The sequence below is a fragment of the Vipera ursinii genome (assembly GCF_947247035.1).
Source record: "Vipera ursinii genome assembly, chromosome: 2".
Classification (NCBI taxonomy): Eukaryota; Metazoa; Chordata; class Lepidosauria; order Squamata; family Viperidae; genus Vipera; species Vipera ursinii.
The window spans coordinates 265,603,563-265,665,911 of record NC_139513.1 but is presented as its reverse complement, the minus strand read 5'-3'; the positions used below and the strand labels follow the sequence as shown (position 1 = coordinate 265,665,911).

The window sequence follows — 62,349 nt, the reverse complement described above, 5'->3', positions numbered from 1 at the left end:
GAACAGCTTATTCTGATAAAGCAATGACAAATCTCATGTTTCTTGAAGAACTGTGAAAGATTGTGTCTTGGAACAGTAGCTGTCATATTTATGATGTGTAAGTAGTGTAGAGCAAAGATTGTATACTTGCTATCTTTGGTACCATCACTAATAAATTTTAGTATTTTAGAGGGAAGTAGTTTTGATTTGCTTTTTAAAGTAATGCCTGGAAGTTTATTATTTACTACAATAGCTGCAGTTTGTTATGTGGATACTTTGGTTTGCGTTGGTATATAGCAAAGTAAAAAAAATGGAATACAGAGGAGGTATGTATTAAAAATTTATAACTTTTCAGTATAAAGTAATGGTTAGTACTTTATGTTTCTCAGATGTTCCAAGTTTTTTTACATAAATTGCCAACGATAGTATTACTTTAATTTATAAGCAGAGGCTGAGATGGTTACAGTTGGCCTAGTGAATCTTTGATTGGGATCAATTTTAAATTAATGTAGTAGCTGAATAGGTTATCTTGTAAGTCCACAGTGAAATCCTCTTTTCCTGTTGAAATTGCATCAGATCATTGAGACACTTTGTTTTGTTTCTGTGCCGTTCTACAGGAATACATAGACATTTCATTATACAAAATATTGCACCAAATTGAAGAATACTGCAGTCAGTGTTTGCATGATTTTTTCTTCTGCAGTTTTTCCTGAGGGCTCAGATTCCTCCTAAAGTTGCAGTGGGGGCTGAAGGGGAGGGGCACGTGGAGACAGGAAGATGTAGAGCACAGAGAAAGAGCAAAGACTGCACAGGCTGGCTTACAGAAAGAACTCTGAAAACAATTGTTAAAAAATCCCAAAGTATACAATTTATTTCAGTGTGACCAAAAAGTCTGTATAAGATAGCGCTGTCAGCTTAAAAACAAGTTCTCAAGTTGAATTTACTTTTTTAAAATTTCCACAAAATTGTTAGCAAGGACACAGCCTATCTTTCTGCTCATGCATTATTACTTCACAAATGTGTAGCTCAAGGTTGGAGAATAATCTGTCTTTAATGTCACATATAGAAATGACAGATTTGGAGATACAAAGGATTGTATAATGGGTACATATGATGACCCTATTGTCTGCCATAGCATCTTGCACAAATGTGGAAAGAGCTGCTATCTGCACAGGTGCCAAAGAAGCTAACTGCTAAATGTTGCTGACAAGACACTGGGAATAGTAGTTTTAGATCCTTATAGGACTTAAAAACACGTTAGAACCATTAAACAAGTTTGGGATTTACCTTGCACCTTCCAAGAGTTCTAGCAATATAAATTTAGAAGTAACTTACTCCACAGTGCCATCAAAAAAAAGTCATAACACGGAGGGGGGTGGGTGTTAAAACTGAAAAGCATGAAAGATACTGTACTTAGTTTTAATTTCCACTGCCTTATCACACATTCTGCTATCAAGCCGGTTCCAGTCGTGAGTCTGATTAAAAATATTTTTTTTGAAAATTACTAGCTCAGTGTTATGCCTTTTTAAATACTATTTTATTTCATTCAAATAATTTTATAGCTGGCTATCTTGGCATGCAACTCTGGGCAACTCACAACAATAAAAATCAGAAAATGAAACCAAAATCTGGCACCTCTGCCATTCTTGAATACATCCAGCAGAAACATCCACCGATCCCCAGCTCCTATCCTAAAGTCTGGGGGAAGACTAAAAGGTTCTGTTGAATCCTGGGTTTGGGGGGTGGGTGGGAGATAACGCCTTGAAAAAGGCACACTGTACTTCCCACTAGATAATATTCAAAGGAAGGGACCTATCCAACTGAGTGGGCAGCCCTGAAAATAAGCTGGCCTTCTGCCATGTGGCACTTTAAAAGTGGAAACTGGCACCTTGGATTGCATCCGGAAAGGGGAAGCGAGAGGTTTGCATAATAGATTAATATGGACAAATTGAGTGTACAGCAGCACATTGCTGCATTCTGGACCAGTTGTAACTTCTGAGTGGTTTTTGGGTAGCCCCATAGACATAGAAATAGTGATTACAGCATGAGTAGTTGAGCAAGTTCCTGTCCATAAGGTTTAAATACTAAATAGCATGAACTCTGATTGGTAAATATTAATTTCTAAGTGACTTTATTCATATCCAGAGAGCTTCAGGAGAAATAATTTGTAAGCTTAGCTAAAAAATATGGTTCATTGCAAAAATATCAATATGACAAAACTAGTGGACCAGAGGAATGCTGTAGATATAATTTACTTGGACTTCAGTAAGGCATTTGATAAAGTAGATCACAACCTACTACTTGACAAGATAGAAAAATGTGGGTTAGACAGCATCACCACCAGATGGATTCGTAGCTGGCTGACAGGCTGCACTCAGCGTGTGGTCCTCAATGGAACTGCATCTACATGGAAGGAAGTGTGTAGTGGAGTGCCCCAGGGCTCTGTTCTGGGCCCAGTGCTCTTCAACATCTTCATCAACGATTTGGATGAGGGGATAGATGGGGAACTCATCAAATTTGCAGACGACACCAAGCTGGCAGGAATAGCCAATACTCCAGAAGATAGGCTTAAGATACAGGAGGATCTGGACAGACTCGAACACTGGGCACTAACAAAATGAAATTCAATGGTGACAAAAGTAAGGTTCTACATTTAGGCAGGAAAAATCAAATGTACAGGTATAGTATAGGTGGTACCTTGCTCAATAGTAGCAACTGTGAGAGAGATCTCAAGAGTCCTAGTGGACAATCACTTCAATATGAGTCAGCAGTGTGCTGCAGCTGCCAAAAAAGCCAACACGGTGCTAGGCTGCATTAACAGGGATAGAATCAAGATCGGGTGAAGTACTAATACCACTTTACAGTGCCTTGGTAAGGCCACACCTGGAATAATGCATCCAGTTTTGGTCACCACAATGTAAAAAAGATGTCGGGACTCTAGAAAGAGTACAGAGAAGAGCAACAAAGATGATTGGGGGACTGGAGGCTAAAACATATAGGGAACAGTTGCTGGAATTGGGTATGTGTAGTTTAATGAAGAGAAGGGTGAGGGTTGACATGATAGCAGTGTTCCAATATCTCAGGGGCTGCCACAAAGAAGAGGGAGTCAAGCTACTCTCCAAAGCACCTGAAAGCTGGACAAGAAGCAATGGATGGAAACTAGTCAAGGAAAGAAGCAACCTAGAACTAAGGAGAAACTTCCTGACAGAACAATTAACCAGTGAAACAACCTGCCTCCAGAAGTGGTGAATGCTCCAACACTGGAAGTTTTTAAGAAGAGACTGGCCAGCCACTTGTCTGAAATGGTATAGGGTTTCCTGCCTGAGCAGAGATTGGACTAGATGACCTCTAAGGTCCCTTCCAACTTCTTCTTCTTCTTCTTCTTCTTCTTCTTCTTCTTCTTCTTCTTCTTCTTCTTCTTCTTCTTCTTCTTCTTCTTCTTCTTCTTCTTATTATTATTATTATTATTATTATTATTATTATTATTATTATTATTATTATTATTATTATTATATATTAATTTCTGTTGTAGCATCTATTTACCTTCATATAACTAGGGATCAAAAGCAATGTGGCCCTTTGATTTCAGGCTACTGTAATGTTAATTGAAGAAACTGTTCAAGCTTTGACAACTTGAGTAGCACAATTTAAAGTATGTATTTTGCTACATTGCTATAAATAGAACTGAATTGTGAAAAACATTGGACATAATGTACATTAGAAAAAATATCTGCAAAGAACGGATGGTGCCTAAGCTGTTTAAACTATAGCTTCAATAGCTCACAACATCCCTCTAGAAATATAGTGCTGAATTGTTCCAAGTAAAACTCAAATCATTAGGCTTAAAAATAATTAAATTCCCATGGTACAAATTAATATAATTGCATGACAGCTTAAACTGAGCTTTATTTGTTATTATAATTAGACCCTTCCCAATGATATATGCAATGTAATGAAATAATTTCAGTAAGATTGTCTGATTAGAATCTATCAAACAATTGCTACTTATGCCACTATGAATTCTAATTACATTTCCTTCATCTACTGTAAGACGATTTTGCTCATATTTGGGTATACTTTCTGAGGATCGGCTTGCTGCCTGAAGCATCATCGGCTTTACTTCAAAGGATCTCGAGCACAGTTACATACTGTTGATTCTTCTTCACTTACTGAGCTTTTGGACAACTCCTGTTAGAGATGGACTGTTTTCATAGGCAGATTCTCTGAAAACTTTTGCATGGCTTTGTGACTGAATTCCATCCCAACATAATCAAGGTGAAGGCCTGCCTTTGCCTTCTCACTGGCATTAACTCTGTTATGAGGCTTGGGAAGTGTTCCTTCCTTTTGCCCTATAATTGCTTCAGAATACTCTGTGGAAACTCTCCCAGTTGCTGGACTGGTTGAAAGGAACATTTGCTGGGGAAATGCCTCCAAATCATCCTTTATCACATAAAGTTTATTGGCTTCATTCAGTGGTGCTGAAGGAAGCAATGGTTGTAAGCTGGGTCTCAGGAGAGCCTGTATATACAGTGAAGTTGAAAAGAAAATAACTTGTCACTAAGTGCCTGTATTCAAACAACATATTAAGCCACAAACCAGCCAATCTTACCAGTCCATTTGGGTAATTAGATCCTGTGCAAGCCCAGAACATTGGGCTAATTGAGCATAAGAGTTAAATTAACCATGGGTGAGTTTTGTGCAAACACAGCTTTAATTTCTTATGGCAATATCAGAGTTAATGGTATTAATTCCTAAAATAAAATTAATAAACAAATTGAGAATATTACTTTTACTGTGATTAATGAATCATGATATGACACTGCAAGGTATCCAACCTAATAACCTCCAGTTGTGCTGGATGCAGGACACAAGATTCCTAGTCAACATGCCCATTAGCTATTTGGTTGGCAATTAGATCAATTTATTCAGAGGTTGCAGATTGATATGGTTGGCCTACTTAGGAACTGACAACTATTCCTTTGTCAGGTGTAATCTGTTTTATTGGAAACTTCTTTCACTATTCATAATCTGTTTCTCTAATATATTTTTAAATATTCATCTATTTTCAACACAGGGATATTATGTTCTTTGTACAAATTATAGTAATACTAATGAAAAACCTTTTGTAACCTTTTTGTATAGCCGTATTATCTGTTATTACAGGATCCATGGTGGTGCAGTGTTTAGAATGCAGTATTGCAGACTAATTCTGCTGTCAGCAGTTCAATCCTCACTGCCTCAAGGCTGACTCAGCCTTCCATCCTTCCCAGGTGTGTAAAATGAGGTCCCAGATTATTGGGGCAATATGCTGACTATGTAAACCACTTAAAGAGGACTGTAAAGTTCTGTGAAGTGGTATATAAGTCTGTGCTATTGCTATTGCTATCTCTCTCTCTCAATAGTATTTTTTTTCTTTTTCTTTTCTTAATTTATATGCCAGCCATTTCCTAGTTTATCTGGAAATTTATTGTATATAGAAGATAGTACACAGAATTAAGAAATGTAGGTTGAGTTAAATTAGTAAATTAGGGAGAAAATTAACTTTGTTAAGCCTTGATTATTTAATCTGACTTTACACTTATACATTTGAAAATGAGCTGATCTATTAATGGAACTTTTTTTAAGAGCTTTCTTAAAAAAAGAAAAACAATTCTACACAGTTGTCTGCTCAGGATTATTCTAGACCCATAAAAGATGAGAGTGCGAACAGCAAACCCAACAGTATGTTGATTCAAATACAACAGTGGAAAGGAACTCTACACATAAACAATTATGCTATACTATTTAATAATGGAGCACACATCCACAGTATTATAATGGTGCTATAATGCTTAAAAGAACCATACCACTGGAAAAGTTTTTTCTGCAACTTGCATAGCACTGCTATCTCTTGGATTTGGAACAGGTGGCCAGCATGATTTTCTTGATCTGAAAGTCCAAATTTTGTTGAAAACGTGAAAATTATGTTTAGTTCTTTAAAACCTAATCCTGCAGTTCCATAATGAATTCACTGTTAATGGGATATACAGCTGAGCAAGTTTTTTTATAATTAATTCAGTGTCAACAGGATATACAGCTGAGCACTTGGCAGAAATGACCTTTTGGCCAAAGCATTTAGAATGGGCTTATCTGAGAAAAACCAACTAGCAGGTGCAATTTACACGCTGTAAATATCAATTTGTGCAATTTGGTGCAGTTTGTAATAGTAGCTCCTAGCTAAAGTTGCATGACATACACTATTTAAGCATATAGTTTTCTTCTGCATAATCTATATGTATTAGTATATTTATGTATTTATGTATATGTATTAGTATATTTATTACTAAACATTCATTTCTTTTAATTACTGTTCAGTTCTTTCTTTTTACACAGCATTTTTTACTGGCAAATACCAATGTACTCAATTGATCATAATGGTTTTCCTATTTGCTCTGTTCTAGTCAATGCATCCTGATAATCAAACCCTTGAAAATTATTTTCTGTTTTATTAAAACACTTATTTTATAATTCAAGGGGTTAAAATAGTTTTACATTTTATTGGTTTACATGCTCTTTTAAACTGTAAACAAACTATCGTTTCTGATTATGGAAACTCTGCATTACATGGTTTCTGAGAAACAAGATTCTAATCTGCCAGTAAAGAAATTGATGTAGTTTTGCAATATTTCTCATGGGAACACAATGGCCTTTGCCCTTATTTTTGCTGGCACTCTGCGTGCAAAAGGAAGAAGAACTGAAATGTTGAGGTGGCAGAAGCTGAAATGTGCTGGATCAAAGGGCTCCCATTGTCCTAGGAGGTCCTCAATAAGTAAAAAAGTATGTTTGCTGTTATCCATACTGCAGAAGGGGAAAAAGAAAAGGGGAAAAACTATTTCACATGATTTTAGAACCATCATTTGCAATGGATTCTCTCTGCCCTTCTCCTGTCCATTATATTGCACTTGTATACTTCTCCTAGCGCCCCTTCTGAATGCTTATTCCCAGATGAGAGTGAACAGAAGGATAGAATTAAGATCACAAGAAGTGATGCTACTGATTTATAATGCCTTGGTAAAATCACACTTGGAATACTGCATCCAATTTTGGACACCACAATATAAAAAAGATGTTAAGTCTCTGGAAAGAGTGCAGAAAAGAACAACAAAGATGACTGGGGGGGAGGGGGCTGAAGGCTAAAACATATGAAGAATGTTTGCAGGAATTGGGTTTGTCTAGTCTAGACAAAAAGAAGAACTAGGGGTGACATGATAGCAGTGTTCCTAAATTTGAGGGGCTTCCACAAAAAGAGGGAATCAACCTATTCTCCAAAGCACTGGAAGGCAGGACAAGAAGTAATAGATAGAAACTGACCAAAGAGAGAAGAAACCTAGAACTAAGGAAAAACAATCAACCAGTGGAACCTCTTGCCTTAAGAAGTTGTAGGTGCTTGAACACTGGAAGCTTTTAAGGGACCAGACAACCATTTATTGAAAATGGTATAGGGTCTCCTGCTTGAGCAGGGGAATGGAATAGAACAGCAACCCCCAACCTTTTGGGCACCAGGGACTGGTTCTGTGGAGAGAGGTTTTTCTGCAGACTGGAGAGAGTGTGGTTTCACATGCTGCCTGCATCCCATGGATGGGGCTTTGCTTGTTTCTGGCGCGGCTCGGTTTCTGACATGCTGCGACCCAGTGTCAGTCCATGGACAGGGGGTTAGAGACCCCTGGAGTAGAAGACTTCAAAAGTCCCTTCCAACTCTGTTGTTCTGTTATTCAGTTAATAATGTTACTTTAATTCTTAACTTTTGTAGAGCCCGAGAAAAGGTAGTGGTGAGTCCATGGAGGAGGTGAGCAGAACCCTGTTTTTGCTTTTGTTTACAATTTAAAAAGTTTTGCACCGTTTTTTTGACTTTCATGGCTTTTGTTTGCTAATTAACACAATCTAAATAAAAATATGCAAAGCAATTAAAGTATTTCTAGATCATGAAAATATTATTACCGTTTCAGTAGTAAGGAACAAATTGTGATAGTAATAGCTGGGATTATTATGAGGCCAAGACAGAGACTAACAACCATTCCTTCAAATTCTCCTTGATCTAAGAAGAAATAAACAACAGAAAAGGTTGAGAAATCTGGTCTAGGGGATTATTATTATTATTATTATTATTATTATTATTATTATTATTATTATTATTATTATTATTATTATTTATTGGATTTATATACCGCCCCTCTCCGAAGGGACTCGGGGCGGTGTACAGGGCAATTAAAACACTATAAATAACACATAAGGTATAAAAATTAAAACAGAATTAAATCAAAACCCTAAACAATACACAGTTTAAAATTAAAAAAATTTATTAGCCTTTCTGGTAGAAAATGTTCCACTGACAAGTAAGATAACTCTTTTCTCTAACAAGGATCTAACATATGCAGTTATTTATGGTCCAGAAACTGGTTGGGAGGGAGAGCTGTGCCCATTGTTGGCACTGAAAAGGTTAGCCATCTCTTCTGCGTCAATGCGGAATACAATGTGGACTTGTGGATATTCTTAATTTGACTAGATATACAGCCGGGTAATACTAATGTGGAAGAATAGAATACACATGAAAGTAAAAATAAGTAAATGCATAATAATAACATATCAAAATACCATATTTCAGTGTAGTAAAATCCTGTGGCTGGCTTTGAACTCCTTCTCCCTTTCTAGTGATGCCAGAGATGTGGACTGTATAATGAGTATTTGCCTTAAGATTAGTCAAGAAGTGCTGTTTCATTGAAGAATTGAGAGTAACAACTGTAATGGAAAGGAAGAAGAGGAATAATTCATTACAAGTGTATTTGGGTGATAGATGAATATCTTCTAAGCCAGTGTTTTTCGACAACTTTAGGGTGGGTGGACTTCAACTCCCAGAATTCATGGTTGGCTGGAGAATTGTGGGAGTTGAAGTCCACCCACCCTAAAGTTCTCAAGGTTGAAAAACAGTGTTCTAAGGTTTTAGTGATGTTTTCCTCAAATGATAAACTGAGAATTCTCTTGAAGTTTGACCAGTGATTGACCTTGTCTCTTCTCTTAATGTACTTTACCTGGTAGTATGGCATCTTTCTATATGTGGTGTAGAAGCTATTGTATTCTGTTTTCACTTACATATAGAATCAAATGATCTTGGACAATTCAAACTTTGCTTAACAATACAGGTGGACCTTATTTAATGACTACTCATTCAGCAACCATTCAGGTTTGAATGCTGAATGATGGTAATTATGAACAAATCTCATAAACAGTGGTTGCGGTGTCCCCACAGTCAAGTAATAAAGATTTTTCATCTTCCAAGCTGGCTTCTCACAAGTAAAGTAAATGGGGAAGCTGGCAGGAAGTTAGAAGTTGTGATCATTTGAGGTTGTCACCTATCTACCTGTCTTTGCTTAGCTATGACAACCAAAACTGCCAGAAGTACTGTCAGCATGGTGGTCATATAATTTTTTGACATGATTGCATCACTTAACAACATTAAGGTAAAGGTAAACTTTCCCCTGCACATGCGTGCTAGTCGTTTCCAACTCTAGGGGCCGGTGCTCATCTCCGTTTCAAAGCCGAAGAGCCAGCGCTTGTCCGAGGACGTCTCCGTGGTCATGTGGCCGGCATGACTAGACGCCAAAGGCACATGGAACGCTGTTACCTTCCCACCGTAGTGGTCCCTATTTTTCTACTTGCATTTTTACCTGCTTTCGAACTGCTAGGTTGGCAGAAGCTGGGACGAGTAAAAGGCGCTCACTCTGTTATGTGGCACTCAGGATTTGACCCGCCAAACTGCTGACCTTCTCATCGATAAGCTCAGCGTCCTAACCCACTGAGCCACCGCATCCCTTTAACATTACTAATTAGCATAATTAAACAAGGACTACCTGTAACATGATATGAGCAGGCAATATATGTGTCTTCTCTTTAAAGAGGACCATCAATAGAACTTCACTGTGCTTTATGTACTATACCATTATCTTTGAGATGTCTGCAAAGTACTGTCAACGTCTCCTTTCTAATTCTAGTTTAGGTATATTTGTTACCTTCCCTTCTTTCTCCTCTTTTTACCCTGTCCAACTCTCAGCTGCTTCTCTTTTTTATTTTGACCTTTCCTCTGTCTGAGTTCTTTTAATTTCACAACCGGTTTCTTTATAAAATAAAAAGATGCAGCACAGTTGAAGGGAACCAGGTCTTTTGCACTTAGAACTATGATGCTTTACTTTCGAAAAAGACTTCAAATCCTTTCTTTGACATTTAATCATGCGGCTCTGTAGGAGAATATCTTACAGTATATGGATTCTAAGTATCTTTTTCACCAGCGTTTGAAGTTAAAAGTATTTTTTGCTTAAATATTTTATTGAAGTAGAGTAAAAGATTCATATTATTTCAAAATAGTAAAGCATTTGCAGCATTGTGAACAGTGCTCACTGCTGCCTCCAAAATCAAAATACATTGATGTGATACATGCATGTTGACTTTCCTTTTCTCTCTTTTTATAGGAAACTTTAAAATTTAGGAGTCTGATATTATACGAATTAAAGAAAATCTATTTCTTGTCATGCAAGCTTGTTCCCTTTTACATGTTTTCAACTGAAATTTTTATCTGCCTGTTATCACATCTGTTTTTAGTATATAGATCATATATCTGAATAGAAAACTCATTTGATAGAAATGGCTCTGCCCCTAAGATTGTTCAGCTATGTCTTATTTGTAATCTAACCAAAAAACAAAATTCAGTTACCAGTAGTGAACACTGCAACACTGACTTGTTAGTGAGATTTTTGTGAGTACAGCTTTGTAACAATGCCCAACACACTTTTTTTCATGTGGGGACATCTGATTTGTTGCTTGAACGTGACCTGGAGATCTACTTTTTCCTTGTTCCTTCCCAACCCAACACATTTAAAATTTCCTCTACTATATAGGCTGGTGATAACAGTCATATATAACATTATAAACATTATATACATTTATTATTATATAAAATAATAAACAAAATTATTTTTACTGGGCCTTTTGAGGACCTTTGGATATTAATTCAATTATTGCATTGCAACAGAGCTAGGGATATCAGCTTAGGTCTTCTTGTCCTTATATTATTTTTGTGTTTTATTGTGAGAAAATTTAGAGAATATAGAGAATATTTTCAAGTGATGCCCAACAGTGCATTCACACACATCCACAAAAACTTCTTGCAAGTTCCAGTGCCTTGTGTTGATCCTACTTTATAAAGTTATAGGCTAGACTAGTCCTGTTTAACTAATCTTTCCGTAACATGACAAGTGAACATTTGGGAATTCTCAGTTTAACTTTTACTTCTGATCTGACTTGAGCAAATGGTCTTAGGCAAGAGGTCTACATTACAGGATTTTCCTCAACAGAACTGAGAAATAGGATATACAATGCATAGTTTAATTAATTATGCCCATGCAGTGAAGTAAATTACCCCAAGAGTTGTTGTTTGCGACTTTTGTGCAGTAAATTCTATATTTCAAAAGGAAACCCAAACAATCTTTTGTAGGTATCTCAGTCCATTTCACAACAGCTGAATGTTTGTCCACAACTGTAATTGTTACATTAGCTGGACCTATCCTGGGAACTTAAAAAGAAGATTCAAATTATTTTTCCATTTTCCAAAATTATTTTGATCAGTTGTATACATTCTTGTGCTGTTAGTCTTTGCAAAGTACTGATATGAAAAAAAATTCTTGGTTACAGCTCCTATCCATCACATTAATATACTACAATACTTTTGAATTTATTCTTAAATAAATTGGACTGCAACCCTCACCATCAGGAGTCAGCACACATTGGAAATAATGGAATTGTGGTCTGCCACTTCTGAAGCCTATTGAGTCACAGAAATGAATTTCAATTACTCATAAGGAAATGAAACTTGGCATATTCCTTGTAGACAGCCATACCGATTGGACTAGACCAGGGGTTGGCAACCTTGGCTCTTTTATGACTCGCGGACTTCAACTCCCAGAATTCCTGAGCCAGCATAGCTGGCTCAGGAATTCTGGGAGTTGAAGTCTGCGAGTCATAAAAGAGCCAAGGTTGCCGACCCCTGGACTAGACTATTGGACTATTGTTTTTCTTGTGAATCAATCCAATTTTCATTCTATCATTAATTCATAGAAGTCACTCATAAAATTAACATCTATTGATCTTCACAATTGTAGCAAAAATATTTATTTGCCCTGCTTCCACCTTTTGATCTTCATAAACTGCTTAAGATGCTGCTTTCTCCCAGGCCCTGAGCTAGAATGGGGGAAGTGATGGTGGTGGAAGCCATTTTGTTGATTATTGCCTGCTTGACTTTTGGGGTTTTGGTTTCTGGTTACCTGTCTTTTTTTCCTCTTGAAATATTTTCTTTAATTTCTAGTTGTAAGCCACCCAGTGTTATTATGGAGTTGGCATCCTTGAAAGGTTAAATAAAAATAAAGAATAAAAATATAAAAATATAAAAGCCTAGCTTTAGAATTTTAGTATGTCAATATTGGGGATGTAAAAGAATTTCATCATCAAATCCTCATCTGCAGAGGGTAGTGATAGCAAATTAGAAACTCAAGTCTATCATAAAACTACCCACACCGGCCAAGTGCTGCACTACAAAAGTAACAACCCAACCTCGTACAAGAGAAGTTGTGTAAGAACACTATTTAGACGAACACAAACACATTGCAGCAATCCTGAACATCAGAAAAAGGAAACAGATAATCTGTACAATATCTTCTGACAAAATGGATATCCATGCAACTTCATTCAAAAATGCCTAACCCGACTTCCAATTTTGTGTCACGTCGAGATGGATTCAGGAAGGCAGGGCTCTGCCTTCTGCTCCTGATTTCACCCTGCTGGGGGCCCTAAAAAGGGCCTAAAGTCACCCTGAAGAGGCGATAAGGAAGGAGGGATGCCTCGTTGATCATGGAGAGATGGCGGTCTTTCCGTTGGATCTGAGGAAAGCCCTCCAAACTGGCTGGGGAAAGACCTGTGGCTAGCCATTAGTTGCTGACAACTGAAGGAGAAAAGCACCAATTAGCACATCGTAAACAGCATGTTTGGAACTGGGTGAGAATATAGATCCTTTCTGTACTCAGGCTAGTGTACTTTAATGCCAGGTCCATTGTGAATAAGGCTCCCCTCATTCGGGATCTGATCGAGGAGGAATGCGCGGACCTGGCATGCATTACAGAAACCTGGTTGGGCCCAGAGGGAGGTGTCCCTCTGACTGAACTTTGCCCTCCAGGTTTCTGTGTGCTTCACCGGCCTCGGGCTCAGGGCAGGGATGGGGGTGAGAATATAGATCCTTTCTGTACTCAGGCTAGTGTACTTTAATGCCAGGTCCATTGTGAATAAGGCTCCCCTCATTCGGGATCTGATCGAGGAGGAATGCGCGGACCTGGCATGCATTACAGAAACCTGGTTGGGCCCAGAGGGAGGTGTCCCTCTGACTGAACTTTGCCCTCCAGGTTTCTGTGTGCTTCACCGGCCTCGGGCTCAGGGCAGGGATGGGGGGTGGGGTGGCGGTGGTTATACAGGAGACCTTATGTCCGTGGGAGGCCACTGTCGTACAGATAGCCTAGTGTGAGTCACTCCTCCTGAGGTGTGGCCCTGGGGCTCAGTTGAGCCTGTTGCTGATGTACCTGGCACCCAGCTGTGTGGCAACGGCCCCGCCCGAGCTTCTCGATGCCCTCTCAGGGTTGGCGGTTGGGTTTCCCAGACTTATAGTTCTGGGGGACTTTAACCTGCCTTCCCTGGGGGGGTTGTCAGAGTTGGCTCGGGAGTTCATGGCCTCCATGATGGCCATGGACCTGACCCAAGTAATTCAGGGTCCGACTCATGGAGGGGGTCACACACTCGACCTTGTCTTCTTATCTGGACAGTGGTTTGATGATCTGGGAGGGGGTTCACCAACTATTGTCCCCCTGTCATAGACCGATCATTATCTCCTGCGGTTGGTCTTCTGCTTCGCCACCCCTCGCCGCTGGGCTGCAGAGCCGACCAGGTGGTTCCGCCCCAGACGCCTAATGGATCCGGAATGGTTCCAGATGGTGCTTGGGTTTATACCTATCTCCCTCACTCACAGCCCAGCTGACGCCTTGGCGGATGCCTGGGAAAGGGCGGCCACCGAGGTGCTTGACCGTGTTGTACCCTTGCGACCCCTGACCCGGCACAGATCCTGTTGGGCTCCATGGTTTTCTCTGGAGCTCCGGGAGATGAAGTGCCAGAGACGGGGTCTGGAGAGCTGTTGGAGATCCAGCCGGTCCAAATCTGATCGATTGTGGTTAAGAACCTCAATGAGGTCTTATCTCGTCGTGATGGAGGCGGCGAAGTCTAACTACTTTGCTGCCCTCATCGCTTCCACAGATAATCGCCCGGCCGCCCTGTTTAGGGTCACTCGCTCCCTCCTTAATCAGGAGGTGAGGGAGGAGCCCGTGTAGGGACAGGACAAGGAGTTTAGCCAGCATCTGATGGATAAAATCGCTCAGATCCGGGCCAGTCTGGACTCCGACTGGGCAGAGTCAGATGGGGGCAGGAGAGACGAGCGGTCTTGGAAATATTATCTGGGATGAATTTGATCCTGTGACTCCAGAAGAGGTGGACAGGATCATGGGGAGGCTGGGTTCCAACACATGTTTGTTGGACCCGTGCCCCTCCTGGCTGGTGTATGCAGCTCAGGAGGGGACACAAGGCTGGATCCATGCAGTAATAACTGCTTCTTTGAGGGAGGGTAGCTTCCCTGCTGCCTTGAAGGAGGCGGTGGTGAGGCCCCTCCTCAAGAAGCCTGTCCTGGATCCAGCTGTTTTGAACAACTATCGTCCTGTCTCCAACCTTCACTTCGTGGCGAAGGTTGTTGAGAGCGTGGTGGCACGTCAGCTCCCTCTGTTCCTGAAGGAAACTGACTGCCTGGATCTGTACCAATCGGGCTTCAGGCCTGGGTACAGCACGGCGACAGTGAATGATCTCTGGCGGGCTCGGGACAGGGGTTGTTCCTCTGTCCTAGTCCTATTAGACCTCTCAGCGGCTTTCGATACCATCGACCATGGTATCTTGCTGCAGCGTCTCAGGGGGTTGGGAGTGGGGGGCACTGTTTTACAGTGGTTCTCCTACCTCCTGGGCTACTCGCAGTCAGTTTTGGCAGGAGGGCAGAGGTTGGCCCCGAGGCCTCTCGTTTGTGGAGTTCCTCAGGGGTCGGTCCTCTCTCCCCTCTTGTTCAACATCTATATGAAGCCGCTGGGTGAGATCATTCGTGGGTTTCGGGTGGGGTATCATCAGTATGCTGATGATACCCAGCTTTTTCTCTCCACCCTGAACCAACCCAGTGATGCCCTCAATGTGATGTCCCGTTGCCTGGAGGCGGTCCGGGTCTGCATGAGAGAAACAGGCTTCGACTTAATCCCGTCAAGACTGAGTGGCTGTGCATACTGGCATCTCAGATTAACCTGTCTATTCCATCGTTAACTATGGGGGGTGAGGTGTTATCCCCTGTAGATAGGGCCTGCAACTTGGGCATCCTCCTGGACTCACGGCTCAGTTTGGAAGATCATATAGGAGCCGTGGCCAGGGTGGCTTTTGCTCAGGTTCTCCAGTTGCGGCCCTATCTGGACCGAGACACCCTACGTACAGTCACTCATGCACTTGTGACCTCCCGGATAGACTACTGCAATGCTCTCTACATGTGGCTGCCCTTGAGGACCACTCGGAGGCTTCAGCTGGTGCAGAATGCGGCCGCGCAAGTTGTGATGGGGGTTTCCCGATACTCCCATGTAACGTCTCTTCTCCGCGAGCTGCATTGGCTTCCAGTTGCCCTCCAGGTGAGATTCAAGGTTCTGGTGATGACCTATAGAGCCCTAAATGGCATGGGTCCGGATTACTTTCGGGAGCACCTGCTGCCAGCATCAACTTCCCATCGTCCTGTGCGCTCCCATAGGGAGGGCCGCCTCAGGATGCTGCCAGTCAGGGAGTGCCGGCTGGCGACCCCCAGGGGGAGAGCGTTCTCTGTGGGCGCGCCTGCCATTTGGAATCAGCTGCCTGTGGAACTCCAGATGGCCCCCGACCTTCGCTCGTTTCGCCAGGACCTAAAAACTTGGCTATTCGAGCTTGCTGGCCTGGACTGAGGGTTTTGGGTTAAGGTTTTAATTTTTAATTATTTTGGGGCTATTTAATTTAATTTTATTTTAACCTGTATATATTGTATTGTTTTAATTTGCCCTGTAAACCGCCCTGAGTCCCTTGGGAAAAGGGCGGTATATAAATCAAAATAAATAAATAAAATAAATAAATACTATTTTACAATTGAATTTCCTGGGAAAGGCTCCCAAGAAGCTAAAAACCTCCGAACGTGAATGGAAGCAGCATTTCAATTTATTTTATGGGGCACAGAAATACACAATACTGAAGTGGAAGTAATATAAAGCTACAGTTTTGATAAATTTGAGATAACTGTTAAAATTTTCCCTTTGGAAAAAAAACATTGAGGTGAAATATAAGAAATCAATTTCTTGTCTTAAGAGTGGAAAATAGATTTTGAATGACATCTAGTGGTGGATTCGAGTACAGCACTATAACTAGCTTCCTGGCTGCTTGGTGACTTCTAGCTTTAGGGAGAACAGCTGGCAATAAAGGAAAATATTTTGGCATACTTATCGCCCTTACCATCTTGGACTATAAACACCTACTGAGCTTGGACTTTTAATTTCAAGAGCTAGTGGGAGAGAAAGAAAAAATGATTTTTGACTACATCTGTCTAGGAGAGACTTTTGAGCTGTTTTTAGGGAGGTTGAACATTTTGAACACTTTGAACATTGCGGATTACAACCTTGCCTGACTGACAATTTTTGGATACCTGAGACAAGGATCACTATAAAATATTGCTTTCTGGACTGGACATATATTCTGGAACCTATTGGATTATAAAGGCTGCATATAAAGACCAGAAAACAAGATGAAGCTTTGTTCTACTCTTACTGAGATTGGTGGTACTAGAGGATCTCCAGGAATGATGCCTCAAGAAAAAACAAACACATTTCAGAAGGAAATATACTCTATGCTACAACTAATTCAGCAAACAATTGTTGCATACAAAGAGGACATAAAAAGAAACCATAATGAGACTAAAAACAATTTTGATAATATAAATACATGGCATGGGTCCGGAATACCTCGGGGACCACCTGCTGCCGGCGTCAACCCCCCTCCGCCCTGTGCGTTCCCACAGAGAGGGCCTCCTCAGGGTGCCTCCAGTCAGAGAATGCCGGCTGGTGGCCCCCAGGGGGAGGGCCTTCTCTGTGGGCGCCCCGGCCTTATGGAATGAACTGCCGGTGGAGCTCCGGATGGCACCGGATCTCCGCTCCTTCCGGCGCGGGTTAAAGACCCACCTGTTTGAACAAGCTGGCCTGGCCTGATGGGGAGTTAATTTGGGTTTTTAAATATTTGTATATTTTACTGTTTTATCTTGGGCATTAATTTAATTCTATTTTAACTTTTGTAGTTTTGTACTTTTATTATCTGCCCTGTTCACCGCCCTGAGTCCCTAGGGAGAAGGGCGGTATAAAAATTTAATAAAACTAAACTAAACTAAACTAAACTAAATGAGCAAATCTCCAAATTAAATCTACAACTAGAAAGTTCCCAGACAATGACTACAAAGTATGAACAAATAAACCAGAAATCAGAAGATGAAGCAGAGGAAATGGACCTAGAGATGGAAGAGATAAGAGAAGGGAACTGTAAACTACCATATAAAAATAAAATACTGAAAGACCTAAGTCATAATAATGAAACACCCAGCAGTCCCAGAAGAAAAAACAGGAGTCACATGCAGCAAACAATGCAAAGACTGTAACAGCCATTAAAGTGGGAGAAGCCTGGCAAAACGTATTCATGAACACCAACCAGTAATCAGAAGACATGACGAAAACTCCTTTATTTCATAGCACATGGACAGATTTAACCATAATTTCAATTGAAAAACTGTGACTATCCTAGACCAAGCAAAGTCCCCAAATGCTAGAGAATTCTTGGAAGCCTGGCACTGAAAGAATCAGCCATCAACATGCACAGAGATAAACAACATCTACATACCATTCAAAGGAGACAATCAAAAAGGAAACGAAAAGACCAAAATACCTCTTCACCAGCAATCGATATCCAGAAGAACAGAGATTAATACCAAGATTACCACTAGACCAACAATCAACAAATAAACAATACAACAATCAAGGAACTATCAACTCAGACAGACTAACAGTAAACAACAACCTAATAAAGGAACCATCAAGACCACTCCCACAAACACTGACATGGCAAGCCACTGATATATAAAATGAGAACAAACTCCACTCTCTTTTAGCACTGAAGATGTTGCCTAGTTTGGTAATAAAACATCTGCAAGAAAACAACCAAGCTCAGAGAGCAACAAAGACCCCACACATTATCAAATCTATAAATCCTTTGGGAACAAATTTGGATTTTCTATTCCCACTGACTTCTATATGACATGAATGTTAACATTAAAAATGTGTCTTAACTTTTGGTATTCTTCAATCAAAAGTTTGTAAAAGTCATGTCTGAAGAAAGTTGAAAACTATATACAGACAATTTTAAAACTGGGAAATATACATTTAAAAAGCTCCACATCCAGGGAAATTTAGCTGTCAAATAAAATAAATCTGCATCAGAGCTTTGAGTAATCTGAAGAATAAAACTTGAAAATGCAGAGGGAGGATTATAGAAGGTGTGCAAGGGAACTGCTTCTTCCTGAAACTGCTGACAGAAGCAATTCTGCTAGGAGGAATGCTGCACTAGATTTCATTCCCTATTTGCATTGCAGTATTTCATGGCAGAAACTGGAAAACAGATAGAATTTGTATGTATGCTGATGTTCTGGATTAGTGCAAAGAAAAAAATAATCTGCTCGATAAAGCATCCAAAGAATCACCCCCCAATTCATTCAATTTCTGCAATTTATTACAATTACTTTCTATTTTAGTATTTATTTAGATTCTTTTATCATACTGAACTTATAATATAAATTAGAGAACGAAGAAAATTGCAAGATTAATAAGCACAGCAATAGAAATTAAAAATGGAAAAAAGAAAAGGAACACTTGGAAATTATATTATAAAAATCTTAATCCAAATTCCTCTTATGTAATCAAACCATAACAGTATAATTAGACATAGGAGTGGAATTCACTAAAAGCGGCAAACAGTAAGCAAAGCAAGAAAATGTAAAAATACCTCCTTCCACTGCATAGAAGTTGGCTATAGCCAGTGTCCGTTCATCTTTCATCAAGTCCTTGCTTTGACGGTCCAATGCATGCAACATTACTTTATATAACTGATAAGGCTGGAGGTTATCTAGGTAACAGAAATGTCATCACTTGGAAATACACAATTAAGAAAAGAATGTGATTTAAGAAAAAAGAACAGGTTATCAGTGAAAAACAAATAAGACAAAATAAAGTAGATAAATTTGCTAATCCACATTGGAAGCAAAGACAGCAAAAATGGTAATGTATAAATTCAAATAATAGAAGTAGCTCTAAGGAGCTACTAAGTAGCTCTACGAAGTAGCTTTGCTGCACCAAAGGAACTGGGTTTAAACGGGTTAAAGCAGAACAATTGATAAAAGAACGACTGGCCATCCAAGGTGAATACAGACATTGTCTAGGTCTAGGAGCAACTGACTGCTATTGCTTAGTTTGTTGGTAGGACCAGATTAGTTACAGTATATCAAGAGAATTGAAGGACCTTGTGGATGTAATTTCAGAGGCCTTTTCTATGATCATGGAAGATGGGCACAGCACCAAGGAATTGGAGGGGGTGATTAATAAAATGTTTTTAAAAAGGGAGGGAGAGTAAAGGCCCTAGATAATTAAGGAGTAACTAATTTGATTGATACTGTGCAAAACTGTGGAACAAATAAATAAGCACTCTGTGAGTATTTTAATAATAATGCCTCGCTGGCAGGGGGCTGCATTGATTGACTAAGAATAAGTGATGCCAAAGAATCACCTTCTTTTTTGATAGTGACCATTTTAGTTAATCAGACACAAGTAGTGGACATAGAGTGCTTAACTTCAGCAAAAGGTCTCACAAAGTCTCATGAAATTCCAGGAGAGAAAGTGATTTTATCAACTTTTTTGTTTCTCATTAAAATCTCCCAGTTGTCCTTTTGGATGTCATGCTTTTGGCATCATTGCTGTGAACAATGCAGTTTTCTTAATATATTCACTTTGAGTACAATTTGAGTGCAAGCCTCACTGAAAGAGAAAGTGCAAAAAAGTTCCACAAGGTGGATTAAGATGTAATGTTCAGTACCTTGCTTCTGTACTCAACTTCTGCAGTGTTTGAAATATTTTGCTTTAAAATTGCATTTGCTGTTAAGGGATTAAGATCATGCTAACTGACCTGTTTTCTTGTTCATTGACAAAATTTAATCTACAGGTCAACAAACACCTCAGTCCAGTAAAGGAAACCCATATGAGACAGAAGTTGCTCAGACCAGAAGACCCACATTTGCAATCACACTTCATAGGACACAAAAGACATTTGATATCAATTGGTTTAAGCATATCTAATTCTGTGTTAGATTGTGAACGAAATCTACACGTATACAAGAATGCCGAGCAATTCACACACACAATGATAGAGGGTCTTTTGATGCAGCTGGAAATTCATATTCCCATTTCAATCATTATTGTTGCTCTTTTTGTATGCCTATATAAAACTGTGTGAACAGAACTATAAACTCATTTTTATTGTGGTTTCTTAAAATGAAAAAGAAAACAAAATTCTACTTTTAACACATTATAAAGATAACATTACCAAGTATTATGTTTGTCTCATTTTGACACAAACATTTGGATTTCATGTCTTCTGTTCCAGTGCCCCAGTCAATAGCAAGGCAATCAGGGTTATATTTTAGATTCCAGGTTATAACAGTGTAATTTTGCTGATTTGAGATAATGATATGACCCGGTAAATCTGTAAGAAAAAGTAGAAATGTTAATAAGTAAAAAATATATATTCTTCAAAGAAAACTCATTCCTAACTCTCACATGGGAGAAATCTATATATTTTTTTCTGCAGAATAAGCTGAAAAGAGGGATACAAATGGAATAAAATATATAATATTCCACTCTATGGTCTGAGCATCACATTGAACATCACATGTGTTAATGCTATAGTGTCTAAACATATTGAATTCTATGTTTTATTATTCCATGAATTCAGAGATAATAAAACAGAATAACCTGATTTTCCATAGTTTGTTACTTGAACTTAAAATACAAACGGAAAGTTTTAAAGGTCACTTTTTCTTGATGTTGTTTTAATAAGCTACTTTACCTGAATATGTTGACATGAAATCTGGAACCCTGTATGTCACTGAAGATGAGTTTCCATGTTCATTATAGGCAGTGATTTTAATACTGTAAGCTGACATTGAGAGATTCAGATGCAGCGAGGATTTCTTTATATTGAGAGATGTTATTCCGTGGAAGGAGTCAGGTATTCTCTTAATATGTATGAAATATCCAATGGTATGCTTGCTTTCACAAGTCTGGGACAGATAAATACCAGCACTGAACAATTAAGTGAATAACAATTATACATAGAATTGAATTTGTAAATAATGCAAAAGTAATCCAAATAAATTATATAATTTATTTTTCACGGACAAATATAATTAACCATGACTTCATTAGATGTTTTTCGAGATTATTTTTTCTTGGCTATATTTAATTATCTTGCAGTATAATTCAGTGTTTCTATGCCTTTATAGAATATGGCTTAATTAACCAGTTTCTTGGATAGGAAACAAATGTGAATGTGGGTTTCCTCTCATCTTTCAACTTTAAACCTTCTACGCCATAGTTTTCTAATTCAGATGTCAGGGAAGTTATGCTTACATAAACCAAGAATTATTGAGCTAAGGATTTAGTAGAGATGGAGCAGGGAAGGAGGCAGCAGGAGTCACCCAGCTCATTTCAAACAAAAATTATTATCTATAGGTTTAAATATCTTTTGGATATAGACTAGATTACAATCATTGTTTATAAGAATCTCATCAATTTTCTATGTAAGTTTTAATTATTCTGGTACCATGTAGATACTGGAAGATGGAAGGCCTTGTTTCAAAGTTCTACTCAGGGACTGATTTTATCATATATTCTTATGGTTTTTTAATGAGACAACAGCAAGGAAAAAACATGCATGTATGTTTTCTTAAGGACAAGAAAAAGGCAACAAATAATTATGAAAATGAAAATATACCTCCCATGTAAGAAAGAGACTTCTTTTCCCTTGTGAGATCTCTTTAGTTATATTTTCCAAAATTGTAGGCTTTTTGGTAAGCTCTGTGAAAGGACAATAGTATGTCAAGTCTCATTTCAGAACTATATGCACACTCCTTCATAAGGGAAACTTTGAAATTCATCAATAATGTTGTCATCAATTACCCAACATGACACTCACTATATGGGATACTAGTTTCTTCTGTCCAAAGACAAACAGTACAGCGGTTATCCTTGGAGATGCATCTGATGCGAACCACGTAGGATGCTGTTGGGTTTACATCAGGGACAGTAACATTAAAGGCTTTCATCTCCATGGAGACCTGCAAAGAATTTGAGATAAAAGCACATTCATCACAAGGGATACTATATGCATTGTTCTGCCTTTATCCTGTTTCTTTTAAACATTTTAATACAGAATGGTTTCATTATTATTACTTCACATTACTGACTTTTGTATCCTAACTAGGTGCATTTTTAAATTACAAACATTGTTGGAGGTGCTCTGAACATAGGAGGTAATACAAAAACAGAGGAAAAAAATTAACAAATTAAAGTCCCCCAAATGATCCCATTAAGGTCAATAGACTTATTCTTAGGTAAACAAATATAAAACTCTGTCCTTACAGCATAATCTGATACACTTTACTAATAAGGAACTCTATTATATGGGCTTATCATTGTTTATAGATGTGTCCATTTGGGCCAAAGTCCTTAGTTAGCACCTCAAGACCTTAGAACAGAAAATCAGATACATTGTTACAAGCATCCCCTTTGCTGTGGATGCAGAAATCTCACTCAGCAAACTGCTTTACTTGGGTATCCCTTCAAGATTAACTCTTGTTTTTTTTCTGATGGTTTTTATACTTGGTTTTTATTGTGGTTTGCTTCCCAAAGGCATCTGGAGTTGGACAGTCATATAAATATGATAAACAAACAAACAAACAAACTCTGAAGCTAGTGCAGTGGCGTAGCGTGGGTTGTCAGCACCCGGGGCAAGGCAAGTAATTTGCGCCTGGCATCCCCCCCTCCACAGTGGGCGGCGACCCGGCGGCTCGGATCGGATTCGCACAGCCAGCACTGCAGTGAGAGAGAGTGAGTGAGCCAGGCAGGGGCAGAGAGCTGCGAGTGCGAGCGCCCCCCCAGATGTTGCGCCCGGTGCAGCCAGCCCCCCCTGCACCCCCCACGCTATGCCACTGAGCTAGTGTACTTCTTTCTTCTCCAGATGCTCCTCTCCCATTTTGCCCTGATAGGTTCAATTTCTTAATTCATTAACATGTACAGTATATCTCTTTCATCTGCCTTCTGGATTGTTCTGTAAGACTTACTTAATTTGGGGACAGCACCTTCGTGTCAAGTATATCTCTTTTAGAAGCCTGTGTCTGAATGTCAGAAAAGCTGCTGCTGGTTGGCTCAAAAAGTGAAAGGATACTAAGGATCAGATGTCAAACAGCCTCCTGTGAGGTCTAGAAACTCTTTTAACAAGCTAGAGAAAGAAGCAAAGAACTGTAGAATTAAACTTTAATGAATTGGCTTTCACTGAAACTCCAATTTTAAAAAAAACACATGGAGGATATCTAGATTTTTCTGACAATGAGAACATTTTCTTCTGTCTCATATCTACTGAAAATACACACCGGTATCCAGGATGAGGTCCTTTGCATTGCTTCCTTGTATTGCAATTCATACTGTAGTATATTTTGTGGCGATTCCCATGTTATTATTAGCTTATTGAATAATTGTTGTGTGTTTACATTGAAGGGTGAAGGGCATTTTTCTAGAATATAAAAATACGCAAAAGTCATTGATTTGTACAAGCTCCAAAACACCTTCTCTAGTCAAAGGAAAATTTTTAAAGGTGGGTGGTAAGGTATCACTACAGCAAGTGGGAATACCCAACTCACTTTGATCTCAAAAACTAAAGAAGGTTGAAAACACTTAGTGACTTTGACTGGAAATCACCAGAAAGTGTAGGCTAGGCTGAGAAGTTAAAAAAAAACACCATTCTGGAAGAAGTCATCAGAAAACCACTTCCTTACTGTTCTCAAGAAAACTATATAGATGTATCCATGAAATCACCAGGATAAAAGCTCAGATCAAAAGAGGCTTCCTTTTAATTATGAAGATGATGGAACAGGAGGGCTTCCCAGTGATGGAAGTAAGTTTATCATGAAGCTTCACAGCATATAATTTCAAATTAGCATTAGAACATTTAGTGCATATAAGAGGTAAAGAAACATCCATTCATTAACATTAACTATTTCTTTCAAGTGATGGTAATTAGAAAGTGACCGTTCGCCCAACACTTTTTTAAAAACATAGTGCTACTATTTGATATATTTTTATTCTCCTTTTCCAAATAGACTAAAAGGTGGCACACTGGGCATTTCCTCCCAAAAGGAAGGTTTCCCTCACAAAAATCGTCTGAAAGAGGCTGGTATGAGCAAGTGCTCTGGAGATTAAGACATCAACTCAGTTTCCATAGCTCATGGCAGACATGAATTTGGGCCTTTGCAATTCTAGTTCAGATCTTTAACTTTTACCCCACACTGGCTTATCATATTATGATGTGATCATGTTCTTTCCACCAAATGGCTTTTCAGTGCCTTGCTAAATATATATAACTGGGAAATGACTATTTCAGTGGTAATTAAAGATTTAAAAATCTTACAAATTAAATAAATAGTGAGTAAAGGTACCTAACCTATTTTTCTAGGCAAAATTGTAGTGTTCTTTGTTGTCACGCAGCTTTCATTGGAATAATTAGCTATTACCCATATAGTCACATGTAAGTTTTTATGCATGAGATCCCGGGTTCTGTTGACAGGAGATGAAACTTTTTCCAACTTGTCACAACATTTGGGACCCCTGTAAGTGAAGGGAAAACAGAAAACATGTTTTAATCATACGTTTCTGGTTATAATACCAGATGCACCCAGGCCATTACTGCACATGTTACATCTTCTCCATATAGATAGTTTCAGCAACTTTCCCCTCTCTCTAAACTGATGGGCAAGCTACCCAGATATTCATTCATTCATTCATTCATTTCATTCATTTATTAAATTTATATACCGCCCTTCTCCCGAAGGACTCAGGGCGGTGAACAGGGCATATATAAATAGAAAATACAAAAATTAAAAGAGAATTAAATAATCGCCCAGATAAAACAGTAACAATATAAAAACCCATTAAAAACCCTAACATCCCCCATCAGGCCAGGCCAGCTTGTTCAAATAAATGGGTCTTCAGACCGCGCCGGAAGGAGTTTCAACCTGTAGTATTTTGGACTTCAAACATCAGGAGTCCTTGAAGTTTATTTCATTTGTTCATTGAATTTACTTTATGATTTTAGGAGTATTTTTGTTTATCTGGAATTGCTAGCTGGTTCATTTATTTATTAAATTTATATGTTGCCAATCTCACTATCTGGGCAGCTTACAATACAATACAATACAATAAATATAAACAGATTAAAATCAACAAGAATTAGATGAAAACTAAGAACCAAGAGCATGAAGGGTATGGAGGTGGAACCTTCTCTATTACTCCACCAACCTTCTCCAGAATAAAGCACCCCCATAGGGGCCTTAGGATATACTCTAAGAATTGCTGGGGAGAAGCTGTCTTAACTCTGTTTTTCCTAACCAAACTATCTAAACCAGTGATGGCTAACCTTCTATAGACCAAGTGCCCAAACTGCAACCTAAAACCCACTTATGTATCATCGTGTGCCGGGTGGGTGTGGTCCATTGGGTGGGTGTGGCCCATTGGGTGGGCATGGCCCATTGGGTCGGTGTGGCTGTGGTGGTAACGGCAGACTGGGTGGAACTAAAAAGTTCAATCAATCAATTCCAACTTTACGAAATCTTTTTTTCCCCACGAGAAGTTGAAAATGATTGATTGATCCTTTTTTTTTGCGCACAGCAGCGGAGGCCTAAAGCGAAAAGGTTTTATAAAACCCAGCTAAAGGCCTAGGACTGGGGCAATGGCGCACATGCCGACAGAGAGGGCTCTGCGTGCCACCAGTGGCACTCGTGCCATAGGTTTGCCACCATGGATCTAAACTATCTTTACCCTCTGGAATGCAGCCCAATCCCTTTGGGAATCCAGGCTACATTACTTGAAATGACATTGGTATCCTTCGTGCCTAATCTTGTCACTTCATCATATAGGAGAAGCAGTAATGTAGAGAGTTGTCTGCAGGGCTTTTAAGTGAAATTAGATAGATTTGTCTGTCTTAGCAAGAAGCACAAGAAAATTAATTTAACATAATAAGCCAGAAGGACAAACTGCTATGACCCTCTCTGATAAAAAAATCCATTAAAAATCTTCACCTGTGGCAAAGAATTAAATAAACAACTGAATGTGGCAGCTAAACTGGGCAAGGCTGAAGACTGGCTAATTATTTTAAGGTCCAATATGATTCCGCATGATCCGAATCAGATCTTCCCCAGGAACTTGGACAAGGGAGAGAGAAACCATTTGCTTTGTTTCCATCTCTAGTCTGCCATTTTTACCATTTTCTCTGGTCTGGTTTTTTAAGTTTTTCCTTTTTTTAAAATTTGGCTTTGTTGTAGTTTCATTTGGGGTGGCTGCTCTAAACCCCACAGTCATTGAGAGTTGGGCATCATACAAATTTGGTAAATAAATAAATAATAATGCAATGCAACTATGACTATCCAGATCTTGTAGCACATCTACTTCAGCTTGTCTTTTCTAATGGCCAATTACCTCAAGAAGCAACACACAACAAATGAACTTAAAAGATTTATCGTGCACCTATCAAGATTAGATTTAAATGATCAGAAATCGTTTGAGATTTCTTATATCAGTTCTTCAAGGAGGGTCTGAAAGGACAAGTGAATAAGAAATAGTTGAAAATGCAAAGTACTTAATTTGGAGAACAGAAGATCGTATGGAGAGATAATATTTTATTTCAAGTATCCAAACGATTCTAATGTAAGAAGATGTGAGCCAATCAATAAGGTTTTAATTCTGCCATTTTTGATCCAGACAATCAAATCTCTGCTTCATCTCTAAAGATTAGCATTTCCTTTCTCCCATTCATGCTTTTAATAATAATAATAACAACAACAACAACAACAACAACAACAATAATAATAATAATAATAATAATAATAATAATAATAATAATAATAATAATAATAATATATAAAGTTGGAAAGGACCTTGGAGGTCATCTAGTCCAACCCCCTGCTCAGGCAGGAAACCCTATACCATTTCAGGCAAATGGCTGTCCAGTCTCTTCTTTTGTCTGCATTAATTCAGTGATTCTAGAAGACTATAAATCAGGGGAATGAGTTTCTTTCTCTACTATTTCTCTCACTGAGCAGAGACAAATTCTGAAAGGGGAAGGAAGGAGTGCTTCTTGTTTTCTTTTTCTTCTCGACTTCAGATCCATAATTTATCCATAAATTACCAAGATTAATTTAAAAGAAAGAGGGCAAATTGCTTGACAATTAGGCAGTGAAAAGAGAATGAAATAGCCCTTAATTTGAGGAAGAACCAAGTTCATAAATGTAGCACATTTCTATATTAAGTTCTTACAGGTTTTTATCCACAAAAATCAGAATCTTAAATGGTGAACTTCATTCTCTCTCACTGCATATTTAGAACTATCTGCCTGTGCCATTTTCAGTGAGTGACTTGCCAATCCTGGCATACTGAACATTGATATGAATTAGACAGGTTGTATACATTTGGAGATATGTTAGAGCCCTTTGATGGAGTCCAGACAAGAAGCACAACGATGAATACTGTACTAGTTTTTATCTTTATTTTAAAGTTACATTTTTTTATTCATTAAATTTATGTGCTGCCCATCTCACGATTCAAAGCGACTTTTGCAAGTTTGAAAGTATTTTATTCTGTCTTTCTTTTTACTCCCTAGAAAACATGGGAGGGCCCTACTGAAACATTTGCCTCTGCTTCTGTGGCTGAGGAATTCTGGGAGTTGAAGTCCACAAGTCATAAAAGGGCCAAGTTTGAAGACCCCTGGGCTAGGCTATGACTCTTTCCCTTATCTCTCAGGATCTTCTAGGATACATTGGTGCTCAAATTAAAAATCCATAAGTCCTTTTGTATTGCTCCTCAATTTTAGCCAAATATTGTTTCCGTTTTTTGCCTCATACTGTGTTTCCCTAAAAATAACATCCAAAAGAGGCAGTAAGTCTTATTTTGGGGGGGGGGATGTCTTGTTTTTTTCCCATTTGCTTCACCTCACAGTAGTGGCACCAACAGCCCAAACTAGCAGGGCCCCACATGGCTGCCAGCCTACTTCTTTGACTGCTTGCAGCCGCTCGTGGCAGGCCACATGTCCTGCCACACCATGCTGCCGTCATGAGGCAAGACAGGTGGGGGAGGGGTGGAGCTGCCCCAAGAGCCCCATAGGCACCCAAACACTTTTCACCCAGAGGGAGACTGGAAGGTTTGTCTGCTTGCAAACTTAGAAACTGAGTGATTCGCTGTGCCTCCAAGCAGCCCATTTAAAAGCAAACGAAGCTTCCAATCTCCATCATTTCTCCATCTGGGAGAAAAGTGTTTGGGTGCCTATAGGGCACTTGTAAACTGAGTGAATCACATCTAATAATAGAGTGGGAAAAGAAACTACACAAGAAATAAAACATCATAATCAATTTTTTTGACCACCTGTTACCCATAGCTCAGCACCACCTCATCTCTCTCCTAAACTACATGAATAGGAGGAGTACAGTACAATCTAGAGCAGAGTTCCCTAATCTTTCTGGCTTTGTAAACAGGCTGGGTGATGGAGAAGAGGGGATGGTTCCACTTGAGAGGTGGGCAAGTGTGTGCACGCAGCTCCATTTGTGTGAGTGGCGGGCACGTGCACATGCAGTTCCATTTGTGTGAGTGCATGGGTAGCTGCCGCTCATGCAAGTGGGGATGTGCACGTATGGGCGTACTCGCCTGCCACTTCCACAACTTGGTTCCGAAAGGTTCAAGGCCTGGTAGTAGTCATGGCCCGGGGATTGGGGACCCCTGATCTTAAGCACATTTTAAATAAAGTGACAAAGAGATAAGAGTTCAACTTATAACGATAAAGACATAAGTACACCAAAGCAACAGTATTTCTATTTTTCCCCCACATAGTACGAATTCCAACAATGTGTTTTTCAGAATGACTCACTAACTATACCATTAGCAACCAGTTTTACGCAGATTTAGCTCTCGAGCTGTATTTTGTTCAATAAGCTAGAAGTATCCTCTTGTACTTTCTAAATTCTTTCCCAGTTTTTGACCATCTTACCATTTTAAAAATACTGTATAAGCAAATAGATTGGATATGTGAGAAAGCGGTGACCAAGAAATGTGGAGTCCAGAATTTTCTTCAAAGTAGTAGTTCATATCATCCTGCCAATCTGTGAAGGAAACGAAGAAAGAAAGCAGCTTCACTCACTGGTGCTAACTCAAAAGAAAGGAAAGAGATTACAAACTTTATTGGAACCATTCCAGGACTTCTGGTTTTTCTGTATAATAAATTATTACTATATTTATGTTTGTCTGGCATAAACAAGACTTAACTATTGACTTTCCCTTTAATTATAGTTTGAAAAAAATGTTATTACAGTTGTCCACCATATATGTTTCATACAATATGGCACTTCATTATTTAGCCTTTCATAACAGATATAAGATGGAAATATCATTTTAATTTGGGGGGGGATATTATTTTGCTGATTTTCCCCCTATTTTGTTTACATAATATTAGCAGTTTGCATTAGCCTCTGATTATGGGTACTTATACACCAGGACTTTGCAAGACATCAGGGTCTACATTAGACTGATAGCCAAATCAAACCAAAATAATGAAATTTGCACTGTGAAATTACCATACCAGCTCCATCCTTCCATATTTGCATTATGATGCTATGGGAGACAGGTGGTCCCCCAAGTAACCAGGCCAACCAGAGCAGCTTGTGAATCAGAGGATCATTGATTCTGGATCAATTTAAGCTTCCAGATGGCCTTCAAGGGCAACTTCAAGCTATGCACCACTGTCCACATCACATAGTCAAGTGCTGTGACCAGGGCATGGGTGACTGTCTGAAGCCCTCCATGCTCCTGATTTAAGAAAGGGTGTAGCTAGTGCATCTGATATAGTTGGGCAAAAATGGAAAATTTTGAATTTTTTCATAATGCTTAAGGGCAATCCATTTCCCCATTGGTGGCATTCTACCTCATCTACTTCCCAGTTCCTGAGTTTAAAGAAGACATTCTTTCTCCCTCTTCCAAGAATGATTTCTGATATCTTGTTTCCTGAGACTGTATATACTGATTACAACGATCCTTTCATCTCTCCAGCTCCAGTTATCATGCAACATGCAAAGAAGTTAAGGGTTACTGGGAAAGTTTACTGTTAGACCATCATATACCTTTTGCAACCTATGCTAGGATCCGGCATACTTTAGGGGGTGGGACGGGACAATATTTAAATGATTTGAATTCTCCAGTTAGCCGGATGCAAGGTATTCTTTATATGTTTTCTGCATATCAGTGCTGGTGGAAATCAAAATACTTCATGCTGCTTTGTAAAGTTTTGGTAAGTGGAAAAGTTATTGCTATGGAAGAATCCTGTTCTGTGATTGTATAAGTAAAGAAGAGATAGTCTTGTGTATCTGGACCCATTGCCTTGTTGATGTTTGAGATTATAGTGATTTTTTTAAAATTTTCAAATAAAACTTCAGAATCTAGCATTACAGTATCAGCCACTGCTTTGCAGAATTTTAAAAATAGAAGCAGAGGATGACTTCTGAGAACTGTTTCACATTTGTTTATTAAAAGACGCAGTACATGAATAAGGTGTGGAACGATCAGAGATGTTAATCTTTGTTATACTATAAAACCACAAGACTCAAGTTTGTACTTCCTGCAAATTAATTGCATATTAACCCAGTGTGTTCCAAAATGATCTGTATATAGCTGCTGGTCTTTTTCTACTTTGGTAATAAATAGACCAGATATTTCCTTTGTGGCTGGCAGGTGAAACAACCAGTTCACAGATTCTCACTTAAGCAGTGAGAATCTTTGACCTATCCTTCTGATAAACTGTGTTCAATCTTAGTGTGTTTCTCCCAGTTCAGGAGCACTTGTATTTATACTATTAGAATCAGGGAACTGCCATGTTGAGTTTCCATAATGCCCTGGAATAACTTTCATATTGGAAAGTTGGGTGGATTTTAGTAATGTCTGTTAACCAAAGAATTTTATTTATTATTTTATTCAATTTTATGGCTGTTCATCTTGCCAAAGCAAACCTGGGCAGTGAACAAAGTTTTTAGTTTTAAAAACAGCAATATAAATAACTTCAGAAAATACAAAACATGACCAAAACAAGCAAATGAAGCAATGAAGAGTAAAATTCTCAAAGCAACAACGAACCCCATTTACTTCCTGACCCCTATGCATGGGCAAACAGATCTTAAAGACTTTCTGAAAGACCAAGGGGGTCAGGGCCATTCTGATCTTGCATGGTGAAATGTTCCAGATGGCAGGTGCCATGACAGAAAAAGCACCCTTCCTGGATCCCCCCCGAGGTGGCCTTCTTTAATCAATATCCCTTGTCAGATCTTATAGGGCTGGACAGAGTGAATTGGAGAGAGGTTTCAAGGCTTTATAGATGGCAACCTGCACCTGAAATCATAATTAAGGAGGAAATGGGAAGCATACATGGAACCAGGCTTATGCAGGTATTGATCAGCAAAAGTATTCACCTGGTTGTAATTTGCACAAAGGATAGTCACAACTGGAAACAACTATAAGAGAAGAGAAAAAATATGGATATGAAAAATTGATAAGTGACATTTTTTTTAATTATGAATGCTTGCCTTGACTTATTTTTATATTGCTCACTTTCTCACCCTTGACTGATTATGTGCCATTAATTCATTAACTCTTAGCAATCACACAAACTGATTTGTTCCATTACAATCTGTCCTTAGCCTAAACTTTCTGGCCTTCAAACACTGCACCCATGACTTACTGTAATTAAGTACATTCACCTTACTTCTCTTTCCTTCTACCTTTCTCAGCATTAAAGCCCTATTTAGAGAGCCAAGTCTTTGCATAATGTGGCTGAAGTAGGATAATTTGAACTTGGTTGTTTGTGTCTTGAATAAGAACTCTGAGTTGATTTGTTCAATGATACCTTTGTTTGTTGTCCTCTATATATTCACAGAAGCCTACTCCAACAGCAAATTTCAAAAACATCAATAATTTCTATTCTTGTTCTTAAAAGTCTACCTTTTGCTTCCATAGAGTGTCACAGGAGATACTATTGCTTGCATAATTCTGATCTTTGTAAATATAGACAAATCAGAGCATCTGAACATCTTTCCAAGGGCTTAACTGCTACTTTATCAAGTAGTAATCCATGATAAATTTCTTGCCTGCTTTTCTGTTTGATCCTAAAGGCTGAAGCTATCTATCACATAGTATTTTTATAATCCATTCTAAGGCTGGTTAATGTACCTGTTGTCATTAGTTTGGTTTCTTTCTATTTAAAGAAACCCCATTTGTTCACTGTGTTCCTTGATTTTTATCATTAGAGCTTGCGGATTCATTGAAATATCTTAAGCACATCATAGCTTTCTAGTGTTTCTTCTCTAATTATAAAACCACACTAATCTTGCAGTCCAGCTTCCATAGAAAGATATAGATAGATTTGGCATATAGTTGAATAAATAAGGAGAGAGCCTACAGCCAAGTCCCCTTTGTCAATCTGGAATCAGACTGTTTTTCCATGCCGGTCCATACTATGGCGTCTTTAACTGTATGTAGGTTTTGCATGAAGACAGTGAGGTGTTCTGGGATTCAACTTATAAATAATTAAATCTGCCTATTTTAATCTTCACCATACAGTAGATATTTTTTGCAAACTCAGATTTGTTCTACCCCATTTCAAGTTTGCTCCTGGTTTGGTTTTTTTTGCACTTCTATATGTTTCATAATTCTTATGCATTTTGTTCTCATTTGTCCTAATGCATACAATTAGTGAGAAATGTCCTCAAATATAAACATTTATGTATATTATTTACTTGAATAAATGCACCATTTTGTTTAATCTACAATTTTTTACAGAATGTTTGAGTCAAGGTGCAGATTCCCACATTTAAATAGTAAAGATTTGCCTTTTCATTTCTTAATTAATTTGGGAGTATGGTTTAGATCAATTCAAATTAAAATGAAGGCAGAGGAAAAGTATTTCTCTTTGTTACACAAATATTTTCATTGACTCAAGGGCTTACATGCATAGCTGTCTCAGCTCCAATGTTAGGAAAGTTGTGGGAGAAACTTCATCAAGAAAAAGAAGACCTAAATGATAGGGTTGGCATTTACCTTTTCGGGGTAAAATGCAGGGAATGGCAGGGGTATTGGTCTTCTTAGTGTTTGTCTGAATAGAGAAATTATGTTCACGGGACCCTGTGGGAAAAATCAAAAGAAATAAGTTGAAATAATCAGCAGCCACTAGACGGCACTCATGTCTAATTTTTGGAGAGAATGGGTCAATTAATTGCTAAAAGAAAAGCAAGATTGGAATATCTAAAGCAGCTTAAATCTGAAGAATGGACAATAACTTGTCCCATGAGCTAACTAGGAGTTACGACTTGCTTAATGAAATTGAGAAATATTCATAGGAGAACTAAACCCATCATGTCCTGCTGAATGAGGGCTCTATCAATTATCCTACATGCCATCTTTGGATTATTTGTACCGGATTCCTATCTCCATATGTCTTCCTTTTGGACCAGACAACTAATTATCTCAAAAACATATTGTGGCTAATATTTTCATGATTTTTCTAATATTTTTATTAATGTAATTACTAAGCACATCCTATTGACTACATCCTACTGAGAAAAGACAGAATTTAAATAAGTAAAATAAAATAACTAGTCACACTAGATTGCTGGAAAATGAGTTGAAAAGATGCATACAGTATACATTTTCTTACAGCTGCTCCACTAAAAAAGGTCTCTTACTAAATATCCAACTTTGATCATTTTTTTGTTCCTTATTTATTATTCAACATAGTTTTATTTATTTTTATTTTATTTTAATTCCATTTATATCCCGCCCTTCTCCGAAGACTCAGGGCGGCTTACAAGCTTAGCAGTAGCCTTCATTCTATGTATATGCCTGCTTATTAGGGCTTTCACACACACACACCCAAGCGGCATTATTACAAAGTCAGCTTATTGCCCCCAACAATCTGGGTCCTCATTTTACCTACCTCGGAAGGATGGAAGGCTGAGTCAACCTTGAGCCTGGTGGGATGTGAACCTGCACTAATTGCAGGCAGCTGGTGTTACTTAAGGAGGCATTAGCCCACTGCTCCACCAAGGCTCTTTTAAGTGATAACACACTCTAAAATTTCTTAGGTCAAAAAGATTTTAAATGAATAAAAACTTACCCACTGTAAACCAAGCAATGGACAAAAAGAATAAAAGCCTCCATAATTCTCCTTTGGGAGAAAAAGAAACATTAGGCAACTCTCACTTGTTTCAGTATATCAAACTATTCAACAGTTTTATAATAGGTTGAAAATTAATGTGATAACTTTGGCAAACTTTTGATCTTGAGCCTTTCCTAACTTAAGGCCCTTCCCAAGGTGATGACTTTTGTTTCTGAATTCCCCAGCCAACTGGGCCATTGTTGAAGATTGGTCCACACATTAGGATAGTGCAGATTAAAGAAGAATTTCTCCATTCCAGTTAAGTAGAGTGATCCCCAGTTTCCTTTCAAACCAATGTGATACTTAAAAGAATGCAGCTCGGAACTCCACAGTTGTAGATCCCCAGAACTGCTACCTAACATATTAGTGAGGAAAGGAAAATAAAGCAAATTTCTCAATTACAGTACAGTAAATGAAATAATTAGCTTAAATATCTATTTAAATCCACAGTTAAACAATTCACTTTTCATAAGTGTTTCCTTTTTTGTGCTGTAGACTGTTTCCATACAGCAAGTATACACAGGGCTCAAGATTTTTGTGTGTGTCTGTTTATGTTTTTATCTCTTTCAATTTCTGCATTTTAATTGTCATAATTTGCAAGTTGTCTTACTGTGTTATGGAGAAAATAAATGTAAATTCAAGAGAAGACCTGGGTTATTTCATAACCAAGGCAGCTCTCTGCTTAGATTGGTAATCTTATTTACCTGTCTCCTCTAAAACAAAGATCTGTCCTCCTCTCCACCACTCTAATGGTCATAGTGACCACAGATATTTGTTTAATGCTCCACTGCCATATTGGGATATTATTTCTTATTAGCTTACTCCAAGGAAGCATCTGTTATCTTTGAAAATTAAACAGTGGGTTGAATAATGGGCTGGATGAAAAGTTAATAAGATTAAACAGTAGTCAGAAGACAGTCTGGCTCAAGAGTTGAAATTTGATTTCTACTGGAAATATTAATTCATAGTTAAAGAAAATTCATTGACCTTATCTTTGGATTTTGAGATAGTAGTGTGGAAAGAATCCAGAGAAAGAAATACTTTGGGAAATATTAAAAAGGCAGAATATATTTCCCCAAAGGAATAATGGAGAAGATCTTAAAAAATACAGAAACCAGCCCCCAGAAATCAGCCCCAGCCCCTAGGCAGAAGCCAGCTTTTAGAAATGCAAATTCATTAATCCATTCAGGAAGGTTGGAGCCAGGAAGAAATTAGGAAAACAAAACACCTAAAATCTACATACCCCCACCCAAATTTTAAGGACAGGAGACATAATTGGATTAATCCACCAATACCAAAAGGGCACCCTCAGACTCAGGTCAAAGTACATGACACAGGAAATATAAAGTCTCAAACAGGAACAGGAAACAACTTCAAGAGCCCCAGAAGATATAAAAGCCCACCACTCTGCTCCATATGGTCAGTGTTTTTCCAGAGACATCTTTCTGTGTGGGTCTCCTCTTCAATAAACTACAACCTTCTTTCTAAAACAGTCTCCATTTTGATTATTCCCAGCTTGGACTGGACCCTGGTGAAGATTTTTCCTTCAACAGTCGCAAGAATAAAAGATATACTTACACAAGTAGGTTGCAATTAGTGCAAGGTTAAATAATGCAATATTAGATGGTGCAAATTATAAATTGATAACAGGTCACATTTAATGCAATCTAAAATTCAGTTAATGTGAGGGTAGTATATGCACAATTGAGGCTAGCACATGTGTACTTGCAGTGCTAATTTTAGTGAGCACAAAATGAAGAAAAGGAACATTCATCAGACGAAAACAGTACCCAAAAATAAAAAGTTTCCTTATTGCATTAGAGCAAAAATTTGATGTAATTCAATAGTGCTAAAACAGGACAAAACATTGGAACACCTGCAAGTACTGCATTAATTTTTAATTTTGATTTCTGTAACTACTGTGTGACTGTTTAAACCATACATTTAAATTATAAGTGCATACTTTTTATCCTTTACTGTAATGTTTCATTAATATACATCTGTATACATGTTGAAAAATTTTCATGAACACAGTAGTAGTAGTAGAGATTTACTGTTCTGAACCTATCTTGACCACAGTTATCTATATCCTGCTTACTTTATACCTAAACTAAGATCACAGGAATGATTCAGCTTATGTAAAATATAGCACCATTTACTAACTGATGCATAAGAGGAGGATCACCCTTTCCCAAAAGCTCTACATAGATCCCACATTGTTTTCTCAGTTCTGTTCAAGATAGTGATTTTAGCTATGAAGCTGGCTGCTTTATGATACCTGACTTGTCTTTAAAATATTAAGAAGTGCTGATCTGAAAACACTGCCACTTGCAATGATTCTTGGGCTGTTGTATTAATTATAAAATGTATTCCTCTGGAAATTACAATTAATATATGCTGTCCCTGCTTCCTGAAAGGTAACCCAGAGCGTATTTTTAGTTGGCCTTATTTACACACTTATGCTTTGATGATTGTTTAATTGCTTTGTATATTCCTTGACAGTCTTCCACAAGGCAACCTACAAATACTGTAGATAATTAAATAATTACTAGGTACTAAAAAAGAGAGAAGACAGTGGAAGTCCATACATTAATCATTTTTAAACAACATAAAGCCTAGGAGTTGTGCTGGAGAAACCGGTTTAAAGCATTTTTCAGGAGGAAACAACGAGCCAGGAGCAATAAGTAGCAAATGTCTAAAACCATATGAAGCATAGTTCCATATTCCACATTCAAGCAGAATTAAAATAATTTTAAAAAGTAAAAATTCAAAGTCCCGGAAGACATATTAGACAATGCATAGACAATATATATTGTTTGTTTTCATTTGTTCTTATCTTACCTAGGAATTTGAGAAGGTCATTCAACTCCATCCTGGAAAAACAGGTTCAAACATTTATTTCAAGTAATATATGCATAAAGCACTTTAAATTAGTTATCATACAGAGTTTATGATGACAAACTCTCTTGGTTTTGAGTTATCAAATTTTTGATCATTTCCCTCTGCTTAAAACTGTTTTAAATGAAAACAGCATTAAATAGTTTTTGCTTAGGAAAAAAAATAACAAAGCCCAATAAGACTAAAATGTTAGTTGGCTAAAGCTAAGGAGAAATGTGAATTCAGATACTAATTGCAACTCTACAAAGTACCAGGACACAGCTTCTAACCTCCCACAAGAAACTTTTCCCCATCTGCTGTGTCAACTAGATAGATTTAAATTGCCTGTAAAAATAGCTTATCATTTAAGCATTACCATATTATCTAAACCACAAATCAAATGTACTTTAGCTCTATAATTTTCAAACTGCTACCTAAAAAATTCCATGACATGAAACGAAAAGCTTTCCAAAATTTGTATGTTCACTTATTACTGCACTATCTAGTTTTAACAATAGAAAGTCAAATGGCATATTGCTTGGTACAATTTTGCCTTTGAAAATATTTATTCCTCTTGTCTGCACTCTTTCCAAAGTCTTGACATCTTTTTTTATAATATGGTGACCAAAACTTGCTTGTCCCATATCCATATTTTGATCCATACATTAACTTTGTTCTTTAAACTGCTAACCTCTCTGGTTCTCAATTCATCTCATTTGTGACTTTTTTAGTCTTTCTATTCTTTTCAACTGTTTCTTCGTATTGGACTCTTATTCAATAACCCAACTTCTCCATACACTTCTCTATACTGATCACCAGGGCTTTTTTTCTCATAGAACGCTCAGAACGGAGTTCCGGCACCTTTTTTGGATGGAACCTTGTATGGTAGGCAAGGTGGGTTGTATGACATGTGTGAGTTCCGGCACCTTTTTCTTTTACAAAAAAAGCACTGCTGATCACTCATTTTGATATTCAATACACATAATTTCATTACTCTTTGTTTTTGAAATTCTCTTCCCATTCCTACAGTATTCAACTAACTTTTGTGTTTCTCTTGAAGTACCCAAGTCACGTTCATATAACAAACTCGACAGAAACTTGCAGTGACATCTGTAGCAAACCATGACATGACATGAGTGTGATGGCAGCCTCATGCAAATACTATGTTTAAGGCAGATATGACAGTTGTGGCATTTGCACGAGGACATAATTGTGCATATGTTTATCATTTGTCTGCTTATCTCCCTATGGAGATCTATGCCAAGCATGCATTTATTCTTTTCCATTTTTGCTTCTTTTGACAGTTATTCATTACTTACAACACACATATACTATCCACTACCCTTCTTTCAGTATTTGAACATATTAATTTTATATCTTTAGTAAACATACTACCAAGGTTTACAAATTTATTGTTCTGTTTCATTTTTTAAAATTATGCATAAGCAAGCACTAACTGATTTGCTCCTATCAAACACACTATCTTGGTTTTAAGTATATTACTTTTCAAATCCATACTCCACGCTGCAACACACAATTTAATATTCATTGCAAATGATTTTGGCTTTCAGCCAATAATATGGAAATGTTTCACACAAAAATTACGCATGTTAACATCTTAACTAACAAGCCTCTACCATGAGCATTCCCTATACATTTATCCATAAATACATTAATAAAACCAAGGGATACCACACAATCTTGTCTTCCTCACTGATAAAAAATGAACTATTCATGTTTTATTTCCATCATATATCACTCTTTTCACATTTCCAAGTTTAACTTCTGTATTTGTGCCAACCATCCTTTAATTCATGTTACTGTAACATTGTCTAGATAACTAAAGGCAACTGGCTGGAAGACTTTAGCTTAGGTGAATGTTTTTTACATCAAACAGTTGTAAAGTTGAGCTCAACTTGTATTTAATACGAAATAGCACACTACTAAAAGGGGACTTTTTGAGGAATTCAGACAATATATACACTGGAAAGCATCTGATGACTCCAATAATAATTTCTATTATTCTTTCTCCATTATTTCTATTTTGGAACAACTATCACAGAGAAGAAAGAGTTGCTCGGGAGGAGCCAGACTGGGTTTATTAACAAGTCCTGTCAATTCAAGCTTATTTCCTCTGAACCAATCTCCTTTTTTAAAAGAATGACCAGTTTGGTTGACTATGGGAATACAGTGGACATGTCTGAACTTTAGCAAAGCATTAGACAAAATCACCTATCTTGTCTTAGTGGAAAAAGTGGCAACCTATGTATTGGCCTATGCCACAATTAGATAGTGACTATATAGTTGAGCTATTGTACTCAGTGAGTTTATGTTTACAGTTTATAGCTCCATGTTGTCTTGTAAGACATTGTTGAATAGCATACTATAGAGCTCTATTCTAGGCAGTGTACTTTTCAATATTGATAGAAGAGAATATTTGTAGCTCATGGTTGAATTGTGGGATCCTTGGCTCTCTTTGAGTTTGTTGGTTTTTCAATATATTCATAAATGCATTGGATAACAAGTTAGAATATAAGATTTTTGCATTTGTAGGTGATAGACACAAAAAATCATTTTGTAAACCAGCTAGAATCACTGACTGATGCAGCATGCACATTTGATGAAAACAAACAAACAAATAAATGAGATAACAAATACCTTAGAAAACAGCATCAGGATTCAGGTGAATTTTGACAAACTGGAACAATGTACAAGAACCTATAAGATGAATTTCAAAACACTTTGGCCAGAATTAATATACCTTCTCCTGTAGCACTGACAAACATATTTCAAGATGGCTGGCTTCAGCAAATACTATGGAATTATCTGCAATTTTGCTGAAGGCTCAAGCCATCCAGCCTGGAGCTCTCTTGGGCAAATGTTCTAGGTTAGATGGCTTGATTAATATTATTAATATTATAGGTAATCACAGAGCCAAATGGTTTGAAGCATGTTGGTCAACACTGGGGACAAAGATTCAGCCTTCTCCATGGACTGCAAAAGTTCAAGCTGCCATATTTGGTGAAGTGAATCAGGTCGCCTCCAGTAGCTCAAATCAATTTGATGATTCTAATTTTAGTGACTATGCATTGACCTGTCTATTATAATTGTCTTCTGTCAGAAAAAGAAAGTGTTTTTATCCATAATCTCATTTGAGATTGAATTAGAATAAGTCTTTAAATCAACAAAAATAGCATGTTGAAAATTCCCTTGTACTTTTCAGAAAAATGATTTGGATTGAACAACTTCAGTCTGAAACATACAGCTTTGATTTAATTAACTGGCATAAAGCTTACAATTAATTTATTACATTAATTTTCAAACTAGTAACAGGACAGCTTCAATTCATGATGCAGGAAATTGCACAATCCTATTAACCTCAGAAATCCAGATATTACTATGTTTAAACCTGGTATTTTCCTGGTTTCTAAAGGAGAAATCAATTATCTAATTCCAAGAAAAGTTACATAAGATTATTTAGGAGATTCTTTTCTATTACCAGAAAGTGTGTATCATCTTTAAATTTAAATTTCCTAGAATCTTGAGAAATATTAGCAGAAATATCATGCTTCCCAACTATATTGGCATGAATATTACAGTCAATTCATCCAATATTATCTTAGGAACAAGTTAGGACTGCCCAAAATTTATGCTATTTAATATGTAGACAGATTAATTAAAGCAGTTCTTTATTTTCACATAGCCTGTATTCTTTTGTGGTTGAACAAAGATTTAGATTGATTTTTAAGTTAACAATATCACCAAGGAAATAGAATTATCTTTTCTATTTTGCTGGTATGGATTAATTATATGCTCCCACTTTGCTTCGAGAGTAACTGGTGTGTCTGTGGAGATTCTCCATCATCCAGGTCATAGTTATCTCAAAGGTGCTTTTTCAAATGGCAACTGGATGTTTTTTTTATTTGAGGAAGGACAGACAGGGAGGGATAAGACACTACCTATCTTCTGTGTACAATGCAGTCCTTTCACCAGTTCCAGGAAGGTTCCACCCCCATTTGCACTCTGATACAGATGACCCTGAGGGCACAGATAAACCCCCAAGTGGCCTCAAGAGCTCTCAGGGAGAGTGTTAATGATCAAATGACTGCAAAGAAATATGATCCTTCCAACCCTTCCCCATCCTGTCAGAACTAATCCTTCCATCATCCCACCATCCTGACAGAACTGATGAAGCTTCTTGAATGAGAAATGGAAAGGTCTTCCTCGAGGACAAAAAAAAAGTCCAGTTGCCTTTTGAAAAAGCATTGAATACATTTTTTTTATAGATTTCCTAGAAGTCTTTTACATATGATGTGAAACATGGTAAGAATAGGTTCTCTACACCAGAGCCATCAGCTAATCAGCTTTTCCGAACTTAGATCATGCCAGATATCTAAAGTTTGGGTGTTTAGCCTATAACAACACCCATGTTCTTGATCACTGCTAAGGTTCTTTAAGGAGTAGGGACTTGTAGATCAAAGTATTAGAATTAACAATTAGTAAATCAAGTGCCATTTTGTTATTTCCGAAGCTAGAAAGAGCAGGAGAAAGAAAGGCAATATAATAAATGACCCCAATTTTATGCTGTAGCCATGCAACCTCATCTTTTTATATTTTGCAGCTTCATTTAGAAGAGCAACTTGACGATGCTACCTGCATATTTATATCATATTATAAATGACTGGTGAATTTTAAGCATCATTTAAAAATCTAATTGTATGTTGGCTTACATAACTCTCCCTAATAGTTATTTGCTTTTAATGGATTGTTTTCATTCTATTTTCATTATGTTTTTAACCAAATGTTTTAACATCTATTATATAGTCCTTTAGAATTTCTTTTTTAAAATACTTTTTTGGGAATACTTTTAGTATATACATAAATATTTCATCATTAAAACTTTGCATGGGTGATTAGGTGTTAAATTATAATATTATTGCTAGATAAATTTTACTTTTTAATTTCTACATATATTTCTACATTGTTTGCATTGGTATTTTGATATTGTTTTTATTTTGTATAATATAGGTAGCTATTTTGGGCTTCTTCCTGAAAAGATAAATGTGATATATCTTAAAAAAAATCTGTTTCAAAAGTGTTCAATACATTTTCCAAAGCTATTTGTTGCAACAACTATGCAAGTAATCTGCTGAGAAAGATACATTTAAGTCTGTTTAAATTGACTCTGCACAAAGATCTTGCAGTATTGAACAAATCACTTTTGAAAGTTGCGTAGAGTAGATAAAACTCTTTGTAAAATTAAGAGTATTCACATGAGAATAATTAAAAAAAATTCAAGTTGTTGGCCATAACTGCACAAAGCTTTCCATTTTTAACATGCACTCCTTATGTAACACAAATAAAAAAGGGATGTGGCTTTAATGAAGTGGCTGCTATTTTTACTTTTTTGATCCTCTGGACACACTTGATAAAAGTTTCACATGAGCATGAAACAAATTACAAAACCAGTTGTGTTAACCTCATCCAAGTATTTTTAAGGCACAGACACTCACATATAAACTTCCTATGGAAGACATTCTTTGAACTGAATATTTTACTGACCAATGTATCACCATCTGTTGGTAATTGATAAGACCCTGAATGGTAAAAGCTGTATAAGTGTAAAGCATCCAGTTTCAATATCAAAATGCAAGATATGAATTCTCCTCAACTAAATACGTTTCCCTCATCATGTTCTGCCACTCTTACATATGGTCAAACAGGAGATAAAAAAATCAATATCCTTTTGTTGGCTTTGCTGGTAAAATTCTGGATAGTATTCATGATCTTCCAATAGCACAGACCAGAAATCAATCAAATTATATGTATGACAGCTTTAAAGATACTGGACTTTATCTGCTTTTGCTATTTCAGGCTAGCACTTGTTTGAAAACTAAAGAACAGGATGTAATCTTGTTCAAGAATAAGTCTTGAACTTTGCAGCTCATACTTCTAAAGAATTATGCATAGATATAATCTGTACATGTTTCCTGTTTATCATGGGTAAGAAATCTGTATCTCTTTAGATGATGCCATAGCTTGTGCTGCCTTGGGTTGCTATTCTGCATCTACAATAGTGGAATCATTGCTAGTGCAAACTCACAGGTACATATTAATTATCCTAGCCCCTGAAGCATGCAAGACCATTATTATATGCAATCAGCAATTGCCAAGATATTAGATGAATATCTGAATAACTTCCAGAGATGTGACAATTTTGAAACCATCAAAATCAATGGTACCTTGAAGATTTATTGTTATAGCAAACGCTTGAGGAGTTTCCCTTATATCATAATAGATGAATAATAAATCTGTTAGTCCTTAAGATATCCTGATTTATCAAACTATGTTGATTGAATGAATCATATTTATCTGAGTTCACATAGCTCACATAGAGAGTATAGTTTACAACCTGGATTTGCACAAGCTAAGCCAAAACCAAACTACATTATGGCTTATAATATCATAAGAACCCCGCCTTTTTCTAAATTTTGTAAGTTATTGTAAATTTTGTCACATCCAGTTTACCATATTTGATTTTATTAGTGATTTATATTAGTCTTATAACATATAAGACAAAGCAGAGTAGAAATAAAGATAAAACTAGGTGTTTTCTACTACGAAATCCAAAAATCTTTTAATTCTCAGTATCTATAAAGATGCAAATCTGAGATTTAGCACTGACATTCCTGACTATCATTTTATACACTTGAAACAACATCCAACCAACAGTATGGCTCTCACAGTGACAAAAGGAAAAAACTTCAATAAGTTCCAGTTACTCCTTATGCAGAAAGCAATTTCAGAGGTAATAAGCCCTGGGAATTGTGGGACAGACTGCATAATAGGTTCATTTGCATACACATTTCCTTCTCAGGTGCTTATTTGCAAGGAACCACGTCTACCAGGAAACTGAACAACCACAGCTGATTTATCATCCTTCACTGTGTATTAAAAAGTGACTTACTTATAAGGCAGAGGACTATGTGAAAAAGTGAGAAAATCTAATGGCCTAATTATATGCTACTTGTTTTTAAGAATGACTGCGAGAGGAGATCCATCAATTTCCCATTAATTGATAAATAACATCAACCACACTGAATTTTGAATAAGCCAGTGTCTTAGTGGAACAACAACCCAGATTAGTTATGTGGTTCTCATAGGAGTTAGAAGTCTCCTTATAATTTTATTTATATAGCACCATTGATAACAGAGACAGCAATGGGAAAGCCTGTTAGAAATACCACACCTGTAAACCAAAAATGCAGGAAATGGGCAGAAGAGAAAAGAATCTAGGCAAATATTTGAATTGTACATCTTTTTCTTTTTTAGAGCTCCTTGATTTCCCAGATGGCCAAGCTGTACTGCCTGAGAATTCTGAAAATTTATGTCCAACACATCTTTGGTGGGAGGAAGAGGCACTAAGTTTAGGAAAGCTAGTAAACAGAAATACATAGTAAGAAAACAACAGATCATGCGAAAAGGAGTTGGGGAATTAATGTAATGTTACCACATGAAAGAAAGAAGACAGGGAAGTGGAAAATATTGACTATATACCACAGAAGATAGAAAAAGCAACCAGCCATTGTGGAGGATCTGTGAAAATAACAGGACTGATAGAAGAAATTCTAGGAAATTATGATTAAAAATGGAAAATGCAGAATGGAGAAAATGGTATAGATTAATTTTTTTTCTTCTGAGGATGAGTCAAGAAATCAAGAAACAATGGATGGAAACTAATCAAGGAGAGAAGCAACCTAGAACTAAGGAGGAATTTCCTGACAGTTAGAACAATCAACCAGTGGAATGGCTTGCCTCCAGAAGTTGTGGGTGCTCCAACGCTGGAGGTTTTTAAGAGGAGATTGGGCAATGATTTGTCTGAAATGGTATAGAGTTTCCTGCCTGAGCAGGGGGTTGGACTAGGAAATCTCCAAGTTCCTTTTCAACTCTGTTATTCTGTTATCTAGGAGTCAAATGTGGCTCCTTTTTCTTCACTCAGTAGCCCTGATTCTGCTGGTAAATTTGGCAGCAAAAAATCCTTTGGGATATATAAACTTTTCTTACAAAGCTAAAGGCAGACATAAAGGTATTAATTCTTTATGAAACAAAATATGTTTCCTTAAAACTCTTTTAACATTCCCTTTAATTTACTTATTTTTTCTCTATATATCTCCATATCTATCTATCTATCTATCTATCTATCTATCTATCTATCTATCTATCTATCTATCATCTAATGATTGTTTTTATAATGACTATTTTTAAATTATTGTTTTATTTAATTGTTGTAAGACAATCAGGATCACTTCCAGTGAGATGGGTAGCTATATAAACTTAACAAACAAACAAACAAACAAATAAAATAAATTCACAAACTTGAAAAAATGGACTGAAAAGTTTCAGTGCCACTAATCTAGTATCATAATTGACCAGTTAAACTTTATCAGTCCAAATTATCTCACAGAGTTATGGCTGTGAAGAAAATAGGAGGGGTCTCTGTGTATGCCATGGTGAATGGTGATATATAACTTTAACAAAAGGGGATGGACTATCATTGGTAAGTGCCTTGCTTCTCTTGAAGAATTTTATTATTTTTAATCATCTACTTTTGGAGATTTTATATTGTACAGTTTTTCCCCCCAGATACAGTTAGAATTCTGGGGATAAGTCTCTAGCCCCAGTCAAGCAATGAGGGAAATGGTGAAACTGCTAAAGATGGACCATTTACTAGCTACCTGAAGAACAAAGTGAGAAATCAACTGTATTTAATTTAAAAATGATTTAAGACTTTAGAGGACACCATCTCTCACTCCACAATGAATTTCCAGTTTTGGAAGAGGGAGTGGCTTAGAAAGTATTACCCAGCTTTTTTTCTTTATTATTCAAATGATTAGAGCCATCTTTGAGAGACGAGGGGAATGATCTGAGAAAGATCCTAGAAGATTATTTTGTTTGTAATACTCCTCTCGAGACAGTGGGTGCCTGTGAGTTTCCGACAGGCCACCTTTACAAATTCCCCAATATCTCTTACTTTTCAGAGTGTACCAGATAAGCAGGTTCTTTTGCAGGTTGATATGAGTCTTATCAACAAAAGCCAGGCGCTGGACTGAAGAGTGATAAACAGCCCTCTAGATGTTCACCACAATTCACTGATTCTGCAATCAGAAATAATCCTCCTCATACTTGCACAACAATCTCCCAGCTATGAGATGAAATCATTGCTTGCTAAGTTTCAAATGGTTTTCAAGGACAAAAGACAAACACCCCATTCCTATTACAGCAGAGTTAAGACCACAATAATCTAGAACAGACAGTGTCTGACCTTGAAGATAAGCTTAAATTGTCAGCAGATTTAATAGGAAGCATGGCTATTTTAGAACAGCTGCTCCAGCTGGAAAGAGGGCATGTTACTGGGAAGGTCAATTCCACAAAATAATTCACAAATGTAGCAAAGGGGAAGAGAAGGGAAGAGCAGCAGAAGTCCAGATGCCTGAAGGAAGTCTCTATTAACACAAGAAGTCATAGAACCAGTAAAAAGATGTTTATGCTTTGCAGAACATTCAAAGCAATTAATGTTTTCTTCTACAAGGTTAAGCATAGAAGGCAAGAATGACATTGCTGCAGCTGCCAAAAAAGCCAACACAGTGCTAGGCTGCATTAACAGAGGGTTAGAATCAAGATCACATGAAGTGTTAATACCACTTTACAATGCCTTGGTGAGGCCACACTTGGAATACTGCATCCACTTTTGGTCACCATGAAGTAAAAAAGATGTCGGGACTCTAGAAAGAGTACAGAGAAGAGCAACAAAGATAATTAGGAGACTGGAGGCTAAAACATACAAGGAACAGTTGCTGCAATTGGGTGTGTCTAATTTAATGAAGAGAAGGGTGAGGGGTGACATGATAGCAGTGTTCCAATATCTCAGGGGCTTCCACAAAGAAAAGGGAGTCAACCTTTTCTCCTAAGCACATGAAGTCAGGACAAGAAGCAATGGATGGAAAGTAATCAAAGAGAGAAGCAACCTAGAACTAAGGAGAAATTTCCTGACACTTAGAACAATTAATCAGTGGAACAACCTGCCTCCTGAAGTTGTGAATGCTCCAACACTGGAAGTTTTTAAGAAGAGACTGGACAAACATTTGTCTGAAATGGTATAGGGTTTCCTGCCTGAGCAGGGGGTTGGTCTAGAAGAACTCCAAGGTCCCTTCCAACTCTATTATTGTTATTGATATTGTTATTTTTTTCTAAACGTGGTAGTTCCAAATCCAAATTTGTCACTCCAGATGTCTACTGGAAACCTGATGCAGGAAAATTGAAACTTATGTTCTGCAAAGGACACTCAGCAAATTATATTTTCTACTCTTGTCCAACAGTCTCATTGGAATCCCTCTATCCAAAGTGCAAGGAACATTTATTTATTTATTTATTTTAATTCCATTTATATCCCGCCCTTCTCCGAAGACTCAGGGCGGCTTACTCTGGGCATTGGACCACATAGTGAGTCCTGGAATCAATCAGGAGTTGGGAAATTTCACACCCTTTCATACCTGAAGAACCAAGAATGACATTTCTGAATAGTTCCTTTAATGTTGTTTGCCTAAAGCAATTATCTACAACAATTACAGACAGTGTTCTGAATTGCTAGAGAGGGTCCACCTTTGCCCTTTTCTTGTCTACCAGACATGCCATGCTCCACTGTCTTTTGCCTTCTGGGAAAGAGCCCTCCTGTGATTCTGGACTACATTCCATCACACCCCTTACAGAATCAACACCTTTAAAACATCTGTGAGTCCACAAAAGTAGGGAGTGTAATATTTGTTCAAACTGTTATCTCTTGGAGTATTTCAGTTTGGGCAGAAAATGCAACAGACTGATTCCTTTTAAAAGTACCTTTCAAAATTTGATATCCTTTTTTTTGGCAAGAGATTTGAGCTACAATTACCTTGGTGTGTAATGAATTTTGTATTAAGTCTTGTATGGCAGCACCTGGTAAGGTAATGGGGAAATCTAAAAGATTTATTTAGCACAGATTGGCATTTTAGTATGTCTGCCTGCCAACCCTACAGCCATTAGTAGCAACTTCTTTACTGTGTCTCAAAAAGTTTGAAATTATTTTCATTAATATATACATTCCCCTTCTTAGGGCTCACACCCAGATAATAACCAGCCAGGAGTGTATTGAAAATGAAAGTTAAATGCACTAAACCCTATCCTGCATCATCAATCATAATAGGAGGGGATTTTAATGCCAGGCTAGACCCTGATGGCCATCCCTAATGCCAATGATTTTGATGTTGTTATGTTGGAGAAATTCTAGAGGAAAACTTGAATGCAAGGGAAGCAAAATATCAAAAGTGCAACCTGGCAGGGTTTTCTGTCAAACAGATGGACATGTACCTGCATTTATGTACCCTCAGTGACTATGCAGTTGGGGCCAACCTGCAAAATATACTTATAATTTCTCAGCTACATTCTTGATGATGGAGTGGACCTATACTTAGAAAGTAGCCACCATCTTACAATATTAAGTATGTTATTTCACAGTAAATTTGGCAGAATTGAGAGAAATGATGCCCCAACCTAGGAGAACATGCACACTGTGGTTTAAATCAGATGGCATGAAAGAAGTACTAATGTTTCTAAATGTTGCCATTTATATTAAATATTCATTCACGCCTAACAGCAAAAAATAATGATCACAGAAAGGGTATTTAGGGATTTAAGGGTTGTTTGCTTGCTTTACTTTTTTAAATCGGTCTTGACTCCTGGAAAACGCCTGACCAGTCCTTGTAACTTTGGAGGCAAGATTTTCAGAATTGGTTTCTATTGTATTCCTCCTAGGGCTAAGAGAAGACCAAGGTCAGCCAGGTGGGTTTGTGCCTAAAACAATCTCTGAGTTTGTAGCCTAGTGTCTTAACTAATACATCAAACAGGTTCTCATTTAGGGGAATAAGATGTGCTCATTAGTATTTGGAAGTTCATATTTATCAAAGAAAAGAAGTAGCATTATAATGTGGGCAATAGGGAGCAAGCTTGATTTGGTTAAGAGTGGGCCATCTTAAAAGGAAATATACTGTGTGCTGCATATATAGTTTATATACAACACTGCTTGAAGACTCTGGTATCAGGATCTATTGAATTTGAAAATAAAATATAAATCCCTTCTAAGAAAAAAAAAGAAGAAAGCCCACCAAGAAACTATGGCTAATGATGACCTAATCCAGGGGTAGGCAACCCCTGGCTCAGGAATTCTGGGAGTTGAAGTCCATGAGTCATAAAAGAGCCGAGGTTGCCTACCCCTGACCTAATCTGCTAAGGAAAGAAAATCTTCTCTCTCTGTGGAGTTACATATAAAAATCTGGGTAAATCTCCAGGCAATCTAGCCAATCAGGTTCTGCTTTAAGCATGTTAGGACTTCCACAGTCTCACACATCAGAAGCCATAACCCAAGAAGGTTAGGGAAAATAGCCAATGTGACATAGGGGTCAATTTTTGCACTATTTTCCCATGTCAGTTCCCTACCCCTCCTTCAGAATTTGGCATCACTCCTACGATAGAAGGTAAACATTAATTTCCAGAGCATGATTTAAATGAACAGAAAAGTGTAAGAGAGAAAAATGCTTGTAAATTTAGAAGATCAATCAATTAAAACTTTTTTTCCTAAAAAGCTTTCCTTGCAGCCATTAAAAGAACTGAAAAAGAACTTAATGTTACTTGCATGCAAATTTCTTTAACAGGATATTTCCTTTGATAATTTGAGGAACTAAGCCTTTTAAATCCAGCCAGCTTCATCACCCTGGGATTCCTAAAATAATACATAAAAGAATCAGCTCGTCTTGTATTAAATAATAAACAGAAAGCAGCTCCATGTGGACCCAGATGTTTTGGGACTCAGTTCACAGAATTCCCAGCCAATGACTCTTGTGTCTTTGAGAATATTTGGATCTTGAGTTCTAATTCCTCTAGAAGGCACTTAAGAAAGCAAATCAAATGAAAACTGATACACAGGACTGTGAAAAAGAATAAGACCAATCCAGAAATACTCTTTGTATCATCCAGTTTGGTTTTGGGGCACACCTTTCCTCACCACACTTTTTGAGGGCTGAATGTTCATTCATGTTTAAGTTGTTGTGAAAATTTCCAAGTTGCAAAATGCCAAAATTCTTCAACTTATGATCACAATTGCTACCAGACAGTATCAATTAAGTGAGGTTATGGTTAAGTGAGTCATACCTTATTTTATGACCTTTTTGCCCTAGTTGTTAAGTAAATCACAGTGGTTCTTAAGTGAAGCACATGGTCATTAAGTGAATCTGGCTTTCCCCATTGACTTTGCTTGTCCAAAGCCAGCTGTGAAGGTCAGAAATGGTGACCATGTGTCTTGGGGCTCCTGTAAACATCATAAATTCATGCTGGTTGCAAAGGGTCCAATTTCTGATCATGTGACCACAGGGACACTGTGTTGGTCATAAGTGTGAGGGCTATTCCTAAGTTACCTTTTTTCAGCACCATTGTAACTTTAGTTGCTAAATGAATGGTTATAAACTGAGAACTACCAGTATTACAGTTATCAGAGGCTTTTAAAATAGAAACAAAACTTATTTACTTACTTACTTTGGTTTTATTTGGTTAGATGCACAAGGAAATTGTCTCCGGTACAGAGGCATTCAGTGTACTTACAAAACATCAGAATAACAACAACAACAACAACAACATGTACAGCTAATAAAAGGTAGAAGTAAGAATACTAAAAGTGATCAATGCTGCAGCCACGCCCTGTGCATATATTACCTATGGATTAATATATATATCCATACCCAGCTGTGAGAATTAGGGTAATGGCACAAAGGAAGAAACTGTCTCTGTGTCTAGCCCAGTGGTTCCCAACCTTTTCTATACCCCGCACCCCTAGAATGCTACTGATATTTTCTTGCACCCCTTACAAAAGTTCGAAATAATGCCAACGAATTATGCATATACACTATAATTTTGAAAACCCAAGTTTTCGCACCCCCTGGAATATCGTCTCGTACCCCTGGTCTAGTTGTTTTGGCATACAATGCCCTATAGCACCAATTTCCCATTGAAGTCCTGTCTTCAAAACAGGACTTGCCCAACATAGTAAATGTTCTTATTTCTTTGCAGATAGAAATGCACACCTGAAAAAAAAATGAAATTATGTGGATTGGGAAGGACTATTTATTTTATTTTGTTTGGAGTGATGGGAAGATATTTTTTATTACTCCATAGAATGTGACACAATTTGAATACCATTTTAAAAATAGATTTATTGGACAGTTTAGTAAAGAACTAATCAGTTTATAGTATTGTCTTTCACTATGTTCAGGCTGGCTGAAGTAAGATGAACAAAAACTTAACACAAGTGTGTAAGACATTATAAAGAGAAAATAGAATGAAAATCATCATATATGAAAGTACCTCCAATGTATTCAGGTAACCTTTCCTCAAATTATCCAAGATTTTATTTTTGTGGTATCTTCTTCAATGTCCATTAGTAGCTGGTGAATTAATGAGCTTTTAATAAAGTTTAATGACAGCTTCTTCAAACCACCCAAGTCTTTGAATTCTTAGGTCAACTTTGGCAACATTAAGAAGTGTGGATTTCAACTCCAGAATCAGCCAGCTGGCACTGGACTTCAATTCTGAGAATTGAAGTCCTTAAAGTTGCCAATATTGAGAAACTGCCTCAGACAATTCCTCAAGTACATCCAATTCTCATTCCTCTATCCTCCTAGCAGGTATTGAGATAAAGATCTAGCAACATTCAGAAAGTACCACGTTGGCCTGGGATTTTGAAATTCCACCAAATCTCAGGTATCTGTCAAGTTGGAGGGCTTCAAAATCATGGTTTCCATATAACAGAACACTGTAGTTTAATTGTTTTTTTTGTTAAGTAGATTTAAATTGTTTGCAATATGATTGAATGGGAAGCCCTTCAAGCTATGTTTTAATGAAAGGGGCCTGTAATTACAGGCATTCAGTGTGGTGGCTCACTCTCCTTGGGAACAGCTTGTCTCCTGTGGAAAGCATTGTGTAGTAATGGAATGTGTGGATGACTTTGAGAATGAAGGGAGGAGATGTTGCCTAGAAAACAATTAGGCAAGAGAGGAGGAAGTTCCCAAAGGTTTAATAGTCAGAGAAAAAAATTCAGAGGAAGGGCTCAGCCTAATGGATCAAGCAGTTACAAGAAGTTTATACTTTCAGATGAGCAAAATTCTGTTAATGTCATTTTATAATAAAGTAGAATTAATCCATCTAGTCATGTCTTTTCTCTGGGAGGGCTGACAGATGGCTCCCACTTTCCCAGTCTTCTGTAAATAGGTGAAAACACTTTGAGTCTTAGATGCCATATCAAATATTTCAGCTTATTTTTAGTGTCTGTTGGGGGAAAAGATATGTTTTCTGTTATTATTTTAGGTAATCACAATTCTGACATTTATATTGTATTTTTGCATTACAGGTTTTGTAAGCTGCCTAGACTCCTTTAGGTTTCAGGTGGTAGAGAAATCACATAAATAAATAAATCCCCAACCCTTAATGAAGGTTTACAAATCATAACTGCTGCGCTGACATAACTCATTATTATCAAACAAACACGCAAAGCTAATTCAAAGACATCCTTACATTGTGATGAAGCATAAAGTACCAGCTCAGCTTAGCCTTGCCTAGCAAACCTTGTTGTTACAACTTAGTGTGAAGCACAAGACCAGATACTGAAACAAAAAAGTCAAAATGGCAGAGAGGACAATGATTAATGCTTATTTTATGTATTAGAACTGATTTCTGTTAACAGTTTACTGTCACATAAAAATAAAATTCAGTTTTTAAAAAGGGACTGCCAGGGCTCACAGAGATTAAATCAAATGCTTACACTAAAGAACTGAATATGCCAGTTGTTTTAATTCAATCTGTCTGCAAACTAATTCTATTCTCCTCAAACCCGTCCCCCCCAAACACACAAACCCCTTTAGAAAATCCACATATGACGCAAGGCATCCAAAAGGAATGGTAGTGATGCCATTTCTTGCAGTTGTTTATTTTGTTCCTCCTTTTTTTCCCTTTTCTTTCTCAGCTACTATTATAAGTAGCCCTTTTTAAAAATTCTGAAGCAGAATATTCAAGAAATTACAGTGTAAGTGGTTGCTAGGTATGATTAGTAGATGAGAAGGAGAGGGGGGAGGGGGGGAAAGCAATGAAATGTAGCAGGAACAGAGAGTAATGCAAAAACCTTCATGCCTATTTGCCGAATAATCCAATTCGCATAAAAGAATTAATTCCAATGAGAAATGTGCATGGGCACAGCAGAAAGAAACAGAAAATGGAAAAGAGCTTTCAAATGTTTTAAAAATTACAGGCAGTCCTTGACTCATGACCATAATTGAGCCCCATGTTTCTGTTGCTAATTTTGCCCCATTTTATAACCTTTCTTGTCACAGATGTTAAGTGAATCACTGCAACTGATCAATTAGTAACAGAGTTGTTAAGTGAATCAGGTGCTCACTCTGTTACGCGGCACTCGGGATTCGACCCGCCAAACTGCCGACCTTCTGATCGTCAAGCTCAGTGTCCTAACCCACTGAGCCACCGCGTCCCTTTTGGCTTCCCCATAGACTTTGCTTAATAGAAGGTCACATGATCCTGGGATACTGCAATCATCGTAAATATGAGTCAGTTGCCAAGTGTCTGAATTTTGATCATGTGACCATGGGGAGGCTGCAATAGTTATAAGTGTGAAAAACGGTCATGTCACTTTTTCAGTGCCATTTTTAATATTGAATGATCAATAAATGAACTGTTGTAAGTCGAGAATTACCTGTATTGGGGGGCATTTTTGTTGTGTATGTAAATAGTTAGCAATAAGCCATGGAAGAGATTGCAAACACAGTGCAGCTTTGCAAGGTTTAAAGCGGGAAAATAAGGTGTAATCATTGGACGCCACAACCAAGGAGCGGGAAAACAGACTGCTTGTATTGGTTACAGTTCAAACGCTTTCTCTATAAAAGGGTTGCAACATTTGACAGTTGACAGTTGACTTTGTGTATTCAATAAACTCGTTCAGTGTTAACCACTCTGAGTCCTCGTCAATTCGAACCAAACAACTGGCGACGAGGATGGGATTGACAGAAGACCAGAGATTAGGAAGAATTGTCGTGAAGGCGGCAAATTCAGAGCGAGTCACAGTCAACCGAGCGGCCGCGGCAGAATAGGAAAAAAATTCTCCGAATGGCGCAAATCGGGTCACTGAAGGAATTCGACCCTAACTTCCCCGAAGATTGGGAAGAATACATCGGTCAGGTCGAAGGATTCCTGTTAGTGAACGGAATCACTGACGACCGAAAAAAAGCGGCGGCACTTTTGACAATTTGCGGCACACCGGTCTACAGAGTTGCTGTCGGGCTGTGCCAGCCACAACCAGTCTCCAGCGTGCCCTATGCCGACCTCCTCGCAAAACTAAAGGTTCACTTTACTCCCCGAAGGTCCGAACTCTTTTGGCGGCGCATCTTCGAGAAGAGAAATCAGAGACCGGGGGAGTCCATACAGAAATTCGTCGCTGCCGTCAGGGAAGCCGCAGTACGTTGCAAATACGATAATTTAGAAATTAGAATTCGGGACAGAGTCGTGCTGGGCTTACGTGATGAACAATTACAAAATAGAATAATCGCCAAACCTACCGGCGATTTACAGGAAGTGCTCGACGAACTCCTAACGTATGAGTCAACCGGGTATCGCGACCCCCCCCGCAGTAGCATGGCGGCAGCACCCGAAATTAACCAAGAGGGCTATGTGGACTGCGGGGAGGTGGATCAGCAGTGGGAGGAAGAGATCGCCGAAGTCTCCAGGCGATTCGGAAAGATGGCACCAAGACAACTCAGAAGCGAGGGGCCGGAACCTGGCCGCCGGCAACAACCCGCAACACCGCAAAGACCACCGACCGGGGCACAACGACCGTGGCGGGACACCGCAACCAGACCGCGCGACAACGACACCCAGAACCGATGTGGCAGCTGTGGCGGCAACCATCCCCGCGCTTCCTGCCGATTCCGCACCGCCAAGTGCAGGGCTTGCGGCAAGACCGGCCACATCCAGGCCATCTGCAGAAACCGCGTTCGGGACTCCCGTCTGAACGAAGTCGATGTGTGGCCAGAGGGTAAGGTAACCCCCAATGCTAGTGGCAAGGAGACCCCTAGAACCCGGGTGAAATTTCCAAACCTAAGGGAGGTGGCCCGAGTCAATCGGAGACGGCGGGGAAGGGGGCACAATTTTCCGGACGGAAAATTAAAAATCACAGTCCTTCTGCAAGGGGTCCCTTGCAGAATGGAAATCGACTCAGGGGCTTCAGTGTCGATAATTTCCACTGAAACCCTTGAGAAAATTGAACAACTAAGCGGAAAAAGAATTCCACTTAGTCCAACAAATATTCAATTAATGGACTTCCAAAAAAGTCCAATAATCGTAAAAGGAAAGACCAGCCTTAGAGTAAACTTTAAGGGGTTTAAGGGGGTCTTAGATTTGATAGTTACGGAGGGAAATAGGACCAGCTTAATAGGGCTTAATTGGTTTCCTGCCCTGGGAATTTGGATAGGGGGAATAAATTCAGTGATTAGAAATAAGACCCTCGAATCCGTCTGCAAAGAATTTGCAGACGTATTCGATGGATCTCTAGGCAAGTACAAAGGGCCCCCCATTAATTTTAACCTAGACCCCTCAGTAAATCCAATCAGGCTAAAGGCCCGGAGGGTACCTTTTGCCTTAAAAGAAAAAATCGAGGCCGAGCTCGACCGGCTTGTAGGCCTCGGAGTTTTAGAACCTGTTGAGGGCGGTTTGTGGGAGACGCCGATTGTCACACCCCTCAAACCCAATGGGGATGTGAGAATCTGCGCCGACTACAAGGCGACCCTCAACATTGGAATGAAAAAGCATGCTTACCCGGTCCCGACGGTGAAGCAGGTCCTCGCCACGATCCAGGACGCCGCCATCTTCGCCAAGCTCGACTTGGCGCATGCGTACTTACAGTTGACTGTTTCCAAAGAGGCTGCAGAGGCACAGACAATTGTTACCCACAAGGGGGCGTTCCGAGTCCACAGACTGCAATTTGGAATTGCAGCAGCTCCAGGCATCTTCCAAGAAGTGATGGAGAGGACCTTAAAGGGCATACCTGGAGTATGCCCTTACTTTGATGATGTCCTAATAGCTGGAAAAGATGAAGGAATGTTAGTAGAGCGGCTGGAACAGGTACTGGGTAGATTTAGAAAGGCTGGATTAAAATTAAAAAAGGAAAAATGTAGCATAGGGGTTAAATCCACTGATTTTTTGGGGTTCAGGATTGACAAAAGCGGAGTCCACCCTACCCCTGAAAAAATTAAAGCAATAAAAGGGGCTCCTGAACCAAGGAACAAGGCTGAGCTACAGGCCTTCCTAGGCTTGGTAAATTTTTATCACACTTTTGTGCCACATAAGGCTGCCATTGCAGAACCACTGCACAGGCTTTTAGATAAGAAGACCCCTTGGCATTGGCAAGACAAGCACAAAGCGAGTTTCCAGACCTTAAAAGACATCCTTTCCAGTAGCTCAACTGTAACCCACTTTATAGAAAACAGACCAATCTACCTGGCGTGCGATGCTTCGCCTTATGGCGTTGGGGCAGTAATCAGCCATTTAGACACCCAGGGAATGCAAAGACCCATTGCTTACTACTCCCGCACACTAACCAAGGCAGAGCGGAACTATGCTCAAATAGACCGGGAAGCTTTAGCCATAGTGGCAGGAGTTAAAAAGTTCCACGACTACCTGTATGGCAGGAACTTTACAATACTGACAGACCACAAACCCCTGCTGGGACTGTTTACCACAGATAAACAGACTCCCCAAATTATGTCTCCCAGGATGCTGAGATGGTCCATTTTCCTCTCAGCATATTCATTTTCCCTCCAATACCGACCAGGTAAGGACATGGGTCACGCAGACGCTCTTAGCAGATTGCCCCTTAGCACAACAGAGGAGGACCCTGCCCCAGTGGGACAAGTAATGTCCCTACAAGATATTCCTGATCTGCCCCTAACTGCTAAAGACATAGCTGAGGCAACCAATAAGGACCTCATCTTAAGGAGAGTAATGGCCTGGGTCATGAGCGGTTGGCCCAACGCCAACCCGGACGTAAAATACAGTCCATTTTTCAGAAGGAAAGATGAACTATCAGTTCATATGGGTTGCTTACTCTGGGGAACTCGTGTAGTAATTCCAGAAATCCACAAATCAGCTATTCTATTTGAATTGCATGAGGGACACCCCGGAATAGTAAGGATGAAGGCCCTGGCTAGGAGTCACTTGTGGTGGCCAGGATTGGACCACGACATTGAGGAATGCGTTGCCAATTGCCATCTGTGCCAACGTTCCAGGCCTGAACAACAACACATCCGCACACATAAATGGGAGCTAGCTAGGAATCCTTGGTCCAGGATTCATATTGACTTCGCTGGACCTTTCCAGGGGTTAACGTTCCTTGTAGTGGTCGACAGCTACTCTAGATGGCTAGAAGTAGTACCGGTCAGTTCAGTAACGGCAGGCAGAACAATACAGGCATTAAGGGGCCTCTTTGCCACTCATGGGTTGCCGGATTTAATAGTGTCTGATAACGGGCCACAATTCACATCTATTGAATTTCAGGATTTCCTCAAGGCCAACTCGATTAAGCATAAGACTTCTGCACCCTTCCACCCCTCCACCAACGGATTGGCTGAAAGGAATGTGAGGACCACGAAGGACGCGCTTAAAAGAATCATTCGAGGTGACTGGCATCAGAGACTAGCTGAGTTCTTGTTGGCTCAGCACACAACCCCTTGTTCGGCTACAGGGAAAAGTCCAGCTGAAATGAGGTGGGGCAGGAAAATTTTGACCAAGTTGGACAGACTACACCCTGACAGACTCCAACCAAACATTGAATTAGACATTCCTAACAGAACATTTGAAGTGGGGGACTTGATTTGGGCCAGGAACTACGCCCAAGGGGACAAATGGATTCCAGGGGTGGTAACTGAAATCTTAGGTCCCCTATCATACATCATTGAGGGGGAAGGGAATAGGATCTGTAAAAGACACATAGACCAGCTGAGGAAAAGATCTAGTGGGTGTGTGCCGGCTGAGGGGGACCAAAGCTCAGTAAGGGGAAACAGTACAGACAACATTAGGCCAGAAAGTGGTGTAGAGGTTGGGCAAGATGACACATTCCCTGATGCCCAACAACAACAATTCAGTCCAATTGATTGGGAAATACCCCTGCGAAGTAGGCCAGTGACCACTGAATCCCAAACACAACCTAATACACAAGGCAGTACATCTGAAGCCAGTAACCCTGAGCCCAGGTCTAGTAGTAACCAGCATAGTAACCAGCAGCCAAGCAGTCAACCAGGAAGAAGGGTCCCTAATAGCCAAAGTAACAGATACCCATCCAGAATACATAGGCCACCAAAATACCTAATGGATTTTGTAAAGAAATGACACCAACTGGGGGGTAAGGGGTGTTGTGTATGTAAATAGTTAGCAATAAGCCATGGAAGAGATTGCAAACACAGTGCAGCTTTGCAAGGTTTAAAGCGGGAAAATAAGGTGTAATCATTGGACGCCACAACCAAGGAGCGGGAAAACAGACTGCTTGTATTGGTTACAGTTCAAACGCTTTCTCTATAAAAGGGTTGCAACATTTGACAGTTGACAGTTGACTTTGTGTATTCAATAAACTCGTTCAGTGTTAACCACTCTGAGTCCTCGTCAATTCGAACCAAACAATTTTCATAGTACTTTAGTATATCATCTGTATCAAAAATTATAGCACTATTTGCTTTGTTTTTGCCTGTTCTTGCCCTAATATTTTGAGCATTCCACCCAGTTTATAGTTGCCATGTAGGAGATGTGTTTCTACTATTTACTATACTATTGGAATAAAACATCTTTGTTTAACTGAAAAACAAAAATTACAGATGATGGAATGAAAGAAATAATAAAACCCAACCCAAATTATGGGTTGAGTTAGTTGGAATCAAAAAACTAAAAATATTATGCAACTTTATATGCAGATATTTCCTCTTTGTTTTAGACCTTGATATTTGGTAGCTCTAAATAAGGAGCCGTCTTATCCCATTCTCATTTTTTGAGTTGCATGGTGGGAAACAGAGTTTGATGCAACAAGACTTGTAGTTATAAAGCAGCAACCCCAGAGGGAGAGACTTACCTTTAAGTGTTAATTTTGTGGACGACTCTGGCCAAACCCACAATGTACAAGCACATTATTAATTCATACATTTTCAAATCGCCCAATAATAAGCACAGCTCAGATGATGTCATAACTACTTCAAGTCATTAAATTGTCTGCATAAAATATATGTTGTTTAGGAACTAAGAAAACACAGGGATATTAAAAAGATACTCTAGATTTGGGATCTATCTATCTATCTATCTATCTATCTATCTATCTATCTATCTATCTATCTATCTATCTATCTATGTCTAATTATCCTTCCCACTGTCCTACTGTCCCCACTCTGGATGAGGCAGACAGAGGGAAGCCATTGTAGGAAGGAGACATTTGTAAGAGAATAACTGAGTTGGAAGGGACCTTGGAGATCTTCTAGTCCAATCCCTGCCCAATCAGGAGACTCTATATCATTCTAGACAAATGACAATCTCTTCTTAAAAACCTCCAGTGATGGAGCACCCACAACTTCTGGAGGCACCCACAACTTCTTGTCTTGCCCTCAAGTGCTTTGGAGAATAGGTTGTCCCCCAGTTCTCCTTGACAGCTGCTCAATATTGGAAGACTGTCATCCCTAGTCCTTTGTTAGATTAAACATACCTTGCTCCTGCAACCATTCATTGCATGTTTTAGCCTCTAGCTCCTGAATCATGATATCAGCCCAGGTTCGAGACCAGAGTGCTCGCAATTGGGTGAGCTCCAGTTACTTACCCCAGTGCCTGCCCATCTAGCAGTTCGAAAGCATGAAAATGCAAGTAGATAAATAGGTTCCACTTTGTTTGGAAGGTAACAGCACTATGTGTGCCTCGGCATATAATCATGCTAGCCGCATTATCATGGAAATGTCTGCAGGCAACGCTGGCTCCCTTGGCTAAGAAAGAGAGATGAGCACCACTCCTTAGAGTTGGACACAACTGGACAGGGGAAACCTTTACTCTTAATCATCTTTATTGCTCTTCGCTGCATTCTTTCTAGAATCTCAACATGTTTTTATATCATGGCGAACAAAACTGGATGTAGAATTCCAAGTGTGATATTACGAGGCAGTATACAACGATATTAACATTTCACATGATATTGATTCTTTCCCTCTATTGATGCAGCCTAGGACTGCATTGGCTGCAGCATACTGCTCGCTCATATTTGGCTAAAGGAATGAAGGTGAACAGACACACAATCTCCCCCCCCATGACAATTCCCAGCAACTTATCAGCATGAAGATTTCTCAGAGATGTGATGTATAGGTAGTTCTCCTTACAACAGTTCATTGGGTGGTTGTTCAAAGTTACAACAGCACTGAAAAAAGTGACTTATGACCGTTTTTCACACTTACAACTGTTGCAGCATCCCCATGTTCATATGATCAAAATTGAAATGCTTGGCAATTGACATGTATTTATGAGGGTTGCCATGTCCCAGGGTCATGTGATCATCTTTTGCAAACTCCTTTTGAAAACTCCTGACAAGAAAAGTCAATGGGGAATCTAGATTCACTTAACAGCTGTGTTACTAACTTAACAACTGTAGTGATACACTTAACAACTGTGGCAAAAAAGATCGTAAAATGGAGCACAACTCACTTAACAACTGTCTCGCTTAGCAACTGAAATTTTGTGTTCAATTGTGGTCGCAAGTTGTGGACTACCTGTAGTATGTCAGGCTGCAGGTATCCTACCTCTAAAGGACTACAACTGTTGAATGTCTTTTGTCTATTCAAATTAGATCATCACAGGTCAAAACAATATAGTCCAGATTACAAGTGTAAGAGTGTAAGAGAAAGCAACAGATAATTCAGAGTAAAGGAGCCCAGCTGCAAACTACAGTAATTGTCATTTAATAACCACAAATAGACCACCAACTGGTCTTTAAGCAAAGTGGTCAGTAAGTGAAACCAGAATGTATTTATGATCTTACTTCTGCTTTCCTTTGCTTTACAGACCCGCAAAGGTCATAAATGCAAGGGCTGATTGTAAAATTATTTTTTCAATACTGTCATACCTGTTAACAGTTGCTAAATGAGGCAGTCACTAAGGACTACCTCTATATGCGATTAGGTGCAAAAACAAGGGAAAAGATATTATGAATTTAAAAAGATTTTATACTATACACTTCCCTATTTACAAAAAAAGACTTCAAAGAAGTACTGTAGGCCAAATACGTAAATTATTATATAATCAAAAAATGAGACGTCAAGGAAAGACCATTCATTGTCCCTTTCTTGGAATCACAGAACTGAAAGAGGTCACTTGGACCATGAAATATAAATTAAAGTATTGCAGCTGATAGATGCCCTGTCTATGCTTGAAGGGATGCTTGGAGAATATTGTTCTCCTATATATTAGACTGGCCCTGACCCTGTCAGCCTTTCATAAGACCTTTGAGACATGGTTTTGTCACTGGGTCTGCGATTCTGGAGGTGT

The 62,349-nt window shown here is 38.5% G+C and overlaps 1 protein-coding gene across 1 annotated transcript; it reads right to left on the bottom strand.

The window, feature by feature from the left end:
• Positions 1–3,911: 3,911 nt before the first annotated feature.
• LOC310633465 (interleukin-6 receptor subunit beta-like) lies at positions 3,912–60,581 on the bottom strand (the record flags this gene model as incomplete). Its single annotated transcript, XM_083351171.1, has 16 exons — positions 3,912–4,497; positions 5,826–5,907; positions 7,957–8,053; positions 8,611–8,754; positions 11,426–11,578; positions 19,228–19,347; positions 20,818–20,976; positions 21,340–21,553; positions 22,267–22,349; positions 22,468–22,609; positions 23,924–24,063; positions 24,991–25,154; positions 29,578–29,689; positions 32,042–32,083; positions 33,666–33,749; positions 60,530–60,581. The coding sequence occupies 16 exons, from the start codon at positions 60,579–60,581 to the stop codon at positions 4,171–4,173; spliced, it is 2,115 nt and encodes a 704-aa protein (XP_083207297.1). The 3' UTR covers positions 3,912–4,170.
• Positions 60,582–62,349: the final 1,768 nt, after the last annotated feature.